The sequence below is a fragment of the Budorcas taxicolor genome, chromosome 5, assembly GCF_023091745.1.
Source record: "Budorcas taxicolor isolate Tak-1 chromosome 5, Takin1.1, whole genome shotgun sequence".
Taxonomy (NCBI): Eukaryota; Metazoa; Chordata; class Mammalia; order Artiodactyla; family Bovidae; genus Budorcas; species Budorcas taxicolor.
Window position 1 is genome coordinate 104,108,848 of NC_068914.1, and position 52,880 is coordinate 104,161,727.

A 52,880-nucleotide genomic window follows, 5' to 3' on the forward strand; every position below is an offset into this window, starting at 1 on the left:
GTGGGATGCTACAGCTATTGAGAGGCAAGAGCTTACAGGGCCTCTTGGGATAGCAGTGGAAGTGGTGATATATTTGGAAAGTAGAGACTGGGACTGGGTGATGGTTTGAATATGGGGTATGAGATGAAGAGCCCAGGAAATAAAGGATGAAATTGCCATCAACGGAAACAGAGGACTGTGGGGAAAGGGGAGGTTGGGAAGAACAAAGGTTCACTTTGGAATATGATAAATTTGAGATATCTGTTAGACCTCTAAGGGGACTAATATAAATATATACTATTCCAAGTGAACACCATGCTGTTGGGTTTAATTAATTCTTGCATTCTTCTAACATTATGCAATCACATGTGGTCACTGCATTATATAAAAGACAGGTCCTTTGATGCGTGTCGTCATAGAGTAGCATGAATGCCACATGGAAAGACCCAGCCTCTGGGGACAGGCATGTTTGAATTTTGTTTCTGACTCTTCTTGGCTCTCTCTCTTAGGCCTACCTGATTAAATTCAGCCCATCTAAACTGCTTCTTCCAAGTATGGATACTACTTTTCTTTCAGCCTTTCTTACAGCCTTGTTGTAATTTCCAAACACAGATAATGTATGCAAAGTGCTTACTCATGATAGACAGATAGGGAAATAATTGCTTATACTTTCTTCAAAATAGATATCCAGATCTGTCTTCTTTCTAGTCCACTCTGTCTTATAAACAACCACAGTACTTGGAAAGGAGGGGTAACTGACAATCACTTTCATAAGAAACCCTGAATTAACATTGTTGAAACCAGGTTGTTTGAGAGGAGTAGACCACAAATATTGATACAAATTTGGGGAACCTGACCTACCTTATTGGGTTTCCCAAGTGGCACTACTGGTAAAGAACCCACCTGCCAGTGCAGGAGACATAAGAGATGCAGGTTTGATCCCTGGGTTGGGAAGATTCCCTGAAGAAGAGCATGGCAATCTACTCCAGTATTCTTGCCTAGAGGAACACGTGGACAGAAGCCTAGTGGGCTATAGTCCACAAAGTCACAGAGAGACTCTCCTTAGCACAGATTCTTAATATTCCAGGCTTTGTGGAAGCGGAAGAAAGAGGCAGGGTTTTATATAACCTACAGTCCTAGAGCAACTTTAAATGAATTCCCAATAACAGTATCTAACAGGTGTTATTTGAAGCAGTTCATTTGGTTTTCTCAACAATTCTCTCTATAATTCAGTGGAAGTGGATTTGCAGATTCTTTCATCGGGAGATAGAAAGCTTTGTCTCTGAAATGCAAATGAAGATTTATACAGGTTCTCTCAGACCCAATACCTTCCAACTTTTTCCCACGTCCTTCCCTCCCACTTGGACAAATACTCGGAGAGGAGGCTATGAACTGTGTCCTTGGATGGTGTAGAGAGACCAGTGCAAGCAATCTTTTATTTACCAGAAAGCTGGGAGCCACTAGGTCCTTGGCCTGCTCCGTGACCTGCCTCTCTCAATTAGGTCAGAAGCAGAGCATGGTGATGAGGAAATTACCTTCAGCTTGACCTTGGAGTCCCCACTGGCGTCAAGCTAGCTCTTTTGTACGGACTTTTCTGTTGACATTTCTGACAGTACCTTTTGCAAACTGAAAAAATAACTGCAGGTCCAGAAGAAGGAAGAGTAGGGGAAAGAAACCGGCCAATGTGAGTCCCATGATGTGAAAAGCACTTTGTAAACTAAGGAGCTGCAGAGATGCTGGTTATTTCTGAGGCTAAATGTGTTATCTTCACCCCTCTATAATTATTTAACAATGACTGGAGGAAAGAAGTCTGCTCTTAACCTTCTTACTTCTGCAAACTTGTTTGCAGGGGCTTTTTTTAGCAATGTTGTCTGTGTGGACTGTAATCAAATACACTCAGTTCACCCACATATAAATCCTCATGAAGAAAAAGGACAACTTCTTCTAGACTTACAAAGAACTTGTAAGCTTTAAATACATGGTATATGCTTTGAAGGACTATCAGTTGAAATCAAATCTTTAACTTAATTGACCAGCAAGACAAATAACAGGATTAAAATAAACTAACAGTAATAATCATTAATAATAGTATTACTTCTTTAGAGCTAAGCACTGGGCTAAGTAATTAACACACCATCTTACTTAAAGCTCAGGTAAGTCCATAAAGTAGAAACAATCATCCCCATGATATAGATGAGAAAATGGAGGCTTAGGGAAATTAAGCAAACTCCCAAGGTCAAACAGTTCATAAGTAACAGAACTGGGATTAAGACAAGTTTATCAAACCCCAAAGGCTTCTATATTCCTATAATTTCAACCCATCCTTTATACCTACAATTGCATATATCTGCAAATATGCCTATAAATGCAAAATGTAACTGATTTAGCAGAAATTTTATAAACAAAATGTTAACATTTCTCTATAAATTAATGACTTTATGTGTCTCTATTTTCCACTGTTTCTACTTCTATTATTTCTCTGCTTATATTTTCTTTTTAAAACTGTGAAAGACACTTCCGTTTGTGATTGTGTGTCTGAGCTGTGGGTAATCTATAAATTTTTTTTTCTCCTTCAGTGTCTCTTATTTACATTATCTACTTAATTCTTTCCCATTTTCCCCTTCTCTTTCTTACCTGACCTTTTTTTTATGGTCATAATATGAAGCTTAAGTATATTCTTATTTATTGTGTTCATTTAAAGGAGTTCTTGCTTTCTGTTCTTTGTTATAAATGGTCTATAATGACATAAAATTGACTTTTAGATTTTTGTGGTTTTGCCAGCCTCAGCTTTCTTTGATCATATGTTATTTGCATCCATTAAGTGTCTTCCTTTTGACTGTAAAGTCTTTGCTGGGTAGAAAAAGGGCCTTCCTATGTTTGAATGTCCTTCAAGGCCTAACAGAGAGCTTCTAGTAAGTGTATAAACAAAACGAAATATTTAGAAAGCTCAAAATCCTGTGCCTGCCAGTGTATTCATAGCAACTGACAGGCAGGAAGAGATGTGGCTAAGAATTACAGACCATCTTCCTTATACTTGAAAGTGGAAGAAAATGAAGTTGCTCATTCGTGTCCGACCCTTTGCGATCCCATGGACTACAGCCTACCACGCTCCTCTGTCCATGGGTTTTCCAGGCAAGAATATTGGAGTGGGTTGCCATTTCCTACTCTAGGAGATCTTCCTCCCAGGGATTGAACCCGGGTCTCCTGCATTGTAGGCAGACGCTTTATTCTCTGAGCCACCAGGGAAGTCTCATACTTGAGGTGGTCTCCAATCTTGGTGGCGAATTGAGGGCAGGCCCCGCTGTATACAGTTGGGATGGGGGACATCAAGCTGAAACAAGTTTTACCTCAACAAGTTGGGATCCAGGAGCGTTTCCAACCTATCCTTCAGGAAGGGGTTAGGGGAAGCTGGGTGAAGGCGCCAATTCTGCAGTCTCGGCTCTATTCTGGAGTCTCCGACTCCGGTAGTAGGGGATCCGGGAGTGCAGCTGGCCAACCGAAAAGTGTGAGGCACCCGCCACCGTGCTTGCGGCCGCGCGGACCCTGGAGCGACTCCACCCGCAACGCCCCACCACCGACGCCTCCCACCCCCACCCATCCCCAGGTTCCCTCTGTGAGTGGCCCCTGCGTCCCAGGCTGCCACTCCAGCCCCGCTGGGCAGAGGTTTCTCCAAACTCTGACCCCTCCCAGGTTCTTCCCCCCACCTCCCCATTTTAACTCCTCTGGGGTACCCTAGTCCTCGGTGACACCCTTCCGCCAGGTCACGTGATCTTCGTAGCCCACCTTTCTCTCCCTTCCCACCGCTGAGCTGCAGTTTTCTCATCTGTGAAGTAGGGACAGTAAGTCCTACCGCATTTACCCAAAACATGACAAAGTGACCAGGAAAGAGGAGAGTCCATTATAACATTTATTACTAGTCAGCGTTCTTGTCGTACTCTCACTGCCCTCGCGATGGTGGAGGGGAGGCCCGCATCCCTGTCAGTCAGGAAACTCCAAGGCTAGGAGCCCACGCCCCGCCCCGCCCCCCGGGCTGGTGGCTGCACCTCTGCCGACCTGCCCCCTCCTCTGCCGGCCGAGCTCAGCGCAAGCCCAGCAGCCTCCCCTAGACCCGGGTTGCATGGCGACATGGCCGGCGGCCACCACCTCTTACTGGAGAATGCGCGGCAAGTGGTGCTGGTGTGCACCCGCGGCGAGCGCTTCCTGGCCGGGGACGCGCTGCGCAGCCTGGAGGTGCTGGAGGGCGCCAGCCTGGTGGTGGGCACGTAAGTGGCCGCGCCTACTGGGCTGCGGGCGCCGCGGGTCGCTTGCTGGGGGGACCAGTCTGCCAAGTACTCTTCCTGTAACTTGTGCACTGTGGAGGGAAAGGCGGTAACCGCCTTCCCGCACCCAAGGAGATGGTTACACGCCTGCCTTTCAGGCGCCTATTGCTAACGTGTTTGGCCGCTTCGGTTTGTCATTCACTTGGAAAACCAAAGCACTCTCAAGCTGCGCAACCCACTGAGCCGCATCAGGCTAGCGCCTCTGCTGATAAAATGTGATTGCAGCAATCAGAAGGGGTAGGGGTTCTCGCCAATGCTTCCTGAAGTGTGGACAGGGGCCACCTGCCTCAGATGGTCTGAGTTTGTTTTTTTTAAAGACAGATTTTTGATCCCTCCCCACCCCCTTATCCCCAGATCTGCCCCCCAACCAAGTTTTATTGAGATATAATTGGCATACACCACTGTATAGATTTAAGGTGAACAGCACAATGAATTGACTTACGTACATCGTGAAATTATTACCAGTAAGTATAGTGAGCATCCATACTTTCATACAAAATCAAAGAAATAGAAAAAAAAAAAAATGTTTTTCTTTGTGACCAGGACTGTTAGGACTTACTCTCTTAACAACTTTAATGTATAACATGTAGCAGTGTTCATTATATTTATCGTGCTGTACATTACATCCCTAGTACTTATGTATCTTATAACTGGAAGTGTGTACATTTTGATTACTTTCATCCAGTCCCTGCCACCTGCTCCACACCTATCCTCAGGTCTTTTGAATCAGGATCTCTATGGGTGGAGTTCTGAGATCTGAATGTTTACAAACTGTATCTCCCACCTGCTTCTACTGTACCCCAAAATTTGAAACCCACAGAAGCCCTTTATGTGGTGATGGTTTGGGGTGATAGAAAATTTAAATTCAGCCACCAGAAAGAGAGGACATTTTCCAGTTATTTTCATTTAACCTTCTGAGAGTAAAAGAACAGCCGAAGCTTGGGAGGCAGACTTGGAGTGGGCCTAAGGGTTGGATTCCCATCTGAATCGAAGAGCCAGTGACACTGAAATTACACGTTTCATCCCTTATCTGAGGCTGCTTAGGGCTGTGTAAGAGCCCAGTGTTTAGGGACTCTATGTGTGTTTAATTAACAAAGGAATAAAAATATTCCCAGTGTTATGGTCAAAAATTTGTTAAAATCGGTTAACAAGAATTGCATGGATGTAGGAACTTAGGATCAGTTGATAGCCATACTCCATGGAGTTCCAAGGATCTAGACCCCTACCTTCTTGCTCAGCAGAGCACCCCACTCTTCCTCACAGTCACTCCATCATCCAAGATGGTTGTGCCTTCTCTCATTATGGTGTCTACATTCCAGCTGGTAGGAAGTAGGAAGTGAAGAGACCCTATTGGCTAGAATTTAGTCACATGGCCTCACCTGGCTGATGGGAGACTTAGAAATGAAGTCTTTATTCTGGGTGGTCAAGACTTCAGCTAAAATTTAGGAATCTAGCACTGTGGGAAAAGGAAACATTGATCTTGGGGAACAACTAGCAATCTCTGCTACACATGACTTTTTGCCTTGCATGTGCCTAGAATCAATTTCCAAAGACAAAAGCTCAAGAAGGAAATACAGTAAATATTGGCTGACTGAAAGTAAGTTCATTATACTTACTGGTAATCATTTCATAGTTTAAATCATTGGTCAAATTTTTCACAATACTTCTTCCAAATTTAGTGATAATTTCTTGATTTTTCTTCAGAGATGGGTTAATAAAAGCCATCGGTCCTGCTGATGCTATCCAAAAACAGTTTTCAGGAGAAACATTTGAAGAAAGAATTGACTGTTCTGGGAAATGCATCTTGCCAGGTATTAACCTCTTTTGCAATAAAGGCCTGAAAGCAGTTTTAATAAAGAGGAATAGTAGTACCTTGTTTTAAATAGGTTCTCACAATATATGAAAATATAATATCTGCCATTTATTGAATTTCTACTAGTAAATGTCTAGCTGCTTTACAGACACATTTTCTTGTTGAATGACACTGAACTGCCTTGTAAGTATCATTGTCTACACATCATAGATTAGAACACTGATGTTTACATATGAAATATCTTTCCCAAGATCTCTAAACAGGTAAAGGACCAACTGGAATCAAATGCATTCATTCACTCCACTTCTTTCCACTCACATGATGAAAAGAAACTAGCTGTGTTGGGTTTGGGTTTGGGTTCAAAAGCTGTCCAAAGAACTTTATTAATTCTAATTAAATAATTAATAATTCTAATTAATTCTAATTAATAGGCAAGCTGCCCTCTCTAATTCTAGAATAGACTCTAAATTTGTATAGAGTATGAAACAAAGGACCCATCTCCAGGCAGAAGAAACATAAGCCAAAGAACCCCAGATGTTTCACCAGATTTCATTTTTATCTTTAGTGATTGACAACAGAATCAGTTTATTCGCCACCATATCCTAAATTGTCCATGTTTTATGGCTTCCCTGGTGGCTCAGATGGTAAAGAATCTGCCTCCAATGCAGGAAACCTGGGTTGGGAAGGTCCCCTGGAAAAGAAAATGACAACCCACTCCAGTATTCTTGCCTGGAAAATCCCACTGACAGAGGAGCCTGGTGGGCTACAGTCCATAGGGTCGCAAAGAGTCAGACACGACTGAGCACTAACACTTCACTCCATCATGGCTTTTATGTAATCATCAGAAACAAAGTTCACACAAATGTTGCGTTTTGTGCAGACATAGAGGCTAGGGTTCATACCTTAAAAATGTGTACTCTGTATATATGACGGAACTTCTACTATCTGGCTCTTGGGGGTCAGGAGAGAAACTCAGGGTGAAATCTCAGGAGAAAAAGCAGAATGTGGTAGAGAAAGCAATCCAAATAGGGACTTTTGGTTTTACTCTAATCAAAGCCACTAATGAACCATTTAATCCATAAAGTACTTTAAATGCTCTGGAAAGACATAGTTTACTGAATTGTACCTGCATAAACAAAAGTTCCAAGTGGTTGCTTTATAGTTTCTCTTTAATTAGAACATATTTCTTTCTTGAAGAAAGATTCATCTTTATGATTTCATATTTTGCCTTCTCAAAGTGGAGGGTAGGGATTGTATTATTCTTTTTCACACCTAGATTATTCTTTGGTGATAGAGTCCTTGGTTTTGCTCAACTAGTAGGTTTGACATTCTGTTCTAAAATCTTGTTTGGAGAGCATGGATTTATTGGGCAAAAGGAGCTGTGTTTCTCTAGAGGATGTTTTCATCATGTTGAGTCAGTCTTCCATTAGAGCCTTCTAGATCAACCATGGAGAGTCTTCTTGGAACCATACAAACACATTCTGTCTCCTCCACCCTCCAAGATGGCTATTACCATCATGCTTTCCCAAGAACCATGTTAGAGTCTGCCTACTGTCTAAGTGCTTTTGATTTCATAACTTTAAACATGATATGATTTATTGATTACAGGTTTAGTGGATGCACACACACATCCAGTATGGGCTGGTGAAAGAGTTCACGAGTTTGCAATGAAGGTAACTGTAGTAAACAATGGCAAATCAAAATAAAACACAAATATATACAAAACTTTTTCTAGAGTTTGTAGGCTGTTAGACTTTACAACAAATGTCTATGTGTCTATTTAATGGATTTTTTTTACTAGCTTTGACTATGGAGATAAGTTACTACAGAGTTAACTAATTTATGACTTGGTGCCAAATCCTTATGTTATGCACAGGGCTGTCAATAGTTTGAAGTATAATAGTTTTCAAGATATTTTAGCTGCCAAATGCTCCTTTTAAAATAGAGCTTTACCTGGTTTGCTCACTAATTTCCCCTCTTTTTACCCCATTCCATTCCCTGGTAGCCTTTGAAGGGACTCCAGGAAGCAGTTTGAAAATCGCCACTCATTAGGGTCAAAGTTGGAAAAATGTATTATTAATCACAAAATAAAATAAGCTTTATATTGTTCCTACAGAAAAATGAGACATTAAGAAACATAAATTATAGTCTTTTATCAGTCATTAATTAGCCACAGTTAACCCTCACCTCCCTGGTTTGAGCCATGTTCACACTGTTTATTTGCTTGTTTTTAATAGACTTTTTTAGAGCGGTTTTAGGTTCACAGCACAATTGTGGTTCACAGCACAGTTGAGATTTCCCATATACCACTGGCCCCCAACTTCTGTCCAAAGCACAGCTTTTTCCACTTCAACATCCCTGACCAGAGATGTACATTTGGCAGCATGATGAACCTACATTGGCACATTATTATCACCCGGAGTCCGTAGTTCTTGTTACTGTTGACTCTTGCTGTTGTGCATTCTCTGGGTTTGAGGAAATGTCTACTGACATGCATCCACTATTGTAATATCATACAGGGTAATCTTACTGCCCCCCCCGAAATCCTCTGTGCTCTGCCTGTTCTCTCCTAAAAACTGGCAACTGCGGATCTTTTTACTGTTGCCATAGTTTTGCTTTTTCCAGAATGTCATATGGTTGGAATCCTACAGTATGTAGCCTTTTCAGATTGAGTTTCCTTCATATTTTTTCTTCACACTGTTTTTTAAAAAACTGTACATCCTAACAGCCAAATTGGATGATTTAGAAAAAAAAAATTTTATTCAAATATTGTCTACCTTTCTCAACAGTCTACAACTGTTTTTTAAGACTTTATTAAACCACTGAATTTCAGAGCCAAAAATTTAGAGGTTTGCAGTCCAGTTCTCTAATTATCTGATGCAGAAAGGGCCGAGCCTACCAGCTTTTTGTGAACATGAAATCCTTGAAGATGATTTATTATAAAACCATTGAAACTTTCCTTAAAAGCTCTAGTTTGCAATAACTTGAATGTGACAGAATTAAGAACAAAGGAAAGGATGTAGCAGGGAGCCCCCCAGGATGGCGCATTTTGTCTGCACCACCCTCCTTGCAGCTCAGAATAACAGGAGCTCAGCAGGATCTCAGAAAGAGCCTTTTTATTTTCTTGAGTGACAGAGGTCAGGCCTGAAACTCTAGGTGGCCCAGTACTGAGGGGTGGAAATGCTCTGGGCCTCTTGGTGGAGACTCAGATAATGACAGTGGGATGCCCTAATCACCTAAGCTTCACTTTCTCATAGATGCAGAGAAGTAGACTGAGATTAGCTGGTATGCACTGGGACTAAGCGGATTGTTAAAATACTTTTGTACCTGTTGGTAAACTGTCACTACCCTGAGACCCCAGGTCCCTACCACGTCTCCCATCTGTGCTACCCTGGTCCCTTCCTGGCACACCTCTGACCCCCACAACTCCCCACCACCCTAGCAGAGTAGGGACTTCTAGAATTGTGTGTCCCAGCATCCTTTCTGATTGGCTCTGGTGCCTATGCCATATCAGTTGTCAATCATGTTGAATATTGTCCCTGGACATAGGTTCTGCAGACCTGCCTACAGCCTCCCTTTATTTTCCAGACGTAAGGGTGAGCCTGTGTGTTCAGTTGGCAGGAGCCACATACATGGACATCCATCAGGCTGGAGGAGGGATCAACTTCACGGTGGAGCGCACCCGCCAGGCCTCTGAGGAGGAGCTGTATAGCTCCTTCCAGCAGCGGCTTGGGTGCATGATGCGGGCAGGGACCACGCTGGTGGAGTGCAAGAGTGGATACGGCCTCAGCCTGGAGACGGAGCTCAAGATGCTGCGGGTGATTGAGCGCGCCCGGCGGGAGCTGGACATCAGCATCTCGGCCACCTACTGCGGAGCCCACTCCGTGCCAAAGTAACCTCAACAGAAGGGACCAGGGTTTAACTTGGGCAGTTGAAAACCAGAAGGGGCCATGTGGGGACGCCTAAATGTGGGCTGTGTTCTCCAAGGGGCGAAGGTGCACCAGCACCTGAACTCCTTCAGAGGAACCAGTAGAGCCTTTGGAAAGGTGTTCTGATTCTAAAGGTCAGTCATCTCACACATACGGTTTTAGGAAGGTGGTCTCCATCAGACAAACCCATTTGCAAGTCTCTTTATGGTGAAGGAAAAAGAGATGTTCACAACTTTTTTTTTTTGGTCAACAAAAAGAAATTGCCCTGATAGGTCCTTTAAAATGACAGATACTCATTTAAGTAGTTACCCATGACAGTGATCACAAAGGCACCTTAGAAATTAACACCCTGTAGAGGTATCTGACATCAAGATAAGTCACGCTGGTTTTTGTTTTTGTTCATCTGTTTGCTTGTTTAGCAGCAAGCATTTTTGTTTTATTGTTGTAAATGTGTTTTTCAGCTTTTCTCTTTATCTAAAAAGTTTCTCCCATGTGGGATTTGCCATAGAGAATTCTCTCCCCTTCTGTTACTGCATCTTGTCTGTCCTGGAATTACTACATCAGAAGGCCCAAATTTCCAGAACCAAAAGATCCAAAAGAAATCCAGGACTACAAAATTCACAGGGTATTCCCTGTGAAGTTTTAAGTTGTGCAAACTTAGATAATAAATGCCACAGGCTTACCAAAATGGTTTAATTATTTAAATAGCCCATTTAATTAAATAATATTTAAAATTAATAAATCATTTCAGGTTTAATAAAATTTTTTATACTTATTTAGTTTTGTGAACTTTGAAAAATAGAAATTTTAATGTTAATGTTTGTTTACCATCCTCAATCAGAGGAACCAAAAAAATTAACATTGAAAATTATTGTGAAAAATTTACAAAATGAATTAAGTAGAAAGAAACATAAATATTGAATATTTACAATGATGTTTGTTGTATGTATTTACCATTTATACTTCTGAAATTATTAAGACTTGAAACTGCACTAAGACTTCTGGGATATCCTGTCTATGACAGTCTGTTTTTTGTTATTTTTTTCAGTTGAAAAGGCAATGTGACATGGTAGAAAAGTCTCAGACTTTGGAGAGACCTCAGACCTGGGTTTGAATCCAGCTTACCTCCGTCCAACTGGTTGATTTTAAGTTTTGATCGTTAATTTTTCTGAACATGAATTGTTCATCTGTAAATCAGCAAAATAGCACCGTTCCTATATGGTTGTCTCAAAAATAGAAACAACATATATAAGTTCCTATCTCCTCATAGTCCACATCTGTCTACCCACCCAGGTGGTTTTTGCTGAGGGAGAGTTTTTTGTGTGCCAAATATAAGGCTGATGTTTTACAGAAAAATTCTCCATCTGCCAGTGAGCCTTTGAGATCTCCTCTTCATCCCCAAAGATAAAGGCCCAGAGAATGCCACATGACGTCTGCATCATGTGTCCAAAGTTATACAGCCAGCAAGTGGTGGAGCTCTGGGGCTCTCTGCCTCCAAAAGCCCAGCCCATTCTCAGATATAAGTACCCAGGAATTTTAGAATTTCAGGGTCGTCTTCTTGCCCTATGTCTGATGAGACAGAACTCCTTAGGCAGATGCCTCTAGAAACTGTGGAGGAAGAAAAAGTCAGGATGATGGCTGGACCCAGGTAAGGGGCCCACAGTTGGGTGTCAGGGAAGCATCCAGGATGTCCTCTAAGTGTCCTTGACAAGAAGATTCAGGTTTTCAGCCAGGTGGCCTTGCTGACTTTCCCAAAGGCGACCCCAGTGTGCCAGAATGGGTGAGCCCTCTGTCTGCCTCTAGGGCCAGTGTATCCAGAAGTCTTGTCAATGCCTCTGTTAGGCAGGCTTGTCCCAACTGTTAAGAGTCCTGAGTTATAGCTTTGATTCTTTCTTTACCGTTTTGAGGCTCAGGGTCACATATCTGTAGCTTCTCAGGTTCTCCAAGTACCAAAGACTCCTTTCTCCAACAAATTATTATTTTTATTTTCTTAAACTTGCCTGTGGTGATCTCCTTTTCTTCTCTCAGAGGAAAAACTGCTTCTGAGGCCGCTGATGACATCATCAAAAACCACCTCCCAAGGCTGAAGGAACTTGGCAGAAATGGGGAAATACACGTTGACAATATAGATGTGTTCTGTGAAAAGGGTGTCTTTGATCTTGATTCCACCAGAAGAATTCTTCAAAGTGGGAAGGATATAGGGTTACAGATTAACTTCCATGGGGATGAACTCCACCCCATGAAGGCTGCTGAGGTATGGCTGTTCTTTTGCTCTTCTTTTGTCAGCACTCGTGCTATGGAAAACTCAACGAGTTTCTTCAAAGGAAGAAATGACCTTCTGAAAAGATAGAGATGGGGAAATTTGTTACAAATATGTGCAGTTTGGTCTGTTGAGCTTTGGAATCCTTTTTTGCTGATCATTTACTTTTATTATCTCCTCCTGGTGATACTAGTAGGGAAAAAAAAAAAAACTTTGTGATCTCATTTACTAAATTCACAACCTGTTTTGATTGCCACTCAAAGTCACCCTAGCACAGTCTCTTAATTTCACATGAAGCTTCTAGAGTTTTTCCGTGGCAGCATTCAGACAAATTGTAGTGGAGCATGCCTTAATAGTGACAGGATGATTTTTAAATTGTTAAGTATTTCCCAGATTCATTTATTCATCCTTGAAAGAGATTCAAAATTCCCTCCAGGTTTCATCTGAGTGACTACCTCTCTGAGATCCTTCCCAAACCTCTCGAAGAGTGGGTTATAGCCCCTCCCTGTCCTTGTTCCACTGTTTAAAATCTCCTCTGTGATCCTTACTGGACATGAACACATTGAGGACCACACCCATGTCTTCTTGTGTGTGTGTGTCTATGTGTGTGCACACGCTTAGTCGCTCAGTCATGCCTGACCTTACCCAGCCTTATTTCCTGGAGGTTAACACAGTGCCTAGAGTGCAAATGGTCTTTAGAAAGTAAATATTTCTTAAATGAATGAGAACTGGGTGGTCAACAAGATACTTTGAGCTATAAAGAGTGACTGTGAATTAAATCAATAGAAGTTGATAATTCCCTGGATGAGCAAATCAAGTTTGGAAAAGTTGAGGATGATTCTAAGATCAAAAGGGAACCTGCCTTGGGGAGCATCGTCTGCGCTATCCACAAGCCCCCAGAGCCCCGATCCCAGTGCTCGTCTACCTGAGCCGGATGCTGATGGGGGGCTCTTCTTCCCTGCCCAGGTGTGGGTATCGCAGCCTCCCTGGCTTACAGTGGAATGCTAGAAGCTATCAGTCTTCTTTCCTCGGGATGCTCATCATGTCACCTTTCAGCCTGGGGTACTTTGCACATGTGCACATGTCAAAATTTGTCAAGTTGAGAAATAATCCACTTTAATACATTCTTATCTGAGCATTACCTCTTCTTGGTTGTCTTCTAACAACCTAGCATAAACTTTTCATCTGGAGGAAAGCCAAATTCAAGAAGATAATCTAGGGACTTCCCTGGTGGTCCAGTGGTTAAGTCTCTACGTGTCCACTGCCAGGGGCCCAAGTTAGGCCCAGGAATTAAGACCCCAAAAGCTGTGAGGTGTGGCAAAAAAAAAGATATGTTCAAATTATACAAATGATTCCACACTCCTAAAGTCTGTTTTCTCACCTGATCTGTTTTCTCTGAGTGCAATGGCATTCCAGGTACCTTTCTTATATTTTTATGAGGTATAACAATCAGATTTTACTACCAGGATTAGTCAATGTTTTATTTTGATTCATAAGATTCATGAAATTTTCTCTTTTAGCAAATGTTTGAAGATCTTGGTAAGCATTTGTGTGTAAGAATAGTTTTTGAAGTAGCATGCTAGCTAAATTTTCAAATGAATGTGCACCATAAACCCTTTACCCACTTGGAGGCTTGTGCTCACAAGAGGTAGTTGGCAATAATATTGTTTATTTTTGTAGGAAAAACCATATACTGGCACTTTATTGATTTGTTGTTGCTGTGCATGAAACCCCTCTTTCTCTGTCCATTCTGCTTAGCTTGGGGCGGAACTGGGAGCCCAGGCCATCAGTCACCTGGAAGAAGTGAGTGATGAAGGCATCGCTGCCATGGCAACAGCCAGGTGCTGTGCTATCCTCCTGCCCACTACGGCCTACATGCTGAGGTGAGGGTATTTTCCACCTCCACGCAGGAGCTTCAAGTACAAGCTGTAAAAGCACAGACTTCCCAGATGCCCAAATATTACTTCATCACCCTTACAAATCCCCTTTAAAATGCAGATCAGGAAAACTTAGTTCATGGAAGATGCCAATTGTATGGTGTGATGTATGATGTGATGTTCATAATGAATGACCCCAAGGAAGGAGCTTAGACTCAAATTTCATTTGAGTAATGGGATTACTGGGGAGCATGGAGCTTTATTTTACTTTCTTCCTCATTTCTGGAATTTTCCAATTAAAAAATCAATATACATTACTTTTATAATTAGAAAAGAGGCTTTATACTTTAAAAAACACATATAAGATGTTAGAAATATTCTGAATCTGAATGAGTTGCTTTCTAAGATGATGTAAATGGGGACCGTTATCCTCATAAATCCTACAAGTAAGAGGAAAGAAGAGATGTCTAAGTATAGTTTGTGGCATCTCCCCAGGGCTTTGGCTGTGTGCCTTCCATGGATTGAGTCTTTCTCTAGTTGTAAGCAGGGACTACTTCGCTGCAGTGCACAGGCTTCTCATTGCAGTGAGAGGCCTCTTGTTGCAGAGCCCAGGCTCTAGTGCACGGGCTTCAGTATTTGGAGTGCATGGGCTCAGCAATTGTGGTTTGAGGTCTCTAGAGCGTGGGCTCAGAAGCTGCGGCGCACAGGCTTTGTTGCCCTGCAGCGTGTGAAATCTTGCCAGACCAGGGCTTGGACTGGTGTCCCCTGCATTGGCAGGTAGGCTCCCATCCACTGAGCCACCAGAGAAGTCCTCATTCATCCTTTTAAAAAACATCCAGTTACCCTGCACAAAACAAAGTTCAGTTCACACTGGACTCTTCTCTTTTGCAATAGTTATTACTGAATTAAATCTGTCCTCACCGTATTAACTAGTGTCCAGCTTTGTTTATCTTTGATATAACTTTTGAGCCATATCCTAAAGACTAAATTGTATTTGGTCAAGGAGATCAGGGAAAAACCCAGTCCAGGAATAAGCACAAACATTGTACATCTTAGATTCTTGGACCTTCAGATGAATTTTAAAGAACCTACAAAAATGTTTGAGACCCCACCTTCCAAAATGGAGAGGGGGAGATATGAATTTTAAAATTGCAAAATGAAAGTTGACTTTAAAAGCATTATTTAAACCTTGTTGTTTATATTTGGGAATTCCAAAAAATGTATTATGTTTGAAACAATTTTCAGTTATTTTTCTTCCTTCATAAGAATCTCTCAGTGTAGTGATTGTCATGATAATCCCCAATTAAAGAAGTTAGTCATACCCAAGTGATTTCAAAAGCAGGATGATAAAAATCAGGAGTCCTGGGGTTATGCTAGATCCCACCACTGGTCACTTAACCTTGAATTTCTGTTTCTTCTTCCAGAACACGGAGGAGTTGGATATCTTATTGTTGTTATTCAATTGCTAAGTAGTTTCCGACTCTTTGAGACCCCATGAACCACAGCACGCCAGGATATCATAAGTCTGCTGCAATTCTGAACACCTATTCTTCAAAATTTCCACTTCTCAAGACTGATATCTTTCTTCCCCCTTCTCTTTAGACTGAAGCAACCTCGAGCCAGGAAAATGTTAGATGAAGGAGTAATAGTCGCCCTGGGCAGCGATTTTAACCCTAATGCGTATTGTTTTTCAATGGTAATTATTTTTAACATGCCTTTCTGAGCAGAATGAAACTTCTCCCAAGCATATAAATAATTTAAAACTATTTCACTAACTGGTAAAATGTATCAAAGATCTAAAAATGTCTTCCAGTGAAACAGGAAAAAGAATGTGTAGACAGCAGTATAATTGCATATTTCTGTGCCTCTTGAATGCCTCCAGGTTTAGGGAGAGGAGAGAAGGGTCTATTATGCTTTGATGCAGCCTTGGGCATTGTGGTTTTACAATAACCTATTCTCCCCCTCAGAATTGAATAATCTCAAAGAAGTTTTAGTAAGTAAATATGGAGGTGAGCTTCCTATGACAGTAAGTGACCTTGAAAAGTAGTGTTCGTGCTCACGTTCAACTCTTTCTGCGACCCCATGGACTGTAGCCCACCAGCCTCCTCTGTCCATGAAATTTTCCAGGCAAGAATACTGGAGGGCATTGCCATTTCCTTCTCCAGGGCATCTTCCTGACCCAGGGATCAAACCCGCATCTCCTGCTTTGGCAGGCGGATTCTTTACCACTGAGCCATCAGGGAAGACCCTTGAAAAGTAAAAAATAAATATTAAATACATATGGGGTGGGTGGTAAGTAATCTCTGTAATAAAGAAATCTTTCCCAAAGCATAAGAATCTTTTAAAAATTTTTCTCATGTTAATTCAGCCTGCTCCACTTGGGCATTTATCTGTCATTATTTGTTGTGCTTTGTTGAGAAATGTTCTAGGTGGCAGTTGTCTAGTTGCTTCTCTCCAGTGCTTTTCTCTTCCCATCTTAGCCAATGGTTATGCATCTGGCATGTGTGAACATGAGAATGTCCATGCCCGAGGCCTTGGCCGCTGCCACCATCAATGCCGCTTATGCCCTGGGAAAATCCCACATACAGGGATCTTTGGAAGTTGGCAAGCAGGGAGATCTCATTATCATCAGTTCACCCAGGTGAGTGTTCTCCCAAGTAAGCCATTTTATTGTATGAAAATAAAAGTGTTAGTAGCTTAGTCGTGTCCAACTCTTTGAGACCCCATGGACTGTAGCCCACCAGACTCCTCTGTCCATGGGATTCTCCAGGCAAGAATACTGGAGTGAGTCACCATTCCCTTCTCCAGGGGATCCTTCCTGATCAGGGATTGAACCCAGGTCTCCTGCAATGCAGGCAGATTCTTAACTGTCTGAGCCACTGGGGAAGCCCCATTTTACTGTATGCCCGCCGTCATATGAAGACTTGGTTAAAACCCTTTTCCACTGATGATTCATGTTAGGCTCTGTGTAAGCTCAGAGAAGCTACCAAGTCTTATTGTCACACTTTTCTAAGCAAAAAGTCTCCCTCCAGGTCCTAAACTGCAGGGTAGACCAACTTTTCTGGTCTCCTCACCTGTCTTGCATCTTTCATAGATCTCTGGGTTTCTGCTCTGTTTACCTGGACCTTGGACTTGTGCTGCTCTTTGACATGTGTCTTTGTTTTTCTTCTTGTGTTCTGACCTGTTCTGCTTGTGCTGAGCCATGCAGGTCACAACTCTAGCTTGTCACCCTGGTTCTAATTCCTTACCTCTCTGACTTCTCATTCCTACTGCATCCCAAAAGCTTTGCTTCCATTATTCTGCCTCTGGTTTTGTACTATTCACCCACAGTCTGCTGCCTCGTGGACCTCCAATGTAACAGTTTGAGTCTTATTGTTATAAATCTTAAACTTGTGAATTCTATGGTGTCTGGACACCAGCAAGTCTCTCCCAGCTCTTGGACTTCATGTTCAACCAAAGAGGGTGGCTCCATAATTCTACTCTTGAGGATCATAAGCCATTGTCTCATAGAAAGTAATGCTAATGTTACCATTTATGCATCATTTAACTGAATCAAATATTTTAAGATCAGATATTTAATATCATTAAACAATATTTGATTTATCATAGACTGATTATCATGGTACTCTATCATTTTTTTAAAAGCCCAAATATTAACTACTAAGTATACATAAATTTTTAGAGAATGTATTTTGAAATTAGCGTTTATTGACAAAATAATCATTTTGACTTGTATGCATTAATGTTTCATTTCTTTCTAGATGGGAGCATTTGATTTACCAGTTTGGAGGCCATCATGAATTAATTGATTATGTTATAGCTAAAGGAAAGGTCATCTATAAAAAATGATAGATCTATAAGGAAAGAGGAGACTCTTCGACTGCATAAGTCAATACAGTTATATTAAGAGTTAAAATACCTTAGTGGTTTAGCAGAATGATGTCACTTAAATATATTTCAATATTTTGTTAATCCAGTTGAAAAACCAAAGGGATTCACTTATTTTTACAGGTACACATAGACATATAATCAGGTAAACAATTTGTGATGATAGTCTCAAACATTAACTTCACAAAGGTTTGTTATTAATATTCTGCAGATTAATTCGTTAGTGTCCTCTGAGGGGAGGGTATTCTTCTATTTCTAATTTCTTCTCAACCCTTACAATAGAGCTTCATGGAAGAGTTCAAGACTTGTCATTTTACACACAAGTACAGGGACCTTCTTTTAATGGATGCATTTTGATCAAATCCAATAATACAATTTTTTAAAATTGTTTTTAAGCTTTTGATTCTTCACATTAATTGCAAATGTCTGAAAAATTTTATAGCTATTAATAAATATTTGCTGTCCCTATTATTGTTGTTTTTTACAGCAACACGAGAAACCAGTCAGTGGTGTTGTCTATTAGAGCTTTTAAGGAAGTGAACAGATTACAGAAGAAAGTGGATTACATACAGAAAAAGTGGGTGATTACATAAATGGGTGTCTCTAAAGCCTTATGGGTTTACTTGAAATCTTTTAAAATGCTTTCATCATCTTAATAATCACAGCTTCATGATCAAACTATGTTCTGTTTAGGAAGAGATGACTAGACAAGTAAGTTCAGTCAGTTCAGTTGCTCAGTCATGTCTGACTCTTTGTGACCCCATGAACTGCAGCATGCCAGGCCTCCCTGTCCATCACCAACTCCGGGAGTCCACCCAAACCCATGTCCATTGAGTCGGCGATGCCATCCAACCATCTCATCCTCTGTTGTCCCCTTCTCCTCCTGCCGTCAATCTTTCCCAGCATCAGGGTCTTTTCAAACGAGTTAGCTCTCCACATCAGGTAGACAAAGTATTGGAGTTTTAGCTTCAACATCAGTCCTTCCAATGAACACCCAGGACTGATCTCCTTTAGGATGGACTGGTTGGATCTCCTTGCAGTCCAAGGGACTCTCAAGAGTCTTCTCCACCACCACAGTTCAAAAGCATCAGTTCTTCTGTGCTCAGCTTTCTTTATAGTTCAACTCTCATATCCATACATGACCACTGGAAAAACCATAGCCTTGACTAGACGGACCTTTGTTGGCAAAGTAATGTCTCTGCTTTTTAATATGCTGTCTAGGTTGGTCATAACTTTCCTTCCAAGGAATAAGTGTCTTTTAATTTCATGGCTGTATTCACCATCTGAGGTGATTTTGGAGCCCAGAAAAACAAAGTCTGACACTGTTTCCACTGTTTCCCCATCGATTTCCCGTGAAGTGATGGGACCAGATGCCATGATCTTCATTTTCTGAATATTGAGCTTTAAGCCAACTTTTTCGCTCTCCTCTTTCACTTTCATCAAGAGGCTTTTTAGTTCTTCACTTTCTGCCATAAGGGTGATGTCATCTGCATATCTGAGGTTATTGATATTTCTCCCAGCAATCTTGATTCCAGCTTGTGCTTCCTCCAGCCCAGTGTTTCTCATAATGTACTCTGCATAGAAGTTAAATAAGCAGGGTGACAATATACAGTCTTGACATATTCCTTTTCCTATTTGGAACCAGTCTGTTGTTCCATGTCCAGTTCTGACTGTTGCTTCCTGACCTGCATAAGGATTTCTCAGGAGGCAGGTCAGGTGGTCTGGTATTCCCATCTCTTGAAGAATTTTCCACAGTTTATTGTGATCCACACAGTCAAAGGCTTTGACATAGTCAATAAAACAGAAATAGATGTCTTTCTGGAACTCTCTTGCTTTTTCGATGATCCAGCAGATGTTGGCAATTTGATTTCTGGTTCCTCTGCCTTTTCTAAAACCAACTTGAACATCTGGAAGTTCACGGTTCACGTATTGCTGAAGGATGTTATCACCCATTTCAAGTGGATGGAGCCTGAAGCAATGAGTCTTTACCGTATTCAGTATAGATCAAATCAAGAGATCCCTTGTCAGAAGGTTAAAGGTAACAGTACATGTCGCTGTCACTGGCTATTAGTGCAGAGTCTCTGGGGCTCGGCTCCTCACGTGCTTGGTGAAGAAGCTGAAAGGGGCTGTGGGAAGCACATGGTTGCTGTGGGTGATACCTCCCCTGTGACTGGTCTCCTAGTTAACAGTGGGAGTCTGGGGTGCAGGAGATAGCTAGAAAGGCCTAAACTAAAGATTAGGTCTGTCCTAGAATCCAAGCCATGCAGAAGTATATCCTTACACTTATGGAATAAGCAAGTGAAGCACTTCTTATTTTCCTTCTGTGTGTCCTTAGTTGCTCAATCATGTCCAACTCTTTGTGACCCCATAGACTGCAGCCCGCCAGACTCCTCTGTCCATGGGGATTCTCCAGGCAAGAATACTGGAGTGGGTTGCCATGCCCTTCTCCAGGGGATCTTCCCAACCCAGGGATCGAGCCCAGGTCTCCCAATTGCAGGCGGATTCTTACCATCTGAGCCACTAGGGAAGCCCATTTTCCTTCTAGGAAACATTAACTCTAAATAAGTAGCATTCTTGTCTTTTTTTGAAAGAAACGAGAGGAAGATGCCCACCTGAAACTGCCTTATTCCTCCCAAACCAGTATCCTACAGGCCCCTTGCAACTCACGGAAACTGGCTAGGGACGCAGAACCTCAACCCCACTCCACATCTACTGAATCCGAATCTGGTCTTAACAAACCCACAGGTGATTTGTCTGCCCCCTTGAGTCTGAGAAGGGCTGCGGTGTAGACCCTAGCCACACATGGTGCCTCAAAACCTCCATTTGCTTTTGCTGCTCCAGACCTTGCAGCACCCTTTCCTGTGCCTAGAGTGCTTTCCCTCTTCTTAATGTGGGAAATTGGAGCTAGTCCCGCCCCATCCCCGCCGCGCTCCCATTCGTCTGTGAGCACCTCTAGAGCATTGCAGCCTAAATATCCTTCTCTTTAGACTGTGTGTTAGGAGAGGAAAGGGCCTGGTCATGTCTCCAGGATCAAGCATAGTGACTGGTTCATAGGAGGTGATCAGTGAATGAAGTAATGAATGGTGCACAAGTGAAAAGTACTTATTAAAATACACTCAGCAGGCCAACCCAGGAATGAAGTGTTAAAGAAAGTACTTGTTCCACATATTGGAAAGAGCATATTAATCCCTTAATGTCATGTCATTCTGTAATGTAATGTCATCACTGTGGATGGTCATTACAGCCATGAAATTAAAAGACGTTTGCTCCTTGGAAGGAAAGTTATGATCAACCTAGACAGCATATTAAAAAGCAAAGACATTACTTTGCCAACAAAGGTCCGTCTCGTCAAGGCTATGGTTTTCCCAGTAGTCATGTATGGATGTAAGAGTTGGACTATAAAGAAAGCTGAGCACAGAAGAATTGATGCTTTTGAACTGTGGTGTTGGAGAGGATCTTGAGAGTCCCTTGGACTGCAAGGAGATCCAACCAGTCCATCCTAAAGGAGATCAGTCCTGGGTGTTCATTGGAAGGACTGATGTTGAAGCTGAAACTCCAATATTTGGCCACCTGATGTGGAGAGCTGACTCGTTTGAAAAGACCCTGATGCTGGGAAAGATTGAGGGCAGGAGGAGAAGGGGACGACAGAGGATGTGATGGTTGGATGGCATCGCCGACTCAATGGACATGGGTTTGGGTGGACTCCGGGAGTTGATGATGGACAGGGAGGCCTGGCATGCTGTGGTTCATGGGGTCGCAAAGAGTCAGACACGACTGAGCAACTGAACTGACTGAATGTAATGTCAAAAGATGAGGCTTATGGGGAAGTAAAGGTAAAACCTAAACAAGAAACAGTGTCATGATTGGGTGGAAAGGGGTGTTGCCATCCTCAACTTGGGAGCTTGGAAGGATTTTGATGTGAAGGAAATGCTCCAAGGTGGGGGATCATGAGGGTGTTCAGGAGGCAGTCGGGTCTGAGTCCTCCTAGAGTGGGGGTACTGGGACTATAACGTTGACTCAGGTTTCATGAGACTTGGAATGTCAGGCTCACTAGTTGGAACTTCATTCTTAAAGTCATGGGAGGCCACTGCAAGTTTTTGAACAGGTTAGGACCAGGACAAGTGTTTGGTGTAGAAAGAAGAATCCGGTTTTAGTCAACACAGTCAGCACTCAGATATGTGCTGTGTGAGTGGACTCTGGAAAGACACCTTAACCAAGTCCTTTGGTGGAGAGAGGAGGAGGTATCAGGTGCTAGAAGTCTGGATGAAAGCTCTCCAAATGACACAGTGAAATATGAACACCCCTACCTGATCATGGCTTGAAAAACAAGGAAGCTTATTAGCTCCTCCTTGGAAGTTCACAAGGACAGGCTTCAGGACTGGTTTATCCAGCAGTTCAGGACCCCTGAAGACCCAGAGTCCTTCCCCGCTCCTGCTGTGTCCTGCAGTGTTGGGGACACCCCAAGGCTAGGTACCCCCCCCGCCCCCCGTGGCAGTCTAGCAACAGTCAGAGGGGCTGTGCCCCCTCATTCAGGTCAAGCAGGACAGGGAGAAAGCCTGCTCTCAGGAGAGAAAGAGTTTTCTAGAAGCCTCTGTTACTGACCAGGGTTCTTGGCCTCCTTAGCCAATGGAAATTGATCAGAGGCCAGACAAGAAATTCAGGCAAGGTTTTACTGGGGCTCCTGTTGCAGCAGGGGTTGCAGGGAGGGTGAGAACAATCAGCAGGTTCCCTTGTTGCTGGCTCCCTGAGGGGTGGGGGAAATTTGTTCCTTATATGGAGTGAGGGTAAGGGTGTGAGCAGAGACTGGCCAGAGGAGTGGCTTAGGTGGTGGCATGTGCAGGGGGCATGCCCAGTACCCTGCTTTTGCTCGCAACCTCCTTCTTTTGCTCCAGGCTCTTTAAAAGTTGCAGTTGGGTGTTTTCCTAAATCTTTTTGCAGCTCTTGTCCAGAATTTGTCCCAACTGACTATGCACATGGTTCATTTTAGTCCCATATAGTTTCTTTGTTGCTCAAGAAAAGGTGTGTCCAGGTATAAGCATTGCAGCACTGCAACAAAGGGTCCCAGGACCCAGGCCTGTCTCACCTCCAGTAAAATTCTTCTGTTTCATTGGCCCAAGCTGTACCCCCCACTAATATCTCTTGAACTAATCACCCAGTAAATGGAACGGGACCGTCTTGAGACGAACAGCTCAAGCTTGTGCCCCGAGCTGAAATGAGTTTCCTCCAACTCTTTTTTTTTTTTTTTTGGTATAATGTTAATGTTAACATTAAATGTTTACATTTAATAAATGAGTACCTTCAACCAAAGTAAACTCCCAAGTGTAAAATGATCATGCTATTCATGAGATAATTAGAAGCTTTAATGAAAAAGATAATAACTCAGTGACCAGGTTCAGAAACGAGACACAGCTTTAAGTAGTAATGAAAAGTAGCTTCTTGGGAATTTTTCAGGTTATGTGTGAAGTTTCATGTATGTGGTAGGTTGTTATAGCAACAACCCCAAATCATATGCCCTCATGTGTTTCTCTCCCAAACTGATGTGGGCTTGACACGTGACTTGCTTTGGCCAACTGCACATTAGCAAATGTGGCACAAAAGGAGCTTGAAAAGCCCTTGCGCTTTCAGTTTTTCTCTCTGGCTGCCCTAAGAGAGCAGGTAAAGAAGCCCAGGTGAGCTCACCTGGATGAAAATCATGATGCCTCCAGCTCTTCTGGGCTCCTCAGTGGGAAAGAGAGGGAAAGAAGGTCTACCAAATCAGTCACATTGTCTAAAGACACTTTGTACCGTGTGAACATTCAATGACAAAAATCTTACACAAATGTAATTAACTGCAATTAGAATAACCTTTCCCTGGTGAGGTGATATACATTGTTATAAAAACCTAAGAATACAGCAATGACATACAACAGTAAGACTTAGTTTATTCCACATTTACCTTGAAATTCCCTTGAGGGCACAGTTACAGAGCTGTATAGAAAACTCAATAATGAAGGGCCCCAGAGGACCAGCCCTGGCAACCAGCACACCCCACAGCAAAGTGACGAACAGCCATCAAACCACTGGGTTTACTTGCTCCACTGCAACTTGTGGATAAGAATGAATAAACTTCATTCCTATGTCCACGTTTCAGCAAAGAACAGCATCAAGAACCACCTTTCGGTCTACAGGTTCCTCAGCACATTTTGGTTTGTACCTTTCTCTCCACCTTTCCTGTGGACAGGTTGCAATTAGAAAAAACTGCTATGAAATACATGTTGGACCCATTTTAGGCTGTCATCAGGTAGGAAAGTGGGCGAGCATGTCCGCCCTTTCCTCGACCAACTGCAGTCGTTAGAGCCAAGATTTCACTGCACTTGGAAAGTGCTTTGCTCCTGTTTGCACAGAAGGGTGCAGAGTCATAGCGTCAGGGAGTCAAGAAGTCATTAGATTCATCCTTCATTTGGACAATTACATTTAAGCCTTCCCAAGAGGTCCTGTATCTTCTTCAGTGGGGAGGAAACAGACTGGGTAACATCCTGAGGCCCATCTGATGTCTGTCAACAGGGCCTTGTTTTAATGATTACCATCACAGAGAGGGGGTTGATTAACTTCTAAACGTCAAATTCCTTACCTGTGAAATGAGGAGGCTTCTTAAGCTAGGTTATTACAAGAACATGAACAAAGTACTAACATGTAATAAGGCAGCAATAACACTAACCTCCGACTACAGTTAAAGCATCTGAATCCTTCTTTGATATGCATAGTGACATTTGATAAATATGAAACAGTTCATTGAGAACCACTCTAATAGCAATCTTTCTGTTCATTCCTTAACTCCTTGACGCAGAATCTCTTGTTGACCAATTGACTATTCTTTACTGCAATTCAACTAATAAAAAGCAGCTTGAGAACAAGTTATGACTTAAAAAGTATTGCTTATGAAGACATATTAAGGAGCATTCATCATATCATGGTTTAGTATAATCCACCAAAGTTAACTAGAATTTGTCAAAGCAAAAACAAAAAGAACAACCAAAAACCAAAACAAAAGAAAGATTCACGGAAGTCTAATGTTTTTGGAAAAGAATGCCATCAATCTGTTTCAAGATTTGAGTTCATCTAATGTCAAGAGTCAAACATCCACACAATTGTGGTTACTATTCTCACCCTTAAGAATGAATGACCTGTAGATATCATTAAGAAATAATTAAAGTCCTATAACCTGGAAACACCGTTTACATCTCTAACTCAGGTCAACAAGAACACAGTGCTAGATTTAGTAAATGTAATATTATCACCAGCCTAACCAGAGCACGTATTATAAGACCCAAACTGTATAATAGATTGATCCACCTGAGAAAGTTCTCAGGTCTCTCCTTCAGCATAGTACTATTTGCTGTCAAATTAAGTGCTATCTAATCTGCTAATTCATGACAAAAAGCATTAAAGATCCTCAGACTCTGGGATGTTGCTAGATTTCTTGTGCAGAAATTCCAGTGAAAATGCTGTTGGAGAAACAGGTCTTGATTCTGGAATATGCTCCATTCTGTATTTTTCAATGTATGGTGCAGCTACTTCCCAAACCTGAGATGCAAGGACAGAGCAAAGTATTGACAACATTGTTTTTACATGCATTAAACAACTTCATCTGAAGTCAAAGCATTATCTCTACCTGACTAGATACATAGCCGCTGTTTGCTTGCTTTCATCATAAGCCATTTGACACTTGACCTGTCAATTCATTTTTGGTTGCTTTAACAGCTTTGAAATACAAAGTTCAAAATGTTTCTAAAGTGACATTAAGGTTTTCAGCTGTTTGCTCTTCTAAAACAAAACAAGCCAGTGAACACACAAAACCTAGAGGATTCAGTGTGGGTGGAATTAAGGAAAGTTACTCAAGGGTGGAACTGCGTGTTTTCTGAGGCAAGCCTTTAATGATAAGAGGCAGTGGGCCTCCTCTTTGCCCCAGTTCCGCACCGCATGCCCTCTGTTCTTTGGACCCTTGTTCCTCAGAGCATGGCCCCTGCACCAGCAGCATCACCTGGGATGAGTCAGAATGTCAGCCCTACTGCAGACCTGCTGAATCTGAATCTGCATCTTAACAAGATCCCTGGGAAATCCACGTGCTCTTTACAGTTCGAGAAGCACAGCTTCATAGCCTTATTCAGGGTTTACCTCTACCCACCAACCTATTCCCTTTCAAGCATAACACCTTCTCCAATGAAGATCCAGTTTTCAGTTTATATTATAGCTGCTTTTTATTCAGCTGCCCCTGATAGGAAAGGAGCATTTCCTATTCGTTTATATTACCTTAGAAAATGTATTCGTTCAAAAGTGACCCCAGGGACTGTAGCCTGCCAGGCTCCTCTGTCCATGGAATTTTCCAGGCAAGAATACTACTGGAGTTGGATACTTGAAAATACTGGAGCTAACCTCCTTGAAAAGATATCTTCACTGCCATGTTCACTCCAGTGTTATTTACAAGAGCCAAGGCAAGGAAGCACTTAAGTGTTCACCATCAAATGAATGGATAAAGAAACTGTCACACACACACACACACACAGAGTGGAATATTATTCAGCCATAAGAAAGAAGGAGCTGTCTCCATTTGCAACAACACAGATGGGCCTTGCGGTCATCATAAGTGAAATGTCAGACAAATATCATATGATCTCACTTGTATGTGGAATCTAAAAAAAATAAAATACAGAGAAGAGGTTGGTGTTACCAGAAGCAGAGGGTGGAGGAGTGGGTAAGGAAATGATTTGACAGTAGTCAGAAGGTACAAACTTCTGCTTATAAAATAAATAAATCCTGGAGATGCAATGTACAGCTTGGTGACTATAGTTAATAATACTGTATTGTATATTTGAAATTTGCTAAAAGAATAGATCTTAAGTTCCTATCACAAGAAAAAAATAACTGTGTGGTAATGGAGGTTAACTAACTGTAGTAACCATTTTGCAATAGATAGATCAAATCATGTTGTACACTAATATAATGATGTATGTCAAGCATATTTCAATTGAAAAAAGGCTGAGCTCTCACCTACCTCTCTTGTAGCACCAAAACTGGCAGCAAGCAAGGGAATTCCCCCTCAAAGGGTATGGGGAACACTTTCACATGACAGGAGTGAAGGTCAAAGGAAAAAACTTCTCAAGAGCAGAGCAATAGTTCCAAAGGAAGTCAAGCAACTCTAACGGACATGAGGCTACAAATTACTGCAGAAGGATTTTAAAAAGGAGTCCGCATTCTAGGCATCTGTCCCAGTTAGACAAGTCTGTAGTCAATGAAACCAGAGGGAAGAAGCGATGAAGAGAACCCGTATCTCACCCAGCATGACAGGGAGGACACACCAGTGCAGGAGGTAGACCCAGAGCCCTTTGAATAAAAACTCGGGAAGTTTGTTTTCCCTTCAGGTCTGTGCAGTTGCTGGACCAGGTAGGGGCAGCATTACAGAAAAAGTGTGTACTTTCCAATAAAAGAGAACCTTCTTGGTGAGGAGAAATCTATGAACTTTCATCTTATTTTCTCCCCATGAATACTTGTCCCAAAATTCTATTTAAAATTCATTTCAGCTCCTAATCCTTAGACAGTCAATGTTTGGATGCAACATGGGGCACTTGAGAGTTTGTCAAATAGCTTCTTAGTGGCCTTAAAAGTTGCATGAATACCTTTTGGTTCACTTCCAAGAAACACCCAGGAAACAGAAGAATAAGAGAATGTTTCTTCTCTACTCCCCACTCCCACCCTGCTTCCCCTAGTGGTGGGGTGATTTAGTCACGAAGTTATCTCTTGACTCTTGTAACCCCATGGACTGTAGCCCACCAGGCTCCTCTTTCCACAGGATTTCCAGGCAAGAATACTGGAATGGGTTGCCATTTCCTTCTCCAGGAGAATATTCCCAACCCAGGGATTGAACATGGGTCTTCTGTATTGCAGGCAGATTCTTCACCAACTGAGCCACTGGGTAACCCCTGCTCCCTCTTAAAGACCCCAAACTAAAAAACAAGCCAGGCAGCCCACTTACCTTCTGCTCTATGAGCAGCCTGTGCGCTGCCTCGATGTCTGGGGCCATGAAGCGATCTTTTATCCAGGGCCTGCAGAGAAAGCATGTCACACCATCAGCCAACGTTAACTGCTGCCAGGGTCCACAGGTGTGAAACGGTGTCACTTTCCAGGGATCTGTTTGGTTTTACCTCACAACAGAGCGCACCAGGTCATAGACCTTCTCCAGTGGAGTGGTGGTTTTCAAGGGGCGGAGGAACTCTATGCCCTGGCAGGCTGCAAGAAGCTCAATGGCCAGCACTGAAACAAGAAGGACGAGGGGATGGCTGGTTAGAGTGTGACTCCAAGCTTGAGGCGTATAAAGCCCACGCAAGCTGCCAGCCAACTAACGGATAGTTGGTTCTCAGTCTATCAGTAGAATGAAGCTGCCTTGGTATTTGTATACCATTTTAAATCTACTTTTCTAACCCCTCAGCTGCATCTTTAATGCTGAGAAGGGGAGGACTACCCAGGTAAATCAGCTTTCTCCTTCTCCCTTCAGCTGATCAAGATGGATAACCTCTGTTTCCTATTTCCACCCTGTGTAAATTTCCATTTGTCTTCAGTCTTGCTGTTCCCTATGGCCTGAAATACCTGGCACGTACACCTTCATCAAAAGACTGAAGGAGTCAGTGAATGAGCAGATAAATCTTTGGTTGCCAAGGAACTGTTTCTCTAATGTCTATTTTAAACCTTCAATTTCAAAGGCTCCCAACAAGACTACATAGGGAGGATGAGAGGGTGATGGATAAAGGGTGCAAGGTTTCTTTCGGGAATGATGAAAATATTATAAAGTTGACTGTGGTGTCGACTCACAACTCTGAGTATATTCACGACTCTACTAAAACCCACTGAATTGTACAATTTAGATGGGTGAATTGTATAGTATATGAATTATACCTCAATAGAGCTGTTGCGCCCCACCCCCCAAAAAAGGATACTCAACTCTCTTACATTTATTTTAAAATAATGCTGTTTTGTCAGTCAGTTGCTTCCAATACAGTTGCAAAGACTGAGGAATTTAGAGAACAATGCCTAAAGGAAGGCAGTTTCTCTTTAAGAAACAAACAAGCGGTGGTTAAGAAGGCTGGAGTACTTTGACCCAACATTGCCCCACCTATGAACTATCTTTGCCCAAAAATGCTGCAGCTAAATCTTGTCAAGTCTTTAGAACCAACTGCAACCCACAAGAAATGGGACAGAACAAACGTACCACCACAAGCATGCTCACAGGTAAATCAAGAAGGTTGGTCTCTCAGAAAACTTAAGCTGGTTTTCAAACTAGTCAATGACATGAATTTATTTTAAGAAAAGGGGGAGGAGGAGGAACTGTTGTAAATGAAAAGGAGCTTAAAACCTTGACCACTAAATTTAAAGAATGGGTCTTGAATCTTGGTTTGAACAAACACTGGAAAGACATTGAAATAATCGGGAAAAGTTGAATACGTACTCGATGATACCAAGACTTATTGTTGATTTTTGTTGGATGTGATAATGGCAGTGGGTAAGAAAGCAAATGTCTGTATTTGAGAGAGAAAGTGTGCAGGAAGAAAACACGATGACAGGGATCTGCTTGAAAACGATTGAGAACTTTTTTTAAGAAGTGAAGTATAATGTATTAACTGTTGAATCAGAGTGAGGTGTATATGAAGGTTTATGGTACTAATCTCTCCACTTCTGAATGTTTTAAAATTATTTCATTTTTTTTTTTTTAAAGCCAACTGATGAACTGGCTTAGCCAGAAGGTGTGGATTCTTAATCTTCAGCCAGCATCAAAATCACCTACAGGGCTTGTTAAGTCCAGATTGTTCTGTTCTCAGAGTCTCTGAGTCAGCAGGTCTGGGGCAGGCCCTGGGTTCCCAGGTGATACTGATGTTCTGATGGGGATTCCATTCCGAGGACCATTGGCATAGCGGTCATCAGTGAGGCCTGCATTCCAGCTGGCTGGGGTTACCTTGCTCCACATGCTCAATGACCCTGAGGGCCTTCCTTGCTGCCCATCCTCCCATGGAGACGTGATCCTCCGTGGCAGCACTGGTGGAGAGAGAATCCACGGACGAGGGGTGGCACAGAGCCTTGTTCTCAGAAACTGCAAGAGGCCAGAAACTAAGTTAGGACCATATTTTTGTTCCTAATAGAAAAATGTGCCAAAATGACACCCAAAGCGCTCCTCAGTGTGGGACACCCTTTCCAGGAGTTCTTGGTCATTATCAAAGCACTAGATGTTCCAAAGTTACTTTGGGAAAAGGAAGTCATGTGGGGTTTTTTTTCCCCCCAAAGTAAGAAGGACTCTTAAAATTGTAGGGAGTTCTGAGATAAGACTGAGAAGGGAACCCTCATATTACAAAGCAAAGTTGAAAACACTGTAAGCATTTGGCATGCTAGGAAGACTAAGGGAAAAAAGAAGTGATGGTCATTTCCAGGACTTGGAGGAGAATCTGGTTATGTCAGCAGATGAGGTGGGATTAAAATTCAGGCATGGCATTTGCAGGTTGAGGCTGGACCCACAGACCTTGAGCAAGAAGATTTAAAATTAAAACTATCCAATGATGACATAAGTGGCTGTACTCAGTTTAAGAAAGGGCTCGACGATGGCTGGGGATGTCTTGGAGATGTGGGGGGAAGTCTAGAGTTTGACCTAAGTTGCTGTCTTTCAAACTTTATTGTGCACGAATCACTCTGCCTTGTTTAAGTGCAAATGTTGCGTTTCAGGTGGGGCCTGAAATTCTGCTGTTCTAACAAATTCCCAGGTGATGGCTGTATTTTGCCAGTGGACTATAACTTAAGTAGCAAGGACCTAGGTTACAGAGTTCCTTCTCCCCAGCTTCAGAAGCCAGGAAATGTCCAAGTCAAACGTTTTTCCCCCACCTTTCTTTTTGACCTATGAGAGCAGCTTTGAGTTCTTTTCTATGCTATAGGGTGTCCGGGAATAATCCAGTATAAACTACAGTGATTCACTCATGCTATTTTGCCCAGAACTTTCAGGTTTCAGCACTGCAATGTGAATCACCTGGTTTGGTGGAGCTTATTTAGAAAGGTAACTTACAAGTGGCCAGAAAAAAAAGAAAACCACCAGTTTAATTATAATGAGAGCAAGCCGAGCAACTTCAAACAGCTAGGGCAGCTAAACACATTCAAAGGAGACTCCCCAACTTCACAACATTCTCTAAAAATCAATGACCACCCCACCATGTTAATGTGGGGGCTTCCCAGGTGGCACTAGTGGTAAAGAACCTGCCTGCCAATGCAGGATACATAAGAGATGCAGGTTCAATCCCCGGATCGGGAAGATTCCCTGGAGGATGGCATAGCAACCCACCCCAGTGTTCTTGCCTGGAGAATCCCATGGACAGAAAAGCCTGGTGGGCTGCAGTCCATAGGATCTCAAAAAGTTGGACATGACCAAAGCGACTTAGCATGCATGCGTATCAATGTGAGAAGTCACTGCCTTTTAAAGGGATTTTTTTTAGTAAGGAAGTAAGTGAGCAGATAGAAGATACTGGACAGAAGATGAATTCAGTGGCTCTTTGTTAGCTGTGTTGAGTCTAAGTGTGAGACTTAACTGAAGAAGTGGTTATTATAAACTCCATAACTAATATTTAGTGCTTACGGTATGCCAGACATAGTTCCAAGGCTTTTCATGCATTAATTCATTTACTCCTCAGAACAGCCCTATTAGGTAGGTTTTTCACCCCCATTTTACACAAGAGTAAACTAAGGGTCAACAGGATTAAGAGACTTGTTCCATATCAAACTGCTGATAAATGGATGGAGACAGGATTCAGACCCAGAGGCCATTCTCTTATTGAACTGCCATGCTATCCTGCCTGTTGGGTAGGCTTGCCAGAAAAAAATTGCAGATGCTTAGTTAAATTTGAATTTCAGATTAAAAAAAATAATTTTTAGTAACAAATAATGTGCTGAAAAATTCAAATTTAACTTCATTAAATGTATATTAAGTGCATCCTGCATTTCTGTTTGTTAAATTTGGCAATAATGTAGGATTAAGTATTGATCAAAATGAAATCCTCATTAATTGAAGTCTGAGCATAGATTTGGGAGTCAAAACTCATGGGTTTGAACTCTGCTTTACTTCTTAGTAGCTGTGCAATATTGGGTAGGTTCTTTACCTTCTTGGATCTTCAAATATCCATCTGTGAAAGAGGAAATGATAGTACCTGCCTCTTGGTATTGTTTGACAATTAAGGGAGTAAATATAAGTAAAGCCCTTCACACTTCCTTTGTGCCAGGTCCTGTTCTGATGTTATTTCTCTGTCCCTTACAATCTTGAATCAGAAATCTGCTATTTTCCAGCTCAATTTTCATAGAGGGCATTTTGCTTCTTATAAGCATTTTTGTGTGTTTAATCACATCCTTATGTTTTTAGTGGAAGTTTCACCAGTAGCTATAAACATCTTTGTCTTTTTCCTTCTGATATTCTTCAAATTGAGATTAGGGGGAAAGCCACAAAAAGGAAGCTCACATGTGATGTCACATTGCTTCCTACAGAGAAACCAGGAAAACCTCCCTATTTACAACCTCATTAGTGTAATATTACATTTCAGTATAATGTTGCTTAGGTTATATTTCATATTTTTTCTCGAAACATGCTTTTGTATTGAGAGAGGTAGGATGCACATAGAAGTGGTGGAAAAGTTAGATCTCATTCAAAGACAGAATGTGATACTTTCAGGTAATGGAAAGACCCATAGATGGATGGACTTGAATTCTGGTCAAAAGGCAGGGTCCTTACCCAGGGCTGCAGCGGTGCAGTGGGCTATCATGAATCCAGAATTCAGGCCACCTTCAGCCACCAGGAAGGCAGGCAGCTCGCTGAGGGAGGGGTTGCAGAGCCTTTCAATTCTTCTTTCACTAATTGCAGCAAGTTCATGGACACCAATGGCCAAATAGTCCAGGGCCTGAAAGAGTGTCTCAATCAGGTTGGCCTAGAGAACCCCAGGGATGAGGGAGCCTGGTGGGCTGCCATCTGTGGGGTCGCACAGAGTCGGACATGACTGAAGCGACTTAGCAGCAGCAGCAGCATATTGGGATATGGGCTTCCCAGGTGGCGCTAGTGGTAAAGAACCCACTGCCAATGCAGGAGACATAAGAGAGGCAGGTTTGATTTCTGGGTTGGGAAGATCCCCAGATGAAGGAAATGGCAACCCACTCCAGTATTCTTGGCTGGAGAATTCCATGGACAGAGGAGCCTGGCAGGGTACAGTCCATGGGGCTGCAGATAGTTGGACATGACTGAGTGAGTGACTAATGCTTTCACTCATATTGGGATATGCTTTCAGGGTCAGGAGCAATTCTAAAAAGCTTACTTTGGCTGGATATTCACCATGGAAGTTTCCTCCAGAAATAGTCTCTCCCCTGCTGGCAAAGACCATCTTTTAAAGTCAGTTAAGGCTTCTGAATAACACTTGCTGAAAACTTGGAGCATAAGTCTCTCCCTAATCGCACATTTTTAACATTGAGGTGGCAGCCCTTGTATAAAGGCAGGGTGGAGAGAAGGAGAGTCTTTGCACAAGTAGGTATTGACATACAGGGACACAAAGGTAAACAAAACAAAACAGAACACAGCCTGAAGCAAGCATGTCAGAGAAGCCACGCTGAACAGGTCTAGTGAGAAACCTCACACAGCTGCTGTCTGCCAGCCCAGGCTGTGCACGGCTCTCAGGGCTGCTCATCAGCACTTCCTCCAATGTTAGGAACTGAGGCAGACGTGAGGGAGAAGAAATAGATTCCTAACGGGCTGGGTGGTCTTTAAAGGCAGTGCTGTCTCTGTGATGACTTTGCCAGTATGACTCCTGACTGATCACATCAAATTATAAGGAACTAAGTCAACACAGAACATTTTGTAGCAAAAACAAGGTGGCGCTGAGAAACCCCTGCTGTGAAGGAAAGGAGCGCTCCATCCCTAAGAGATAGAGGCATTCTTACACTTCTCTGTACAAACATGGGAACACGGCTTTGAGTAAAGTGGCACTAATGGTAAAGAACCGGCCTTCCAATGCAGGCGACATGAGAGATGTGGGTTCTTCGTGGGTCAGGAAGATCCCCTGGAGGAGGGCATGGCAACCTTCTCCAATATTCTTGCCTGGAGAGTCCCATGGGCAGCCTCGTGGGCTATAATCCACGGGGTCGCAAAGAGTCGGACACAACTGAAGTGACTTAGCACTCACTCACCATGTCAGAAATAAACTCAGGATGGGGAAAGTCGTAACTCTGATCAATACTTAGGTAAATGTTAAAAGGCTTCTGTGTAGTACACCAAAGTATCACTGAACCCCAGAAAGGCTTCTATAAATGCCATGCTACTCAGGGTCTCCACAATCACACTTGTGATGTAGGTCTTCATCCTTCTACCAACAACCTCAGCAATGGGTTTTAGGGCAAATACCTTTGTGAAACCCTTCAGCTGATGCTGGAAATACCCCGAGTTATCTTTCATCCATCAGTTTTGGAAGCACAGCATGTTAGACTCCAAACCTGAGGCAAGGTGCACAGACCTTGTCTCTGCCACCTATCAGCTCAGATCTACAGCTAGTAGAGGCATTTAACCTCAGAGCCCAGACATTTAGTCTATGAAATGGAGAACCAGAGAGGTTATACAACTTTAAGATCCTCATCAGATCTTAAAATTACCAGCTGAAATTCTATAATTACAGCTTCAGTTCAGTTCAGTTCAGTCACTCAGTCATGTCCGACTCTTTGTGATCCCATGAATCGCAGCACGCCAGGCCTCCCTGTCCATCACCAACTCCCGGAGTTCAAAAGATACAGGGTTATCTGTTGCACTGTTAATTTCCGTGGTTATGATGTTCTTCACAAATGCTATTGTGTCATTCACCACACCATGGACCTAAAAGACAATATCAAGTGAGTTAATTCGTGGAAGACACTGAGTCTGGTGCCTGTCACATAGTCTGATATTCTTATTAGAACAGTAAGGACGTTTAAACTGGAATTTATTCTTACTGTAGAGCTAATAAGTCAGTTATTCCCCACAGACATTTTTCAGTCTAGCTGAGCTAGAACTGAACTTGCTGAGAAGAAGGAAAAGAGCATAAAATGAAATGAAGATAAAAAATTAAGTTTCATTAAATCATTTTCATTTAATTTATCCTATGGAGGATTCTTCAGTACACTATGGCTTGGAACTTGGTACAACCTGAAATACTGTCTCACTCTTGACATGAGGTTAGCTCCTTATCCTACTAATTTCTATTTGCAAATGAGTTATAACATCTGCAATACACGTTGCCTCACTATAGTTTAAAATTAAGACTCACAGGTTCATTTATAATGGTTTATGTCTGCCTGTTAAGTGCAGATAGATCTAATCATGGATACGCCCTTGAATTGTGGTTGGATTTTCCCAATATATCCCTGGCAGATCTAATAGGGAGAACCAGTAAAACTACATTGACTGGTTAGGATAATATTATTAATAAGAATTTTTTAGAATTTGTTAAACTTAGGTCACTAAACCTAAACAACAAACTGTCTGTTGAACTTCTCTAAGGGGGGTTGAGCAAAGTAATTCAAAGGGAAACAAGCAACTTACCATATAGAACAGAAATGTCATAATAATTGGACAAATGGGGGTATATATGATATACGTCATTTTTAATAGAGGCTGTAAAGAAATCTGGATTACCATTAACATTACACAACTTCCTGACACCTTCCTCTCTTTCTATCCGTATCTCAAATTGGGAGAAAAAATAGAAACTTGTTGGGTTTTTTGTCTACCTGTGGACAGCAGCGCAAGGTGTATGCATCTTGAACACGGTCGCAGAACCTGTGACTTTCTATGGAAAAGGTAGAGGAGATGGCAAGGGGCATGTTAGCAATTCTTTGCAATTATTTTCAAAAGCAAATAAGTTCAAATAGGCATGCCCAGACCTGCTATTTCAGATGGGTGGTGATCCGAGTCCAAGAGGGACCGAAACCGAAAAGCAACTTCAACTTGCCCACGATGAGGGCGAACAGCATGAATGTCTAGAATTGAAGAAGGAGGAAAAGTCTGAGCAATTCTTATATTGCATGAGCTACCATCACTGGCACAGGACCGTCCACTGTGCTGACCTGGTCCTGCAAAGCCCCAGGGGTCCTTAACCATCGCTCAGAATTAGAAACTTAACTCCAAAAGCAAGATTTTCCGTATTGACTTTATTCTTTCTGCTTTAAATATCTGAATGCAAACTATGAGTTGAGCCCACAGGGAACTCAACTCAAGACAGTGGGCCTACCCTGAAAAGATTTAGGCTCATAACAGAAGGGAGCTCAGTGGCCTAATTTAATTAAGTCATTTTTAGACAGGTGGTTTTTTTTTTTTTTTGGTCCTACTACATATAAGAGTGGAGAGTCCTTCAAAGTCTAGAAAAGCTATCACTTGCACAATTTTTCTCTCCCGATTTTCTAACGGGCACTAGCTGTAATTCCACACCAATTCTCAAATCCTGCCAACAGATCGATCCTTAAGACAACAAGTAGTTTGATGGGAATCAGAGCTGGTGGTCTGGGGCAGGTCAGTTAACTCTCTGGGTCAATATTTGTCTGTGAAACATGGTCGTTTCAAGGATCAAGTGTGGCGTAACCGAGACGAAGCTGCAGCAGTCATGCGAATGCACAGGCACTTGGATTTTCTTCTTCCCCACCATCTACCCCCGCCACTCCCAGGTCCAAAGACCTTGACCATCCCATCCCAACCCCGCCCAGCTCTGGCTGAATGAATAGCAAGCAAACAGCAGAACCATGCTAACCAGTATCAAAGGCTTTGGTGGTGCCCTTGAGCACCTCGAGGGTCAAGGCCGCCACTATGTCAGCTTGCCGAGCGATGGCGCTGGCTCTCTCCACAGCCTCACAGCCAAGGGAGGTGATCATTTGTGTCCCGTTGATGAGCGCCAGACCCTTCGGGTGATGCAAGAGACATTTCCTAATGCTTTTTGTTGTAACAAGCACTTCTTTTGCTTTCCTATGGTGAAAATTTGCCTTCAGCTGAATGATGTCGATTCATGGTTTCTAAAGTGCAGGGCAGTGATGCTTGTTTAAGTACTCAAGGATGAGTGCCATCGTATAAAATTTGGCAAACAGAATAGCTGTGAATAGTTTCCCTGTCATGAAGCAGCAGTGGAGTTCCAATGTAGACAGCATATAAAACGTTTAGCTCTTCATTATGCTATATTTCTTCAAGTTCTCGTCATTACAGATAAGACACCTTGAAAAATTTCTGATCTGAGGCTCTTAACTTAGAGCATCCTAAGTGATGTTGGTTTACAGTATCATTCAGGGATCCTTAGAGATCCTGATTAGATGTTTAAGTTCTCCTGCAAAAGAATCCCTGAGCATCTCTGTACTGGAGAGGCTTTTCAGTAAATAAGGGAGAGCCCTTTCTTTAGTGACCAACTTAAGCAAACATGGAGGCTATGTTTAAGAAACCAGTGAGGCTGATATTAAGACTAAAAGCGCATAATGATTTGTTAAAAGGAACAAATTTTCCTTGAGTCTCTTACCTCTTTTGGTTTCAAAACAATTGGCTTCAATCCATGAGCTGCGAGGACCTGTAGAATGATTTAAAAAGTGAAAATGGGTATCAAATGAAATACCAGCATATTTCTAATTTCATGTAGAATCTAATAAAAGTAAGCTCAAAGGTCTGTCTTCTAAAAGATTCAGTTCAGTCACTCAGTCATGTCTGACTCTTTGCGACCCCATGAATCGCAGCATGCCAGGCCTCCCTGTCCATCACCAACTCCCAGAGTTCACCCAAACTCATGTCCATCGAGTCGGTGATGCCATCCAGCCATCTCATCCTCTGTCATCCCCTTCTCCTCCTGCCCCCAACCCCTCCCAGCATCAGGGTCTTTTCCAATGAGTCAACTCTTCACATGAGGTGGCCAAAGTACTGGCCTTTCAGCTTCAGCATCAGTCCTTCCAAAGAACACCCAGGACTGGTCTCCTTTAGAATGGACTGGTTGGATCTCCTTGCAGTCCAAGGGACTCTCAAGAGTCTTCTCCAACACCACAGTTCAAAAGCATCAATTCCTCAGTGCTCAGCTTTCTTCCAACTCTCACATCCATACATGACCACTGGAGAAACCATAGGCTTGACTAGACGGACCTTTGTTGGCAAAGTAATGTCTCTGCTTTTAAATATGCTATCTAGGTTGGTCATAACTTTCTTTCCAAGGAGTAAGCATCTTTTAATTTCATGGCTGCAATCACCATCTGCAGTGATTTTGGAGCCCCCCAAAATAAAGTCTGACACTGTTTCCCCATCTATTTCCCATGAAGTGATGGGACCAGATGCCTTGATCTTAGCTTTCTGAATGGTGAGCTTTAAGCCAACTTTTTCACTCTCTACTTTCACTTTCATCAAGAGGCTTTTTAGTTCCTCTTCACTTTCTGCCATAAGGGTGGTGTCATCTGCATATCCGAGGTTATTGATATTTCTCCCGGCAATCTTGATTCCAGATTGTGCTTCTTCCAGCCCAGCATTTCTCATGATGTACTCTGCATAGAAGTTAAATAAGCAGGGTGACAATATACAGCCTTGATGTACTCTTTTTCCTATTTGGAACCAGTCTGTTGTTCCATGTCCAGTTCTAACTGTTGCTTCCTGACCTGCATACAGGTTTCTCAAGAGGCAGGTCAGGTGGTTTGGTATTCCCCTCTCTTGAAGAATTTTCCACAGTTTATTGTGATCCACACAGTGAAAGCCTTTGGCATAGTCAATAAAGCAGAAATAGATGTTTCTCTGGAACTCTCTTGCTTTTTCCGTTTTGCTCTATTCGTCTTCTCTGATCTGTTCTCTAGTTCTGTGCTTTAGTCTGCAGGCAGACTTAGCTTTCGAATGACTTTTGTACCTAAAATTATCAGAGGCTAGTGTATACAAACAGGGAAGGCAATGGCACCCCACTCCAGTACTCTTGCCTGGAAAATCCCATGGGCAGAGGAGCCTGGTAGGCTGCAGTCCATGGGGTCACTAAGAGTCGGATATGACTGAACGACTTCACTTTCACGCATTGGAGAAGGAAATGGCAACTAACTCCAGTGTTCTTGCCTGGGAATCCCAGGGACGGGGGAGCCTGGTGGGCTGCCGTGTATGGGGTCACACAGAGTTGGACACGACTGAAGTGACTTCGCAGCAGCAGCAACAGCAGTGTATACAAAATCAATCCTGAATATTGGGTTCTAGGCCCTTTGCAGTCAGTTTGCACTTTAGTGATTCACTTTTTTTTTTAACTGCTGCTTCCGAGCACATGTGGACATCCAGATGCAGATGCTCCAAGGCTGGGCTCCTGACTCTGCCCACACTCCCTGGCCTCTCGAGCTTGACCTAAAGTCCTCCACACTCCTCCTACTTATCTGAACAGCAGCAGAACCTCACACTATCAGAGCAGCGCTTCTCACTTATATGGCATATGTGTGAGCACCAGTGAAGAGGGGGGTGTATGGCCTAAGAGATAGACACAAAATCCTCAGAGGAAATGGGCAGAATTATCTTTTGCTGAAATAAAAGAAGTGAAAGCAGTCACTAGGTTAAGATTCCTCTAGGGAAGAAGGAAGACAGAGGTAGCACAATCATTTTCACAGCTTATTAAAATACCAGTCACATGCCTAATTCTGTCCTGGGTGTGGGTCTGAGGGTAGGAAAAATGCAGACAGACAAGTTCAAGGGCAAATGCAGTCATAGGTTAAATACAGTCATAGGCAAATACAGTCATAGCACATTGGTTAAGTGCTCCAGGAGGTAGGAAGTGGGCAAGGGCCAGTGGAAAATAGTCACGTAAGATGCTGAGGGAGCACAACGGAGGGGCAAAAGGGAGTGGGCAGTGGTGGGGTATAGGGAAAAGAAGCAGAAGAGCAGAGAAGGAAGTTTCTCAGAGGTCTGAGCAGAACCAGGAAGAGACAGGCGGACATGACTGGCCCCTCCACCTCAGACACAGAACGCTCCAGCTGCAGGGCACCTCTAGCTTCTGTGATGTACAGTGTTGGTGGGGAAGGATTCGGGTGGCTGAGGGGGCAATATGGCAATAATATGGCAAGACTCTTGTAGGCCACTTTCATTTTAAACATTATCCTAAGGACAATGAGAAAAAAGACAAGTTTTGGCCAGGACATGATCAGAATTGCTGTGTGAAGGCTGTTGAGGGGGACACTGGCTGTAGAGAAATAATCAAGATTAGTGTGTAAAGAAGGAAGGTGATCTGGAACTCAAACCCTTAGAAGGACCACCTGTTCTCTTGACTTCTTCTTCCTTGGTCCTCTGTCCCTTGACTCAATATTAGGGGACCTCCCAGCAAAAGGTCAGAGATGACACTTCAAACAATTATTTGGGCTGCTCTGACAACCCAGGGACCAAACCCACATCTCCCACATTACTGGCAGATTCTTTACCATCTGAGCCAGCAGGAAAGCCTCAATGAATGTGTAGATGAATAAAGAAAATAGTAAGACTTTGTCAAACCCAGGCCTTTCTGACTGACCACCAGGATGAGAGCTTGGGTGTGGGGGGATGTGGAGTCTCCTTTCCAGGGGCCTTATATCAGGGCCATGATCCACAGCTCTGTGCCCACTAGACCAGCAACTAACTAAACCTCCAACAATGTGTGACCTCCTGGATAGGCACTGGAAGTGTATTAGGTGCAGAAGAAATTCCTGCAGTGAACACTAGCAACTTTACCTTTTTACCAAGGTGATCACCAAGTCCAGGAGGCTGACGGTTGTATAGGGAAGCTAAGAGCATCGCTTAGTTGGACGCCTGTAGTGCACTAAGGCGCTTTCCTGGTGGCTCAGGTGGTAAAGAATCTACCTGTGGTGTGGGAGACCTGGGTTCAATCCCTGGGTTGGGAAGATCCCCTACAGGAGGGCATGGCACCCACTCCAGTACTCTTGTCTGGAGAACCCCCATGGACAGAGGAGCCTGGCAGGTTATAGGCCATGGAGTCACAAAGAGTCAGACATGACTGAGTGACTAAGTACACACACACACAGACACACACACCCACCCACCCAGGCTGGGCTCCTGACTCAGTCTATACTTCTAAGCTTCAGTTATCACAGCCATAGAGTGGGAATGCTTTGTCATCAGGCTGCTGAAAGGATGAAGTGCTAGAAAACACGGAAGTCTACCTGGTGTCCATCCTGGGGAAATGACTGCCATGGAAGCTATTATTAGTCTTACGTATTTAGCATCAGCCCAGCCGCTCTTTGGAGACCACATCTTTCCTTCTCCAATCAGCCCAAGAGCAAGATGAGAGAGTGGGGCAAGGTCTCCACTGGCACCAACAGTTCCTTTCTCTGGAACATATGGCAGGCAGGAGGCTGGGAGAAAAGGAGACACTGGTTACTTCAAGAGTACTTCATTCTAGCCAGACTCGCTTTGACACTGAGACCAACCTATCCCAAAGGATCTAGTGTCATAAATGGCACAGACACCCAGGGAAAGACAATTCCTTAAGCACAGGTAATGCTTAAGGAACCTGGCTGAGCTGCTGTAGAAAGAAAGAGGCGAAGGAGAGAAAGAAGATAGGAAGGCAGACCCTCCTGGGAGCAAAGCCTTCTCCATAAGCCACTTTAAGTTTAGACTCTATTCTAAGAACATTGGGAAGTATGACAGGTTTTGGCCAGGACATGGTCCGATATGCTGTGTGAAGGGTTGGGAGAACACTATACATAAAGATTAAGATCAGACTGCCTGGAAGAAAGGTGATATGGAACCTGTACCCCACAATGATCATCTCTTCCCTTCTTCTTTCTCTGCCCCTGGGTCCTCTGCCCCTTTGTTTACTGTTACTGTACATGTCACATCTTGTCTCCACACTGGAATTTTCCCAAGAAGCAAGCCCCAAAGAGTCGAATTGCCTTTTCTGTTATCACTAGACCGCCACGTGATCACAAGCACGTCTTTCGTCTCTGTGTTTCTGTTCTACCTTTGGAAGAGGCTGAATTTCAGTTATTCTTAAGTCTGGCGACCCCACCACTTGGGGAGCATGAAGAGTTCAGATCCCCAGGTGCCGCCAGAAGCACTGAACTGGTCTTTGGGGTGGACATCCAGGAATCATTGTGTTTCCCAGATGATTTGAATAACTTCTCTAAGCACGTTTGAGCACCACTGAATCGAGGGTTCTCTCCAGCTCTGAACTTAAGGCCAAACTTAAGGGGCTTGTTCTGATTTTAAACATGCTGAATGCTAAATGAAGGGTGATAGAGAAGGATGAAAGTTCACAGGAGTAAGAGTCTCTGCCCCTGCCCGCCCCTCACCTTCTGCCCCCATATAGCCATCTCCCTTCTTGCCAAGCCCACTTCATCATCATTAGTTTATGTCTTCTTATCTCACCAATATCTCACCACCCCGTCAATCACGTCTGCCTGTGGTGCCCACCCAGCCTGCATGGAGGGTCACTCGGGGGTCCATTGCGTTACCATTAAATACTTCGATAACTTGTTTGAGAGTCTCCAGGGAAATGCCACTGTATCCTTTGGCTAAGACATTGATCCTTAAAGCCAAGAGCATCCGGCATCTCTCAGGGATTAGTGGTTTTCCAACGCCTATAAAACAGAGCTGATGTTTTCTTTAGAGAAACAAAATAAACAAAATCCTCCTCCTCCCAGCCACCTCCATCTCAAATTGCTCTCCACATCTTGGTTCAGGTAGTTGCACTGCCTTCCCTTCTGATTGTCCCACTTCCTCAGGTCTCATCTTCCAGACAAATGTGAGACTCCAGTCTTGCCTCCCCAGTTCTCTTCCTTGGAAGCTTCAGTGATCCTGTGCCCTCCCCAACACCCCTGGAATGGTGTCCAGTCTTCTCACACAAGGTCTCTTGCAGTCTGATGGGAGGCAGTTCTTGATAGTCTCCCTTCTCACCACATCCAGATCCACTCGTCCCTGAGTTCCAGCTGTAATTTTGTCTCTTGACTGCACCATTCTTTTGGCATGACCGTATTCATGCTCCTCATCCCAGTTCTATCCTTCCATCTAGCCCATTCATTTTTCTGAGAGTCAGTTGAAAGGATATCATGTCTGATGCTCTTCTTCCCTGCTTGGCAGCAGAAATGGCACCTACTCTTTGGAATGTGCTAGCTGCTGGTGGCTGATACAGGATGCCTGATACTGCTGCATGGCCACCCCTAGGCATCCCTGCAGGGTTCCAGCCCCGCCCCTCCCCTTGGCTCCTCCCACCTCCTGCCCCCTTATGTAAACCGACATGGTACAGTCTGCCCTTAGCATCTGTGGATTCCTTATCTGTGAATTCAACCAACAACGGAGACTGGCTGAATCATTCAACCTGTGAATGTAAGAACCAAGAGGAACTGAGGGCTGACTGCACTTCATTCATCAAATCAAACAAAACCTAGGCGGCACTGGATGTTTGGAATGAGTTACCTGAAGAATGTGAACGGACTAGGTTGAACTGGAGCTCCCTAGAAGAGAAAGTGAAGAAACCCCTCTCAGATACCTCACCGTGAAAATGTCCCCTCAGCTGGGAAAATAGTCAAATCTTTGGAGGGACAGAATAAGGCATGATAGAGCAATGGAAGAAACCAGCAAGTCTGTATTCTCTACGTCAACTCATGTGTGAGTTAACCTGAACCTCACCCTCCTCTGTAAATTGGAGCAAGTATTTATTATTTCCATTGTTGTGTAAATTGGAGCAAGTATTAATTATTTCCATTGTTGAAAGGAGTCTCTAAGACAAGCGTTTGTGTGTGTTTGGTGGGGAGTGAATCAAATTTATGTGAATGTGTGTGTCTTTGGTGGGGAATGAATCAAACTTACTCGAGTTTACTGACGGGAATTACAGTTCTGGCAAATTTCCCAAAACCCGTAGTAATGCCGTAAACAACTAGAATAAAAAACAGACGTCGTACAATTGGATGCATGCTGCATTTTTTAAGTCTGTAAAAAGAAATATGTAACACAAAGAGAAAAAGATACCAGTTTTCTCTTCCACGATTCTGTCTATGACTTCCCTGGATTTTTGCACCCTCTTTTCAGCAGTGGGGGTAAGCTAGGAAGGAATTGGGCAGAGCTGAACATGTTGCAGACTTCCATGGGCAGCAAGAAAGGTTAGGACATCACCCCCTCTATTCAGCATACCTTGATTTTGTAGTGTCCCTTGCCCAAGCTGACCAGGTCCTCTGTGGTCAGACCGTCCCCATCTAAGGCGATGTACTACACAAAAAGAAGGGGATCTCTGTGAGCAGGAACAGCTTATTTGCTCAAACAAAAGAGCAGGGAAGCATCGAGCAGAATCAAGATGTGACGCTTCAGAGATTTTATCGCTACTATGAAACATGAATATGGTAGTTGAAAAGACAGCTTGCTGAAGAGGAGGTTAAGGAAGAAAAATTAGAAATGGAAAAGCAGGACTTCATGGTGGTCCAGAGGTTAGGAATCCACCTGCTAGTGCAAGGGACAAAGGCTCGGTCCCTGGTCTGGGAAGATTCCACATGCCATAGGGCAACCAAGCCCATGTGCCCAGAGCCATGCTCTGCAACATGGGAAGCCACCACAGTGAAAAGCCCCTCTGACTGCAACTAGAGAAAGCCCTGTGCAGCAATGAAGACCCAGCACAGCCAAAAATAAATAGGTTAGAAATAATAAATGGAAAAGCAAAATGTCTTTCCCTATTACACAGAGCTGGATAATGCCTTGTCCCCATGGGTTATGTTTTGCTCATGAATTTTGTGAGCCCTCCCCCACTTACATGAGGAGGTGGGGGACTTAATTTTCTTAACAGAAAAAAGTGGTTTGAAACTTACCTTCTCGGGTTCCCGGTATTTGCTGTATCTGAAGTCAGGTAAAGGATAATACTGGGGAATATGGAAAAGCCCCAGCCCCATCACTGGTGGGAGGGGCCCCCAGAGCAGACCAAGCAGCCTGCAGGAAAGGATACAAGTAAACTCCTTCTGGCTGCGAGGGAATGAAGTCGGGAGACATAGCATCTCCTTCTATAACTGAAACAAGAGTGCAAGAGATACTCCTTCGAATCACAACCCAGAGTCACATTTGGCATTACCGGTAAACCAAGAAAAGAGCTCTTCAATTGCCTTCAAGTTCTATAGGAATAACTGCTTTAAAACAACATCAGATGCTTTCAGAAAGCAAAAAGTCAGAGATGTAGACATGCATGAAAAGGTTTAAATGAAAGTTCAAGATTCAGTCTCCACTTCCATTGCCATCATCAGCTTTGTTTTAAATCTATTGTTTCAATATATTATACTTTTAATATTTAGTATTTGCGATGCATTTAATAGATTTAATATTTAAACCTATTTGTCTTAGTGTTTGACAGTTCTGTTAAACAAAATTGATTTAACTTGGTTTTAAAATGATGCTACTGGCCTCCTGTCTGGCAGGTTCTTTTAAAGAGCAAAGGGACTTTGAAAATGATCCGGTAAGCAAAGGGCTTTAGCCCTGCAGTCTCGAGTTCAGATCTAGTCTTTCCTATTAGTAACTCTCCTCCTTCCTGAGTCTGCTAACTCATTGTAAAAGGTAGATAAGAATACTGCCTTCCTCACAAGGGTGTTTGAGAGTTTAAGATGCTCAGGCAGCACGCATTTTCCCCAGAGTAGATCCCCCGGAGGAAGGCATGGCAACCCACTCCAGTATTCGTGCCTGGAGAATCCTATAGACAGAGGAAACTCGTGGGCTAAGTCCATGGGGTCGCAAAGAGCCGGACACGACTGAGTGATTGAGCACACGCCGCCTATACACAGGAAGGACAGGGACCGCCTCTCCCTGCAGTGCCCAGCTACATGCTTCGCTGCCCCTTGCCTCCAGCCACTCACCCACTTCCACGAACTCATTGTCCTCCAGGGCCACGTCCAGTGGGTCCTCATTGTCCAGCAGGCCCAGGCCTTTGCAGCGGCGGACGAGGAAGCGGGCGTCGTCCACTGAGGCGAAGCCACCGTTGTCGGGCTTGTTCTTGATGTACCGTCGCACGGCCTCCCTGCCCAGCCAGCCCACCGTGAGCTGTGCGTCCTGGCAGGGCACAGCCAGCCACTCTCCACGAACGTGCACCGTGTACCGAGGCATGGCTCCTCTGCCTGACAGTCACCAGGCGGGCGGGGAGAGCTTTATTGGGAGTGACTGCCGAGGTGTGGTTGACAGACCTAGGATGGACTTTCAAACGCGCCGCCTTTCTTGCCCTGACTCATTCGCGCAGGGGACAAATATTTATTGTGGGCCCCATGGTGTCCATTTGAGATTTTGCCGCTGAGCGAGGAGCAAGAGTGAGGGTTGCCGCTGCCAGCTACCTGCCCTCCACGTCTGCTACTGGACAGGCCTGGGGTCTCCAGCCTGGGGGTCCTGGCACTTGTGGGCCCTGCTGCTGACCTCTCTCTGCAGGGGCTATGATTCCACCCTCCCCTGGTTTCTGTGTGCCTTCATTACGGGCAGCTTATAAACACCATGTTCCTGTCTTTATCTGGAATTACTCAACTGTAAAATGCTCTCCACACCAGGAAGTGTGGCAATCCTCATCCATTTGTTTATCCCCCAAATACCTGTTGAGTAACTCTACCCTTTCCATGACTAAGGTTTCCTGAAGCTGTCCCTCTAGAGATCATTTTCACAACTAAAGGTCATCATCTGGGTGACAAACCACCGTCGACAGGAGGTGAACAGCTCAGACAGCCATAGGTGGGGCGCGGCTCCACCACTTATCATCCTGGAGCAGTAAGTTATTGACCAGCCTGTGTTTCCTCATCCAAAAGCAAAGGGACTAATTTCCTCACTGCAGTGTTTGCAGTATCTGTGCCTTGTATGAGCTAGGTCACTGTGGTTGTGTCTGACTCTTTGTGGCCCCATGGAGCCTACCAGGCTCCTCTGTCCATGGGATTCTTCAGGCAAGAATACTGTGGTGCATTGCCATTTCCTATGCCAGGGGATCTTCCCAACCCAGGGATCGAACCTGGGTCTCACATTTCCTGTATTGTCCGGCCGGTTCTTTACCACCAGTGCCACTTGGAAATCCCTCAGCTCAGTTCAGTCGCTCAGTCATGACCAACTCTTTGCGACCCCGTGAATCGCAGCACGCCAGGCCTCCCTGTCCATCACCAACTCCTGGAGTTCACTCAGACTCACGTCCATCGAGTCAGTGATGCCATCCAGCCATCTCATCCTCTGTCGTCCCCTTCTCCTCCTGCCCCCAATTCCTCCCAGCATCAGAGTCTTTTCCAATGAGTCAACTCTTCGCATGAAGTGGCCAAAGTTCTGGAGTTTCAGCTTCAACATCAGTCCTTCCAAAGAAATCCCAGGGCTGATCTCCTTCAGAATGAACTGGTTGGATCTCCTTGCAGTCCAAGGGACTCTCAAGAGTCTTCTCCAACACCACAGTTCAAAAGCATCAATTCTTCGGCACTCAGCTCTCTTCACAGTCCAATTCTCACATCCATACATGACCACTGGAGAAACCACAGCCTTGACTAGACGGACCTTTGTTGGCAAAGTAATGTCTCTGATTTTCAACATGCTATCTAGGTTGCTCATAACTTTTCTTCCAAGGAGTAAGTGTCTTTTAATTTCATGGCTGCAGTCACCATCTGCAGTGATTTTGGAAGCTCCAAATAATAAAGTCTGACACTGTTTCTCCATCTATTTCCCATGAAGTGATGGGACCAGATGCCATGATCTTAGCTTTCTGAATGGTGAGCTTTAAGCCAACTTTTTCACTCTCTACTTTCACTTTCATCAAGAGGCTTTTTAGTTCCTCTTCACTTTCTGCCATAAGGGTGGTGTCATCTGCATATCTGAAGTTCTTGATATTTCCCCTGGCATTCTTGATTCCAGCTTGTGCTTCTTCCAGCCCAGCATTTCTCATGATGTACTCTGCATAGAAGTTAAATAAGCAGGGTGACAATATACAGCCTTGATGTACTCCTTTTCCTATTTGGAACCAGTCTGTTGTTCCATGTCCAGTTCTAACTGTTGCCTCCTGACCTGCATACAGGTTTCTCAAGAGGCAGGTCAGGTGGTCTGGTATTCCCCTCTCTTGAAGAATTTTCCACAGTTTATTGTGATCCACACAGTCAAAGCCTTTGGCATAGTCAATAAAGCAGAAATAGATGTCTTTCTGGAACTCTCTTGCTTTTTCAATGATCCAGTGGATGTTGGTAATTTGATCTCTGGTTCCTCTGCCTTTTTTAAAACCAGCTTGAACTATGGAAGTTCACGGTTCACGTATTGCTGAAGCCTGGCTTGGAGAATTTTGAGCATTACTTTACTAGCATGTGAGATGAGTGCAATTGTGTTGTAGTTTGAGCATTCTTTTGCATTGCCTTTCTTTGGGATTGGAATGAAAACTGACTGTTTCCAGTCCTGTGGCCACTGCTGAGTTTTCCAAATTTGCTGGCATATTGAGTGCAGCACTTTCACAGCATCGTCTTTCAGGATTTGAACTAGCTCAACTGGAATTTCATCACCTCCACTAGCTTTGTTTGTAGTGATGCTTTCTAAGGCCCACTTGACTTCACATTCCAGGATGTCTGGCTTTAGGTGAGTGATCACACCATTGTGATTATCTTGGTCTTGAAGATCTTTTTTGTATAGTTCTTCTGTGTATTCTTGCCACCTCTTCTTAATATCTTATGTTTCTGTTAGGTCCATACCATTTCTGTCCTTTATCGAGCCCATCTTTGCATGAAATGTTCCCTTGGTATCTCTAATTTTCTTGAAGAGATCTCTAGTCCTTCCCATTCTGTTGTTTTCCTCTATTTCTTTGCATTGATCACTGAGGAAGGCTTTCTTATCTCTTCTTGCTATTTTTTGGAACTCTGCATTCAGATGCTTATATCTTTCCTTTTCTCCTTTGCTTTTCACTTCTCTTCTTTTCACAGCTATTTGTAAGGCCTCCCCAGACAGCCATTTTGCTTTTTTGCATTTCTTTTCCATGGGGATGGTCTTGCTCCCTGTCTCCTATATAATGTCACAAACCTCCATCCATAGTTCATCAGGCACTCTATCTATCATATCTAGTCCCTTAAATCTATTTCTTACTTCCACTGTATAATCATAAGGGATTCGATTTAGGTCATACCTGAATGGTCTAGTGGTTTTCCCTACTTTCTTCAATTTGAGTCTGAATTTGGCAATAAGGAGTTCATGATCTGAGTCACAATCAGCTCCTGGTCTTGTTTTTGTTGACTGTATAGAGCTTGTCCATCTTTGGCTGCAGAGAATATAATCAATCTGATTTCAGTGTTGACCATCTAGTGATGTCCATGTGTAGAGTCTTCTCTTGTGTTGTTGGAAGAGGGTGTTTGCTATGACCAGTGCATTTTCTTGGCAAAACTCTATTACTCTTTGCCCTGCTTCATTCTGCATTCCAAGGCCAAATTTGCCTGTTACTCCAGGTGTTTCTTGACTTCCTACTTTTGCATTCCAGTCTGCTATAATGAAAAGGACATCTTTTTGGGGCGTCAGTTCTAAAAGGTCTCGTAGGTCTTCATAGAACTGTTCAACTTCAGCTTCTTCAGCATTACTGTTTGGGGCATAGACTTGGATTACTGTGATATTGAATGGTTTGCCTTGGAAACAAACAGAGATCATTCTGTCATTTTTGAGTTTGCATCCAAGTACTGCATTTTGGACTCTTTTGTTGACCATGGTGGCTACTCCATTTCTTCTGAGGGATTCCTGTCCACAGTAGTAGATATAATGGTCATCTGAGTTAAATTCACCCATTCCAGTCCATTTTAGTTCTCTGATTCCTAGAATGTCAACGTTCCCTCTTGCCAGTGGGAATCCCTACCTGTGCTCAAATCCTAGCCCTGCCATTTCCTGACTGTGTGACCTCTGGGCAAGTTACTTGACTTCTCTGGGCCTCATTTTTTTCACCTACAAAATGAAGATGATAGTAGTACCTATTTCAAAGGGCTTTTGGGAGGACTAAATGAGTTCATACATGCAAAGCTCTTAGAGCAGCACCGGGTACAATGGAAATGCTACGAAATTGTCTGTGATGACTATCATTGAGACTTTTTAAAACAATATATTAAAAAAATATTTATTTGGCTACATCATGTCTTATCTGAGGCACATGAGATCTTCATTGCATCATGAGTGATCTTTCTTTGCTTGGCTAGATATTTCTTATTTCTTCAATCTCATTTTAGGCCTTCTCTTCTCCAGGAAGCATCCTCTAAACCCCTCTGCTAAGCTGCTGCTGCTAAGTCACTTCAGTTGTGTCCGGCTCTGTGCAACCCCATAGACGGCAGGCCACCAGGCCCCTCCATCCCTGGGATTCTCCAGGCAAGAACACTGGAGTGGGTTACCATTTCCTTCTCCTAAACCCTTCAGTGGGGGTAAATGGGCCTTCTCTGGGCTGCTTTCCTTCTTCTTTAGCATTATATAGAAGTTATTTTTTTTAAATTGAAGCATAGTTGATTTACAGTGTTAATTATTGCTATACAGCAACCATGATTCAGTTGTATATACATATATACATTCTTTTTAAAAGTCTTTTCCATGATGGTTTATCACAGTATATTGACCATAGTTCCCTGTGCTATACAGGAGGACCTTTTTTATCCATATTATATGTAACAGCTTACATCTGCCAACCACAGCCTCCCACTCCCTCTCTCCCCCAGCCACCTCCCCATAGCAACCACCAATCTGTACTCTGTCTGTGATTCTGTTTGTTTCATGGAGAGGTTCATTTGTATCATACTTTAGATTCCACATGTAAGTGACATCATATAGTATTCATCTTTCCCTTTTGGACTTACTTCACTTATATGATAATCTCTAGTTGCATCCATGCTGTTGCAAATGGCATTATTTCATTCTTTTTTATGGCTGAGCAGTATTCTACTATATATAAATGTGAAAGAAAGACAGTGAAAGTTTGCTCAGTTGTGTCTGACTTTTTGCGACCCCATGGACTGTAGCCTGCCAGGCTCCTCTGTCCATGGAATTCTCCAGGCAAGAATACGGGAGTGGGTAGCTGTTCCGTTCTCCAGGGGATCTTCCCAACCCAGGGATCAAACCCATGTCTCCTGCATTGCAGGCAGATTCTTTACCGACTGAGCCAGCAGGGAAGTGCCTGCATGTATGCACCATATCTTTATCCATTCATCTGTCGATGGACATTCCGATTGTTTCCATGTCTTGGCTATTGTGAATAGTGCTGCTATGAACACAGGGGTGCATGTATCTTTTTGAATAGTTTTGTCTGGATATATACCCAGGAGTGGGATTGCAGGATCATGTGGAAGTTCTGTTTTTAGTTTTCTGAGGAGCCTCCATACTATTCTCTGCAGTGGCTGCACCAATGTACATTCCCACGTTGGATGATTAGCTTTTCTCCACACCCAGAAATTACTCATTTTTGTTCACTCAAAAATTATGTATGAACCCAGCCGGGTACAAAGACATTCAACATACACTTATTAGCTGAGTAAGTGTATGTTGAGCTGAGTAAGTGTATTTGCTGAGTTCAAAGACATTCTACATACACTTATTGCTGCTGCTGCTGCTAAGTGGCTTCAGTCATGTCCGACTCTGTGTGACCCCATAGACGGCAGCCCACCAGGCTCCTCTGTCCCCGGCATTCTCCAGACAAGAATACTGGAGTGGGTTGCCATACACGTATTAGCTGAGCTAAATGTATGTTGAGCTGATTAAGTGTATTAGCTGAATAAGCGTAGCTGCCACTGAGCTGGCTCCAGGTAAATCTCTATGAACGTTTGTCTTTAGCGCCCCCTACCTCCTCCATCACGTTCAAGACCACCCTCCTGCATCCCTGGCCCCAATTCATGTTCAGTATCACTAATCAGTGTAACTGAAAAAGGACATTAGCTTAGAGTATGGGGTATGTTTATAGATCAAGAGAAGACTCCTAAAGCATCATCTGCGTCCATGGATTTGCTCAAATCCAATCACTTAGGGCTTCCCAGGTGGCCCAATGGTAAAGAATCTGCCTGCCGAAGCAAGAGATGCATGTTCTATCCCTGGGGTTGGGAAGACCCCTTGGAGGAGGAAATGGCAACTCCAGTATTCCTGCCTGGAGAATCCCATGGACAGAGGAGCCTGGCAGACTATATAGTCCATGGTGTTGCAAAGAGTCAGACACAACTGAGTAACTGAGAATGCACACAGTCACATAGAATGTGATTATATACCATGAATGTGAGCTGAACTCTGTCCTCTGATAGTCCCAGCATGAGAGCAAGACCTTGAAAACAGAATCACACTGCAGTGTAGAAACATGCCCAAAGGGAGAGGCCTGTTTGGGAGAGTGAGAGTGGGGAAGTCTCAGGATTACAAGAAGGGCCAAGGTGTTTGCTTCAATTTAAGACCTTCCCCCTCTTTTTACATTAGCACTTTTGGAAGGTATTTAATAATGATATACCCCAACCTACATTTATCCTTCAAGACACCATTCCTCTTTGCTAGAGTTTATTTGGCCATGGGTGGATCAAAGCTGGGTCAGAGTCTCACCTATGGGAATTTGGAATTAAGACAGTCTCTCCACATGGCAAGAACTATCTGCAACAGTAAAGCTAGGGGTGGCTAGACTATACAAGGTGGGCCAGTTCAGTTCAGTTGTGTCCGACTGTTTGCAAATAGAAATGGAAGATAAAAGAGTACTGATGTCTCTCCTGTCCTGGTGTCAGTGCCCTTCTGTCTGTCCTCAGATGCTGATAACCTCCCCTTACCCTGTATTCTTAAAATAATCCTTTTCCCTTTCTGAAGTCTAGTCATCGGGGTTGCTATCACTTACGATCAAAGCATCCTAACAGTGGTTCCCAAACTCCGTGCTGAGG

General features: G+C 43.3%; 2 protein-coding genes across 2 annotated transcripts; one reads left to right on the forward strand and one right to left on the reverse strand.

The window, feature by feature from the left end:
- The first annotated feature begins 4,104 nt into the window (after nucleotides 1–4,104).
- Nucleotides 4,105–18,026, forward strand: AMDHD1 (amidohydrolase domain containing 1). The gene is made up of 9 exons (XM_052641132.1): nucleotides 4,105–4,241; nucleotides 6,003–6,109; nucleotides 7,720–7,784; nucleotides 9,726–10,003; nucleotides 12,069–12,294; nucleotides 14,059–14,183; nucleotides 15,780–15,873; nucleotides 16,658–16,818; nucleotides 17,939–18,026. The coding sequence occupies exons 1-9, from the start codon at nucleotides 4,105–4,107 to the stop codon at nucleotides 18,024–18,026; spliced, it is 1,281 nt and encodes a 426-aa protein (XP_052497092.1).
- A 7,461-nt stretch (nucleotides 18,027–25,487) lies between these two features.
- Nucleotides 25,488–46,146, reverse strand: HAL (histidine ammonia-lyase). The gene is made up of 20 exons (XM_052640750.1): nucleotides 45,900–46,146; nucleotides 45,005–45,065; nucleotides 44,871–44,898; nucleotides 44,206–44,280; nucleotides 44,044–44,116; nucleotides 43,885–43,951; nucleotides 43,492–43,529; nucleotides 42,531–42,656; nucleotides 41,290–41,429; nucleotides 37,616–37,663; nucleotides 36,866–37,013; nucleotides 36,006–36,101; nucleotides 35,853–35,911; nucleotides 34,879–34,959; nucleotides 33,419–33,484; nucleotides 32,845–33,010; nucleotides 30,046–30,180; nucleotides 28,244–28,352; nucleotides 28,075–28,144; nucleotides 25,488–25,628 (listed from the first exon to the last, which is right to left on the reverse strand). Exons 1-20 carry the CDS (start codon nucleotides 46,144–46,146, stop codon nucleotides 25,488–25,490), a joined length of 1,974 nt encoding a protein of 657 aa, XP_052496710.1.
- Between the last annotated feature and the right edge of the window lie 6,734 nt (nucleotides 46,147–52,880).

Excerpts from the sequence above, each read along its gene's own strand:
- AMDHD1 (XM_052641132.1), top strand. The coding sequence starts at position 4,105 with ATGGCCGGCGGCCACCACCTCTTACTGGAGAATGCGCGGCAAGTGGTG. Across the intron at positions 10,004-12,068 it reads GGAGCCCACTCCGTGCCAAA|AGGAAAAACTGCTTCTGAGG; the intron begins GTAACCTCAACA and ends TTCTTCTCTCAG. Across the intron at positions 16,819-17,938 it reads ATTATCATCAGTTCACCCAG|ATGGGAGCATTTGATTTACC; the intron begins GTGAGTGTTCTC and ends ATTTCTTTCTAG.
- HAL (XM_052640750.1), bottom strand. The coding sequence starts at position 46,146 with ATGCCTCGGTACACGGTGCACGTTCGTGGAGAGTGGCTGGCTGTGCCC. Across the intron at positions 42,657-43,491 it reads AGTCCGTTCACATTCTTCAG|GCGTTGGAAAACCACTAATC; the intron begins GTAACTCATTCC and ends TCTGTTTTATAG. Across the intron at positions 25,629-28,074 it reads GGCTGCTCATAGAGCAGAAG|GTTTGGGAAGTAGCTGCACC; the intron begins GTAAGTGGGCTG and ends CTTGCATCTCAG.